The 56,800-nt window shown below is 39.4% G+C and overlaps 3 protein-coding genes across 4 annotated transcripts; 2 read left to right on the forward strand and 1 right to left on the reverse strand.

Annotated features, from left to right (window-relative positions):
• The first annotated feature begins 390 nt into the window (after positions 1-390).
• Positions 391-26,602, forward strand: LOC139971198 (glycine amidinotransferase, mitochondrial-like). Its single transcript, XM_071977454.1, has 7 exons — positions 391-709; positions 18,495-18,704; positions 19,071-19,266; positions 19,927-20,117; positions 21,178-21,315; positions 23,167-23,395; positions 23,887-26,602. The coding sequence occupies exons 1-7, from the start codon at positions 641-643 to the stop codon at positions 24,111-24,113; spliced, it is 1,260 nt and encodes a 419-aa protein (XP_071833555.1). The 5' UTR covers positions 391-640; the 3' UTR covers positions 24,114-26,602.
• Positions 26,603-28,223: 1,621 nt separating this feature from the next.
• LOC139971199 (trans-L-3-hydroxyproline dehydratase-like) lies at positions 28,224-34,608 on the forward strand. The gene is made up of 3 exons (XM_071977456.1): positions 28,224-29,040; positions 31,673-31,968; positions 32,643-34,608. Exons 1-3 carry the CDS (start codon positions 28,542-28,544, stop codon positions 32,904-32,906), a joined length of 1,059 nt encoding a protein of 352 aa, XP_071833557.1. The 5' UTR covers positions 28,224-28,541; the 3' UTR covers positions 32,907-34,608.
• A 5,764-nt stretch (positions 34,609-40,372) lies between these two features.
• On the reverse strand, positions 40,373-54,234 carry LOC139971915 (histamine H2 receptor-like). 2 transcript variants are annotated; one of them, XM_071978758.1, is made up of 2 exons: positions 53,630-54,234; positions 40,373-41,313 (listed from the first exon to the last, which is right to left on the reverse strand). In XM_071978758.1, exons 1-2 carry the CDS (start codon positions 54,037-54,039, stop codon positions 40,665-40,667), a joined length of 1,059 nt encoding a protein of 352 aa, XP_071834859.1. In that variant the 5' UTR covers positions 54,040-54,234; the 3' UTR covers positions 40,373-40,664. The 2 variants fall into 2 exon arrangements, with proteins under 2 accessions (XP_071834859.1, XP_071834858.1); XM_071978757.1 differs by lacking the exon at positions 40,373-41,313 and adding an exon at positions 44,685-45,630.
• Positions 54,235-56,800: the final 2,566 nt, after the last annotated feature.

Here is a 56,800-nt window from a genome sequence, read left to right on the forward strand (position 1 = left end):
ATATGGTTTAAAAAATAAAACATAACCGCTCAAAGCAAGGGAACTTTCCCCTAACTTCGCGCATGCGTTGAAGTTGACTACATAATTCTGTTAAATGGGTGAAATTGTCCTCGAAAGTTACTCTAATACAAATTTGATGTTTCTTTGCCAATATTGAACCTAGTTAGTTTTTTGAACAGCAGCAGCAGCAATGTTCTTTAGTATCGTAAAAAGTATAAGAATTCATACATACATACATCATCATAATATTTCGATGGCACGTAAACGTTTCCATACCTACTCTCTTGTGGGCGCGGCGTTGCTATGCACGCGTCGAAACGTTACAGTCATGCGCGCTGACATTAGTATAAGCTAGCTAGCTATATGATATATGCATGCACTTCACGCATGTACTTTGTGCACATTATACAGCTCGGCCTCACACGTACGTATGCGGTACAACGCGGTAACGTTAACGGTACAACTAGATGTTGATCTTACGGCTACAAAATACAAATTTGAATGACACTGAATAGCGATAGATATTGCTCAGGGTAATTCTCTCTTAACAGGTGCTTAAGAAGTCTCCTTGTAATTTTAGGGAAGAAGAGTGGATTACTGCAGTAACATAACCTGCATATGCTGGTCCAACAGATAAAGCATGATTTGTGTCAGAGCATTCCGCGGCGGTTGCCGTGGAAGGGAAGCTGCGCATCTTACGTCGCATCGGGTAGGTTACTTAACGTGAGGCCTAATGTTACTAGCCTAGTAAAGATGCAGTAACGTTAAACCAGTATCATTAAGGCCTTGGCTATAATATGCTTTGAATTAAACATTAGGTCTGTCCTTGGCCTAAAGCTAGGCCACAAACACATTTACTCAAACCGGCATAGTATTAGTAATACTTACTACTAGGCCTTACGTCACACTCACTCAGTTACAGGGCTACAGCAGCCTAACTTAGCGCCGGGAGTTTACTGTCATACTTTAGTTTAGATTAATATCATTATGATTATTTAGATTCTAGTCTAACGTTAGACATATATAATTCCTTATCATAGCCTTACTTAGGCCTATACTTGTACGGATAAATTGTGTTTAGGGACTTGGCCTAGCATGGCAGGATGCCGCTGCAAACGACGTAACATAGGCAATAGAGTTAGGCCTGACACAAGTTAATACAGGGAGTTCGAAAACCACGTTTGTATTAACAGCAACACGTCGACCGCATGTTTCATATGCATGTATGTATGTATTTTAGATCCTCCTGCAAGCAGGAACTCGCGAAGAAGCTTCATTGGGCTTATCAAAGCCGCAAGCTGACCGAAGTCGGTCTCTTGGATTCATATTTAACGTCCATGATTATGAATTGTCAACAACTATGTAACTGAGCGACATACATTAATCTTGGAGTGATTCGAACTCGGGACCTTATGATTGGAAGGCAACGGCGTTAAACACTGAGCTAACACTCCTTAAATATAATACACAATATAAATTGCGTAGACAACTGCAACAATTGGCAGCTGCTTAAATAAAGTTGCCCTGTTAGGGCTTATGTCAGGAGTTCTACATACCAGTTACCACCAGTATGTTACGATGTTTGGAATGCACTGGAATTAAAAATTCCATTTGACGAATTTATGTACATTAATGGCTTGGTCACGTGCCAGGCTAGTAGTAGTACATACTTAGCAAATAAGTGAAACACACACAAATAACAATAAATGCTTTATCCGTCACCTTTATCAAAAACAAAGCGCTCTTTTTGTTTTAAATTATGTTTCAAATTTTAACAGTTTTTTTCTCTCGAATTGACCAAATAATAATGTTGAAACAATATCAGACGGTTGATGCCACAGTATCTCGCATTTACGCTTTTTCGTTGTTCTTCAGTCAATTCAGATGTTGTGATTTGATATTTTGTCGTAGTATACGCTAGCACGCCAGTTTCTGTTCCAATCTTCTAACTACGGGATATTGTAGTAGATTATAAACTGTTAACTATATAACTTAGCTGCAAGAAACAAAAAGTATACAAAACGAGTGAAAGGTAAACTCAGTATTTTCTTTTATTTATTTGTAATTTCAAGCATATCCACACCGTATATTCCTTTTAATTTTACTTAGAATTTTCTGACGCTCACGTTAACTTGATAGTATGTGCTTCTTCATACTGACCTTTTGAATTACATTAAACCCGAGTTTCAAAATCAACCATGGACCTTATTCAAATAAGAAGGGGGGGGAGGACTGATGCTATGTTGGCTTGGCTGGGGGGGGGTAATGTCCTTTTTCCCCTCCGGGCCCAGATCACCTTTCAGCCCGTCCGTGTCCGTCACCACGCCATGATATACGATACATCTCTGAAAGACTGGTCATTTAATGCTTACTAGGTTCAGCTTCTTCATGATTTATGTTAAGTTGTTGCTCTCCTGAATATGAAAGATGCTCAAGGGATGCACCGCTGGTCAAGAATATTGAAAGTAATCTAGTCATCCCCTAGTTCTATGCATTTTATACGAGTGTTTAAATTTGATCAGTACTCTTGAAAACATCTTTCCACTTATTCATCAAGTGAGGTCTTTTGTTTCTGCTTTCAATGCCAGGACAAATCATTTAAAGAAAGATAAAGCAAAACAAATCTTAGTTTCTTGGTTACTCGCATTACTCACAAAAAATGATGTCTTCCATGGCTGAGCACTCATACGTCTATATGGCAGGAATTGTGGGTAAAACATGGGATTCTATTTTTTTTTTAAACATCACAAGGGTTAATATCAAAATACAGTTGACTTCAATAGAAGTTTCTTTTATGTAGCAAATACGACCCTGTCAAAATTGTACTTTCTTGAATTTTTTTACACCAAAATCAACGGTTAAAACAAAGTGTAAATGCTGCTCTGAGAAAATGTCCCTGTTTGCGTGGAATCGCCCATTGAAATTATGGGATAATGTATTTTCCGATAGTTGGTGAAATGAACAATTTCGATATGCTAATGTTGAGAAATTATATTGAAAATCAAATGTTTAATTAGTTACCTATCAAAGAGTAAGGAATACTGCAATGAACCTGTTGTAAACTGTTCAATTATTGTTAAGTTCAAACGCTAACTATTTGATCAAAGAACTTCTTGAAGACAACTCGTTTCCATACTGCGGCATAATGAATTTAGTTTCACGCGTAACGTAGTAATTTCTCCCTTTCTCTGGTTCTCAGGTATATGCAAAGGCAGTGTAGACTAATACAAAAATATGTTGATTGTAGTATTATACAGCTAGGGTATATATGAACATGTGGTAACGACGTTTATTAATATTTTGCGTATAACCCGTACAAATTCCAGGACTTTATCAGAGATTATACATTTGACAATAAAACAGGCATTGCTGCAAAAAGGGAACCATGCAGGGCTATATGCTTCATTTGCATAGCAACCTGATAAGCTCCTGCAGGGGGGTAGGAAGCTTCCAAAAAGTGGGGGGGGAGGCACAACATCAGAGGGGCACTTTCTCGTTCCACAACCACCACTCGTTATGCTATAAACCGATACACACCGGCCATATGAGGTTAAATATATGTGATGTGTTAGTATGCTATCAATATTATTATGGTGCACGTGAATACTTCAAATAAAATATTAAAATTAACAAAGGCTTAAGATATCCAAAAGACAGTTCTTCATCAAAGGGGCACATTTTATTTGCCAGTTGGGCACATTTGCTATCTTAAAAAAGAGTGGGGGCACGTGCCCCCAGTGCCACCCCCCCCCCCTGCTCCTACACCCTGAGCTCCTGCACAAACGAACTAAAGAGTGCACGAAACTTCATTATTTTTCAAGGGAATGAGTCGATTCCCTAGAACCAATGACTAAATATATCCATGGAAGGGTGGTTGGTAGGGGCATCTGGGGGGGGGGCTGATGCATTTCCCGAAGATATGTGTCACACAAATTGATATTGATATGTTGAAAACGGTGGACCACAAAAAGAAGGTGAAATTAGATTTGGAGGTCCAGGAGCCATTTTCTGGGAAAAGTGGCTCCTCGTTCATGGGCCTTCTTGGGAGACCTAGAAGCCACTTGGCAGGGACAAGGAGCCAGTTTGTAATTTAAACGACAAACATATGCGTGTAGGTTATACCTTGAACATAGGGGCGGGTTGTTTCGGACCATGAAGATCTTCCACCAGAAAGGCCAAGTCAAAAGTATGTCACGTATGAAAGCCTATTCATTACCGACAACTAAAAAACACGAAAGAACTAATCGCTATATTTGGCGAGTCTAACTACGGTTCTATTCGCCAAAAGCATTGATTCACCAGGGCCGTAGCTTGGGTAGAACCTCTAGAGGGCAGTTGAGAAACATCGAGGATCATTATGTATCGTCCAAATGTTACACAGTGATGCTTTGATGTGCGTATGAGGGCCTCGTTGAAGAAAGTTTTAGCGTGGAGGGGGGCATTTCCTAAACAGGGGCCATCATGACACTATCTAAACAGAGCGCCACCATCGGTTGGCGCATAGAAGAAAATCTTGCCAAATATGCCCCCCAGATTGCCGAAAATGGCACTTCTTATGCCTTGTAAGTTGCATCTAAACATTCTGTATTTTGAGATCTCATGTATGGAACGCGAAAAGGGCAAACATATTTCATCGTCTAAACTAAGTTTGTTGTTGTCGAAACTAAAGTTGTTGCTGCTGATTTACCACGTTGTTGCTCAAACTCACGTTGATGTCTTAACTTCTGTTGTCTAAGCGTACGTCGTTGTCTAAACTTACGTTATCGCCATCGGCGCTGTTCAAAATTGCACAACCGCGTAATGTAAACCAGAATGCAAAATGCCTTGAGGTTTCGATGACTTCAGTGCACTAGATTTCTACTTGTTTGTATAAACAGAACTAGCTGTTACAATAGAAATAGCCCGAACCACCATTTTGATACAATAACACTATGGAATGATAAACACAGGTCAGTCTACTGTACGTGGCTATACACACCTCCACCATAAACAATATAGGGGTCTTGGAGGTCCAAGTCCATATGGGGTCACTAGAGGTCAAATTGTGAAACCTTCAAACACGATAAATCAAGAAGGGAAGGTTGGACGAATCTGATATTTGGTATGTAGTTGTGACACGTTCAGTAAAAGATTTTATTAAGTTCAAATGTCATTTGGAGTCACCAGACGCCAAATTGTGGAAACCTTGTTTTATAAGCTACCGTATCTCCCACCGCCAGCCTATCAGATAACATGTGCGTTACGTCTCATACAAACAGGAGCCTGCTGCACGGTAAACAACTTTTAAAATGTTATAGGCTCTGCATATACGCTGTGAATGTCGGAAATTAAGTAAAACGAGTGTCTAGACAAAGTACCAGTATATAAATACTGCACTTTTAAACTGATTTCATTGAACCCCTTCAACAATATGTAGAGATAGACGCTGTGAGTTTTCGCGTTCCATACTCATGTTTTAGAAATTTACACCTCACAAAAAAAAAAAAGGAAATTAGAAAATGTTATTCGGTAAAATCCCTTTGCAGGGGGAAAATAGGGATTTAAAGTTACTGGATTGGCTCTGGTTTATTAATTGTTCTACACAGGTAATTGAAGATATGAAAGCATGCTAGGGCATTTCGATTGCAGCTGTGGCCTATATATACGGAAGGGAAGCCATATGGGGAATTTCAATGTAAATTAATTGTTAGGATGGGGGCGCTCCGCTTAGTTAGTGTCATGATGGTCCCTTTTGGGAAATGTCACACCCACTAAAAATGTCTTAAAAGGGACCTGATATATGCCCACATCAAAAGCATCAATAAATGTAACATTTGGACGATACATAGTGTTTCTAGATGTTTCTCAACTGTCCCCTTCGAGAATCTACCAATACTACGGCTCTGAAGTATCTTTACTTTATATAGGTTTTAATGTTTCTGATAAAGTGATTGTGCCTGAATACCCAATAGTGTTTTCAAATGTACTTATACGATACCGTATGTGTGCATTTTGCAGACATTTGTGTGACTAGATGTATTTATTCTTGTGCGCTAAGTTTCAGAATGTTTCCGGGTTTTTTGGGGCAGTTTATAATATAATGATAGAGGCCCTCAGTTACACCCGGATGTTAAAAAGATAAGTCTTTCTTAATTTAAATCACTTGTCAGATGTGACTTTTGTTAAAATATATTTATGACTGACATATCAATTCAGGGACCAAACAGAAGCAAGCTTGAAGATATATAAATATGAGTCTGTCCCTTGGCGCCCGGGGCTTCGCCCCTGTTCCCCATCAGGTACCCTAAAGCGGGCCCCTGGATCCCACCCTATTAAGGCTTAGCGCCAAGGTTCTTGCGGTCACTCTTTCAGTTTTATCCATGTTCAGTCATTTATGTCCCCACCCCCTTTTCAATTGGGATTGTTGATACACAGTATTCAATCCTGTATTCATGTTGGGTGCATGTCGGCCTCCGACCTGCGCATGCGCTTTCATTGATCAGCAATTTCGAGGTTGATATACAATCTCTAGGCAGTCTGCAATCTTTGTTGATTATTCAAAAGACATCATTTTCTTTCTTGTTTTATTTAATTTTTGCGCATGAAACAAGTATAGTATAACAATTCAGCATAGAAGTCACCCATGCACGGAATATGCCGAATATGAATTATGCTTCGGTGTCGTATCCAAGACGCTTTTAGTGTTGTAGATTCAACGGTGGCTCAGATAGGACATTCCACTATTTTGTCTTTCATATTTTGACGGCCTATATTATGTTCTCCAAATCTCATCATCTTCTTCATTCAACATTTCGACTATAACTATACCCAATATTTGGACATTTGTCACAAAAAAGAAAAACAATTTAGTCTCCTTTCATTTTGACCTTCAATCTTAAAATTTGGATGATTTTCTCAAAATGTAGACGTTATTCCCAAAATTTCGATTCTTTCGTCGCGTCATCGTGACTTTTATTTCCGACGAAGGTCAAAATTTCGAAGAATAACTCGCAATACTAACGTGATAAGTTTCATCGAAAGTTTAAGCTGACAATCGCTTCTATTCCCGAAAGTCTTCCCCCCCCCCCCAATTTCTCCAATGGCCGCCCGGCATAGGCCTACTATGTTTCCTCAATGGTAACATTACATACAATATGTTTTTCAATAAATAATATTTCTTAACTTATTTATTGAAGAATAGTTTATGCAAGAGCGGACCAAATCTGTAGCTTTAAGTCCATCAGTAACTCCACAGGAGAGGTAAAATTGCTTTCGTCTGAGATACCCATAGCCGCATCGGGATATGATAGCCTATCTCAAGGAGGTTGGGGGAGCGGTGGGTTAGGGTACAGTGATTTTGAGATGGCCAGTCGAAAGGGGTTCTGTTTTAATGCTTCTTCCACACGTGTTTACGTTCGTTGTTGTAGATTGTAGTAAACCTGTCCCGTCTTATACACTGTAATGTAGTTGATATGCCGTACATCTGCACAGTGAATTCAACGGCCAGTGCATTTTATCGGGCATCTTTATGAGTAACATTGACCCTAATATACGAATGCTCATAATTGGCTTCGTGAGAAAGACATAAAAAGAGTTGTTTTATTATATGCTGCACCACGTTTGATATAAATTCACAAAAGTTTATATCATTAAAGTTACAGGAATGTCCAATTTCCTTGGTTTTTTTTTTAGGATGACCTGCTTGTATTTTCCTTATATTAGTTACGATTTGGTTGTCCGTCAGAAATCCTGGTCATCTCGTAAGACCGTTAAATTATTTTCTGCACATTCGACCGTTCACTACAGAGGATCTTCCCTATTGTGCAACAGTATATGACAACGTTGGTCATAAAAAACCATATATTTTAGTATATAGACAGTGTATATTTTTAAGTCGGAATTCATTATGGATGCCAAATTATATCTATAAAATATTATAATTATTCGGTGTTTTATACGGGTATGCCCACTTATATATGCTTATATTGATATTTAAAGACACAATCCTGGATTGCAAAAAATACACACATGGGTAAAGGTTTACATTAAATCAGGATTGTATTAATTGTTTGCTAACATTGGAGAAAAAATCCTTCATCAGAACATACTGTATTTACATATGTATATGTATTTATTTGCTATATGTCTACTGCAAAGATAACACAATGAAACGGGTTTCTTCCAGACTGCTTGATTTGTTGGAGACTAAAGGTTTAACTTTAGTCACGCGTTGTCCATGTCTCCCTCAAAGAGGTGGAATATAACCCTTCAAGTAACATAACTATGTAATTGGGAGAACTGTACTTTGCTTTAGTTTCTTCTACCACTGTCAAATCAATTTTGACTGAAGAAAAGGGCATCGATGTCATTTTATTGATTGAGGCTCAGGTAATATTGAGGGAAGTAAGTGTACAACCATAGCGCGGGGGGGGGGGGGGGTGGGCAATGTCAAGAACAGCGAATGATTTTTGGTGCGAATTAGCGAAAGTCCCTTTTTTACATGCATGTCAACAGTGGCAACGGGTCACGAGGAATGTCTTGACACGAAATAAAACAACCCCCTTCATTTTATCCAAGTATATTATATCCTCATCTAAATTTGAATTTGAAATATTTTCGAAACAGAATTATCTGAAATATTGTACACTAGTATTATAATGTACTAATTCGAAGCTGCCTGTAGGCTACCTTTATCAACTGTGAAGAAGAGTGAACACCAGATTTTAATTTTGTAACAACTACAACTTGATGTTTAGTCTACAGTACCGTAATTATATATATCATTCAGGGGCGTATCCAGGATTTTCTAACTCGGGGGGCGCGAATTACTATCTAAGCGGAGCGCCACCATCGGTTGGCGCGGAGCGTACAAGAAAATTTCAGGTTTTGATACCCCCTAGATCGCCGGAAATGGCACTTCTCGGGCTTGAAAATGAGCAACCAGATGTACACTTTTGCCTGAGAACCAAGTATTTCCCAATATTTTTTTTTTCATCCATAACCTTTTTGAAGATTGTAACCAGTCACACATCATGTTCGACCTCATTGCATGTCCTGTGGATCATTGCTTTTGTAGGTGATTCTACGTCATGGCCCACAATATCCGAAAGCCCCACTTTTCAAAGTTTAAAGCCCATTATTTGTTCAGAATTTGAAAATTCCCATTTCTCGTGAATAAAATCACTTCAAAACATATACATAATGTTGCACAAAATTCAATCTATGGACAACCAATATAGAAAAACCTCCTTCAACCCCTAACAGACAGGTCAAAATTGCTACGAGTAGAGGGAAGTATGATGTAGAATGTTGGTCAGGAAGTTTTCGAAAATTCAGACACAGTTAATTTATTGGTGTAGAAATATTACAACCTCTTATAACGGCAATTATTAAACTTGGTTGAAGGAAATGAAAAATAGCAGATATTTCCGATATCAGATATTTCGAACTCGAACACTACACACATAGGCGTAGGAGGCGGGGGCTGCAGCCCCCCCCCCCCCCAACCAAACTTGTTCCCCTGAAAATTCGGGCAATATGCTGAGAATAAATGAATAGTTTAAAAATGATCTCCTTGGTAATTAAAATAAAGTTCTAAGCTTGGCAGACTAATTCGCCATTACTACTGTAAAAGAGAGTTTTGACATAATTGGACCTGTATGCTTTTTCTCCATCTACATAAGACATTTCGTTGTTTACATTAGCATCCTGCGGATGACTGCGCAACTTTGACGGACCGTACGGTACACGATGCCATGCGATGTAATGACCTATGCTTGCTTATATGATATTGACATTAACACGTTGAACGCGCGCTTCGCGCGCGAAAAATTTTGGTTATATTTTTCGGGCAAGCCGTTACAGCCCCCAAATCCAATTGGGCTCCTACGCCTTTGACTACACACATAGACAGTTTTGAGGCTGTTCATTTTTGAACATGCATTTTCATGCTCACTGATATTATGTGATGTCTGCTCTTTGCTTTACAAATTCGAACAGGCGTGTAGCAAGTAATTTGCCAACGGAAGTACGAAGCCTGTAGGCAAACTATCTAAGCGAAGCGCCACCATGGGTTGGCGCGAAGCGTACAAGAAAATTTTGGCCGAAAATGCCTCCCAGATCGCTGGAAATGACACTTCCCAGGCCTTGTAAGTTGCATCTAAGCATTGTCTATTTTTAAATTACTAGCGATATCATAGAGAAAATTTGCAAGGGGGGGGGGGGCGGTCGCCCCTTCCCGAAATGCGTCATGTTCCCCAACGACTCGGTCGAGTTCAAGACCAGCCACAGTTGGTTCCATTGCACAATTGAACAATTGTTCAAGGCGTCCATACACACACACGCGTTATGCTAGACCATATATAGTATATATATATAGATACATTAGTGAGAGAGGAAAAATGGAAACGTCAACTAGAGCACCAATGGTGCAGAAGCTCATACCTTTTCGAGCTTAAAAATGTAGGGCCCACAAAACTTTATGGCCCACCAAATTTCAGGCCATTTTTCAAATTCCACCAATTTTGGGCCCATGAGGGATACCCCCCCCCCTCAGTTAGCAGAATACTGGCCACACCACTGGCTATAATTCCTATTTTCCCCCTTTAAATCCTGTTTTACCCACTCTCTCAAACAATACCACTGACCTACCCTATTAAACTTTCTCCCCTCTAACTGAGCAGACCTGAAGTATGGAACGCGAAAAGGGCAACCGTATTTCGTTGCCTAAACTAAGTTTGTTTCGTTGCCTAAACTAAGTTTGTTGCTGTCTAAACTAAAGCTGTTGCTGCTAGTTTACCATGTTGCTGTTGTTCGTTGATGTCTAAACTTACGTTGATGTCTAAAGTCACGTTGATGACTAAACGCGCCTTAATGTCTAAACTCACGTTGATTTATAAACCTTACGGTTGATGTCTAAACTCACGTTGATGTCTAAAACTTTCGTTGCTAAGTTAACTTACGGTTGATGTCTAAACTCACGTTGATGTCTACACTTTCGTTGCTATCTAAAGTTCCGTTGTGAACACATTGTGAACGAACATCATTCTTTCTTTTCAAAAAAATTATAACAATCAACCGCAAGTTGCTTCCGTGCAGGGTTTTCGTTAGTAGCCGGGACCCGGGTCAAATGACCCGCTTACTGCACGTACATGACCCGGCTACTTTGCGACGCTCAGTAAAAAAAATAAAATAAAAAAAAAAAAAAATGACGAAAAAAATCGAGAGGAATAAATACCCACAACCAGGTCAGGTGTGATTGAAACTGTCACAGCAGTTAACTGTTGGTAAAAACTACAAGAAGTTGAACATTAGTAGTATGGTCGAGGAGATGAGGCCGAGGGGTGGGTGAGAGTAGAGGTAGGCGAAGGGCTTCTCTTGACATACAAATTGTTGCTCAACAGAGATAAAAGCTGAATAAATAACAGAAGGTTCTATCACAGACCTAGTTGGGTATTTTTTGGCAGTAAAATCCTACTCACTTTGTAGGTACCGTAGACTAGTGTTCAACCGATCATGCATAACAGAAAATACCGATTACCGATTATTTTTTTCATAATCGTACCGATTCCGATTCCGATTATTTGAAAATATCCCGTATATATGAAATCGGCAATAAAGTTTGACAGAAACAATTTTTGTTGTGATTTTCCCCTGTTTCCTTTTGCTTCGTTGTTATACAAGGCTCTAAGGTATCATATATGTACCAAATTACCTCTGGAGTTTCTCGGAAAGAAAAAAAAAAAGTTTTTTTTTTTTTTGAAATTTCGGAAATATGACATCCTACCTAGTCAGCACTGCAGGGGCGTAGCCAGTATGTAGCACTGTAGGCCCAGGCCTACAGGGTGTAGCCAGTATGTAGCACTGTAGGCCCGGACCTACAATTTTTTTGGCCAAGTTATCTTTTTTTTTAAAAGCACCCATAATTCAAATCCATAAGCTTGCTGGACGAGTTTAAGAGTCTAGACAGGAAAAACTATTGAAATGAACGTAGCAAGAATATGGCTAAATTAGGTGACCTATTCTTCTGTCATCTAGGCTGTCATTTCTATCGCGTGCCGTTTCATTCAACACTCTACCCGCCGAAAAAGACTAGGATCCGATCTTGTCAGTTTTTTAACATCTAGTTAAGACTAACCATGATTAACCATGCCAATAGCTTCGGCAACTGCTGAAAGGTCTTTCAGCGCAATGCACAGAATAAAAAACTACATGCATGCGTTCTACAATGAATGAAGAGAGACTCAGCGGTTTGGCACTCATGCACATCCACCAGTGGCGTAGCCAAGGGGGTGGGGGCGACATCCCCCATGAAAGCTTGTCGCCCCCAGTCGCCCTCCAACTGGGATTTTGGGTGTCGAAACAAAATTACATGTGCGAAAAATATATCATTGGTCTGAATGGTCTCGAATCTCCATGATGACCACTCATGAACGACCCTTCGACCGCAGTCGCACATGCAGTCGTGGCGGATAGCTTCCTTTGCCTATAGTAAGTCCGGGGACATTTCGTGGCATCGTACCTATTGGCCTATATCTGAGGCCCTGGGGTCATTCCTTGACCGACTTGGTGTAATATAATGTGCCCATTTCGAAGTAAATTTATTCACAGATTGTTAGTTGTCATGGGTTTGAACAAATGAGGGGTATTCTATCCTGAAACATAGGGCAAAATGGGGCTGGGGTTTCCAGTTCGCCGCATCATTTGTCAACTTGCACTGGATTCTAATGTTGATGCCAATTGGAATCGCTAATAACAGAAATAATCCACCAAAAATTAAGGCCGCATGAACTTTATTGCAGATTTCCTGAGTGACGAATTTGTAATTTTCTCCCGAAATCACGCAACTAGATGGCTGCTATCCAGCCTGGCAAGTGCCATCTCCAGCGATCTGGCAGATATTGAAATCTGAAATTTTCTTGGTACGCTGCGCGCCAACCGTTGGTGGCGCTCCGCTTAGATAGTACTTGCGGCTGGAAAACTCGAATCATTTATGTCCCCCCCCCCCCACGTTTCAAATCGGATTGACCACCCTGCTTACAAGGCTTGGGAAGTGTTATTTCCGACGATCTACGAGGCCTTTTAGCTAAATTTTTTAGGTACGCTGTGCACTAACCCATGGTGGCGCTCCGCTTAGATAGTAACAAGACGCCCATCCAGGAAATGGTCAAGCCCCCAGCGCCGCCCTCCCACTGAAAAAATCCTGGCTACGCTACTGACATCTACAGAGACTTTGCAATTGACGTTGATGCTGTGCTGAAGAAATTGCATCATATGGCTCTCGCCTTCGGATAGCTCTCGCCTTCTCTTATTAGGCTAACTTAAACATTTACTAGTTACAGTTGTATCAAAGACAATTACTGGCTATAGTTGTATCAAAGACATTTCTGGCCTATCTTTGTATCTACAAGTATCAGAAGTTGAAAAGTAAGACTACTCTGTACATGTCCCTTGCTAATTTTAAATACATTATGTAGTATTGCATTACGTACTATTTTAACTCGTTTGTTTTGGGATTTAAAAGTGATATTGAATGAGGTGTCTCAAGTTTATCATGAGACCAGGGAACCAGAATGAACACCCGGGAAGGGCCGTTTCCGGCCATCTGGGGGGTTTGTAAAACCAAAAATTTTCTTGTACGCTCCGCGCCAACCGATGGTGGCGCTTCGCTCAGATAGTCGTGCCTACAACTTTGAAAATCCTGGCTACGCCCCTGCACTGTGCTAAGCGAATGGCCTAACCACCTCGACGTGAATGTCACCTGTTAATGGCTTGAAATGGGCTAAGAATAGTTACTCAAAATATCCATCTCAAAAAGTATCTCAGACAAACCATCCATCTTCAATCTTTACCAAAGTGTAAATTTTAATGACATATTGCCTTCATTCCGACATTATTTTGTACTTATTTTCAGTATTATACCGTTTATGAACAAATAGAAATGTTAAGAACTTGAAGTTAAACATACCTATTCGTTACCTATTTAACTCCATTCAGGTTCAATTAGAAAATGTAAGCTTAGGCCAATCAAACTGAAAAGCAAATTGTACCATCGTAACTTGTTTTAAATTACTGTAATACCAGATTGATGTAAAGAAATAATAACAACTAGAAACTACTCCACTATAAAAAAATAACATTCCCTCTATAAGACATATCACTTACAGTACCTTCCAAACAAATGCCGATTCCAGCAAATTGAAAGTTGTAAAGTAAGCTACGCATTTTTTTTTTTTTTTTTTGCAAACCGATGGTTAGGCTTCATTTCCCATTGACTTAGTGTGGTTATTAGGCTAACATGTGGTCGAAGATTGCAATTTCCGTGGATATTTTTATTTTTTATTTGCGACACAACTAGAGCGAATAAACAGATGGCAAGGTTAGATTTCCATGCAGTTGACTTAGTGTGAAGTAAGGCTACCATTTGGTCGGAGATTTGTGAGGATTTTAGGTTATTTTCGCTGGTACTGAAATTGCTTCGTGCAGGCCGTAATTTGCCACGGGAAATTCCCGGTGATTGTGCGCGACCCTCCGCACTGCTTTAAATTTGATGCGGGATGTGAAAACTGTCGGCGCGATTCGCGCTGCAACTGCAATTCCTAGCTAAAGCAAACGCATGTCACAATTAATTTTACATAGACACCTGATATAACGAGGGCGATTTTCTTATATTTCTTTTTCGCACTCGTAATTGCAGGGGCGTATCCAGGATTTTCCAATAGGGGGGGCGCCAGACATGAATGATCGCCGTCCTGGGGGATGGGTCTAAGGGGAGGGGTGTACAATTTTTGCTTTCAAAGAAGGGCTGAAATGCAAAATGGTGTCATATGCATGGGCGGCGATCCGTACTTCCGAGTGGGGGGGGGGGGGGGGGGATATGACCTTGTTGACTATCTAAGCGTAGCGCCACCATGGGTTGGCGCGAAGCGTACAAGAAAATTTTGGGATTAACAAACCCTCTAGATGGCCGGAAACGGCACTTCCCGAGGTTTCCAAGCGGCATATACCCAACTTTAAAATAGGGATGTCATGTCCGAAATATCTCATAATCAGGATCCAAAATACTTTTTTTTTTAATTTCGGGTGTTATTTTGGGAAAATTGCCCCTGTCAATCTTGTTTCAGGCTCAACGTTAGAATGTTCGAGAGCTCTGTTATATTATTCGATGAAGAAAATGGCCTCATGCAGGCTATTATAGGCCTATACACATGCAATACACAATTACACATAGTTACATTCCTAGGTACCGATTGCTAGGGTATCCAGGTGAAACGTGTATTAAGCATTACCCTGGTTACATGAGATTCTCAGCTGTTCGAGGGAACATGTACGTGTGTAGGCCTACTATAGGGCCTATATGAATACTATGAGGGTGCATATATGTACTATATCAATACCGTGGGCGCAATAATACATTTTGTTGTTATAGGGCCAATGAAGCCTACAGTCAACTATTTTTGCTTTATAAAGACGCTTTATTTGAAAAGATCGCACTGCGTTTATGGTAGGCGAGAAATGAAGCTAAAAACGAGCCGTACATTAACGAAGATGCATAAATGTAGGCATGAAAATATTCTTATCCCTGGCATTTGGTGGGGGGGGGGGGGGGATATGGTGCATTACATCCCCTCCACCCATTTTCATGGGGGGATATATCCCCCCTCCACCCAGGATCGCCGCCCATGGCCATATGTGATCCATTTTTCGACCTTAATAATAAGCAACATTTCCAGTAAATATGGACACAAAATGCACAATTTAGTATGGCTGGCATGTCATTTAGTGTTTATAGTGATAATACAAACACAATTACCATCTATGTTTCTAAAACTATTATGCCGCCGAACTTCGCCAGAACCTTTTTTTGGCAAACAAAAAATAAAGCATACGGGAGGGGGGGGGGGTTGAGCGATCACCGACATCTCACATAAAGGTCGTCATCAATTTTTTTTTTTTTTTTTTTTTTTTGCTAAACTTTTTTTTTTTTGGGTGACGGCCAATAGGGGGGGCGCGCTCCTGTTGCGCCCCCCCCTGGATACGCCCCTGAATTGTGCTTTAGGAGGGCTTTTTAGCACTTGCGAGGGCGAATCGTCCATCGCCCCGCTTATTTCCGACCCTGTCAAGCACACTCGTTAATTCGCGAAATTGGTATTGCTGCTATGCTTACTGTGCCAAGAAATTTGAAGTCACTAACCACGAGGGAAGCAAAATCGGCGACCCTGGCAGCGTAAATTGATGAAAGTATACACTGTGAAAGACGTATCGAGGGTGTCTTATTTTAATATTTCGTAGTAAAAGAACAAACTACATCAGTTGATATTTTCAACTTCCATATGTTTTTGAATAATGATATTTTCACCTTCCATATGTTTTTGAATAATCGGTATGACATAACTGGTATTCCACGTAATATTTACCGATTCCGATTATGTTCCGATTATGCAATATTCATACCGATTCCGATTAGGTCAATCGTTTGAACACTACCGTAGACCTATTACCATTTTGTTATGATCGCACTTCATTTAATGCAGCAAGTGCGTCACACCCTTGCTAAGTTCGGTTCAGTGGCATAGCTACCTCCCTAGGCTCCATGACCCGAGTGTTAATAAAAAAAATTCAGGAGAAAAAAAGAAAAATAGGACAGAAGAAAGGGGTGATTGGGAGGGGGCAATATCATTGACCAAACAACTGTATATTGCACCATTTTGCATCTAGAGACTTTTTAAATTGCAATTTTCCGGCAAAGGGGGGGACCCCCTCCCCTTAGACCCCTCCCCCATGTCCGCGTACAGACAGTCCCGCCTACTTTTCAACTTGACCCACCTACTTCATTTCTTAACAAAAACCCTGGTAAGTTTAGACAACGACGTATGTTTAGACAACGGAAGTTAAAATAACAACGTGAGTTTGAGCAACAACGTGGTAAAACAGCAGCAACAACTTTAGTTTAGACTGCAACAAACTTAGTTTAGACAACGAAATATGGTTGCCCTTTTCGCGTTCCATACTGAAGCACTCCTTGCCAAAATTTTGGCTGGCTGCCTACATACCTCAGGCTCAAAGACTTCTAAGAATCGGCAAGTGCTGATTGGCTATAGGGCTCTCATGCTTACAGTTCAACAGTTAATAACAACTCCCAGTCCTGCTTTAATTCCACTAACAGCCTCTGCAGAGCTTAACCACAAATGTAAACAAACACTGCAGAGACTGGGAGACAAATTAAAGGAGCTTTGGCAAAAGGTGAAGGCTCAGATTTTTTTAAACAATGGGGTTTAATTGTAATTAATTAACTTTTGACCAAAAATTATTAGGCATCATCTTATTCATACACAACCCAACAATCATCAGTTCAACTTTGAATATGATCCATCAAAATCTTGAGGAGATTGAGATATTTGAAAATATTACAAAGAATGACCCCTGATGACCCCCTAAATGACATTTGACCTCAATTTTCCGAACACCCCTCATAACCCTCATCCCGAGGAACGTTGTGACCAAGTTTCATTATAACTGGCCATACACTGTACGAACAGGAGCAATTTGAAAATATAGGGCGGCGGCCCGGGCCACAAAAAACCCCTAGTTGATCTTTGATCTCAAATTCATGAACACCCTGAAGGTAAAACTTCCATAGTACTATCGTGACAAACCCTCAACATTGTACCATGGAATCTGTAGGAGAAGAAGCATTTTGCGTATTTCCACAAAATGGCCCATTACGGCCCACGGGTGACCATTGACCCCAAATTTCGGACCATCTCTGATGGCCCTATACCCAATGGTCTTTGTGTCCAAGTTTCATGAAATTCCATTAAATACTGTGTGAGTGGGAGCGGTTTTACCAATTGTTGACGGATAGAGTGATAGACGCCGCACTGTAACAATAGCTCACACCAGCATGCTGGTATGAGCTAAAAATGGAGTTGTCGGTGTAAGGGGTATGGTGAGGCGCACGTCCCCTCTGTAATCTTCGATCTGTCACTGGATACCCTGTGTATATAATAGGGATCAGCGCTGTAATTATGACTGTTCCTCTTTCTCTTCCCGAGGTCTTGGCGTTTATCTTCTACTTCCTCCTTTTCTCCTTTTTCTCTCTTTCTTCTTTTTCTTTTCCCTTCCTTCCTCTCCTCCTTTTCTTTTTTCTCCCTCGTTTTCCCTTTTTTCTTCTCTTTTTTCTCTCCTCTTTTCCTTACCCGGGGGAGGGGTGCGCGCCCCCAACGCCCCCCCCCTGGATACGCGCCTGATCATTATGTAATTAAATGTAAACGGAAATTGAGACCGTTATCTCTGTATAGTTATCTGCTGAATATTAATTCCTATACACAGCTATAAATCCATGCTATCTTTGTCCATGAACATCATGGGTTGCGGGAACACCAACAAGAGGAACATATTCCACTGTCGTTGTTTCCCAATTTACAGGTTGAAAATATTATAGGCCTACGGACATGTTTTGCGGCTCATGAATATGTATACATATTTTCTGCTCTTACCATGACATACCGGTATAGGCTATTGGAAGGACATTTTACCGCACTGATGGCGTTGCTCGTAAGAGCACGATGGTCCCCATCGCCAGGAAACTCTCGGAAGTCGTGGAGACTCAAAGCCGTCAAAGGAGGAGCCCGGTCTGCTCTCACAACGAATGGGACCCGTTGGAAGAAGTGATTGTAGGTCGGGTCGAAGGAGCGACGATCCCTGCCTTAACGCATGAAGTGAAGGTAATGCATAACCATATACGTAACTCCTGCTGCTATTACTAGCCTTACTAATTTCGAAATCGAACAAAGTGACGCAATTGTCTTCCAAAATTTCAACTTTATCCTCAATGATAAATGGTTGGAAATAAATAAAATAAAAAAAAAAAAGTATCTTATTTTCGTGTTTGGTCATTCAATATATGAGACACTTAGCTGCACACACATCGCCTATAGTGGTTGCACACAACCACTTCAGTCAATACCAACCAGTGGTACATTGCATTTTCATGTACACTATAATGATGATATGACTTGAAACAACCTCTGGATTTTACATACGGTATTAATCATTATACACATGATTCATTTCTTTTTTTTCCTTTCTAGGCAAACACCAATCACAAACATTGGAGTTTCTTCCAAAAATATGGTGGGCAGTCTTTCCCAAATCGTCATTTGCTCAAGGCACAGAAAGAAATTGAAGAGTTTTGTAGTATTCTTACTCATGAAGGTGTTTTCGTAAGGCGCCCCGATATCATCGACTTTAGAAAGGAATACAAGACTCCGGATTTCACATCAACTGGTTAGTATAAACTAAATGGTAGGGAAATGCTACCCTGATCACGTAGAAGGGGGAGAATTATGGGGGGTGGGGGAAGGAAGTGACAGGTAAAGTAGTCATGAAACCGGACACTCTGACTACAATGAAGTTAAATTGTCAGTTTCACAGAGCTTTTAATGCATTTCACAGCATGCACACACATAACATACACACATTAGGCGCACGACATATATATATATATATATATATATATATATATATATATATATATATATATAAAATATTGCATTGTACTGCCTGCTTCTGGTTTAATTCACTTAATTAAAAGAATTTTACTTTAACTAAAATTATTTGAATTAAGTGATTTAAACCAGAAGCAGACAGTGCATTGCAAATAATCTTTGTTTATAAGACAATGAAATAGGATTAAATTGGATAATTGGATAATGAGTGCCACAAGACTATGTTTACACCTAGCACTTGGGCCTTGAAGTCTGGCCAAAATGCTGATTGTCGCTAAGCTTAACAGTGTAAATAAATATATTTATACATTACAGTTATTTGGTTTAGTATCGCCCTTCAAAAGACGAGGAAAGGAGGGGGCAAATACTCAACGGCAAATAACATGTAATAAACATAACTCAACAATATTAACGGGTATTACAAAATACTTTCCTACAGGATTGTATGCAGCGATGCCTCGTGATGTCTTACTCGTCATTGGTGACGAAATCTTCGAATGTCCAATGTCGTGGCGGTCTCGCTTTTTTGAATATCGAGCTTATCGAAGCCTTCTGAAGGAGTACTTCAAAGGCGGAGCAAAGTGGACGGCACCTCCAAAACCGCAAATGTGTGACGAACTTTACGACCAGGTAAGAGGTTACGACAATATAAAGCTATTTGCGAACATGAACGGGAATCCTGTGATGCCCATGCATGTTAAGACAAAAAATTAGATTGTGTACTAAACTGGTTAGGCCCCATGTGTATGGTCATGAGATTAAATACTGGTTCCAACTATTGAGCACGTAAGTGATGTTGACAGCAGTTCAAGTTGTTTGGTTCTCGTTTCCATGCTCTCTCTCTCTGTCTCTCCCCCCCCCCCTCTTAGGTGACTTTCATTTAAATGTTAATCTTGCACACGTGACACTGTATGCCATATCTGGAACGTCATGATTGGCCTTTGTTCCGACTTAAGAAAACTGACAAGAGAAATGGGTTTCACTAGGTGAAATAATATACATGTTTTACACCCTTTTTTATGTCCTCGGAGCTTTTGTGATACCACACCAAGCACAACTAGCGTTATTCTTACATAACACTGCCCTAATATAAGCGAGGGGTCTTTAAAAGTATGAACGACGAAATTGCGTCATTTTGGCAGTGAAGTTGTCATGCTCTGTTTCCGAAATCAGGTCTTCATTCTGATTTAATATGATTAGTACCGTCTGTGACCCATTTTGCGTTGGACTGTATCTTTATGACGCTCTCAGTGACTTAAGTCATGTGATTTGCTCACATATGTGATAGTCCTTCACCAAAATATAAGAGATTTACACATTTTATCTACTTTTCATGTGCTGGAAGTTAAGGTTATTGTATTGAGCATTATAGGGTCATCTTCAGATTGTTTGGGTCAAATTTAAGATATTATTGAAAATCGCTCATATACGTTATTGCTAAGTATTTAGAGAAAATCTGAACCTTGTCGCTCAATGCTGAAACAAATATAGTCTATATATGCATAGTCTATATATGCATAGTCTATATACATAGTATATATATAGTCTATATACATAGTATATATACATAGTATAATATATATTATTATTATTATTAGTATTATTATTATTATTATAATTATTATTATAATTATTATTATAATTATTATTAGTATTATTATTATTAATATTAATATTAATTATTTGTCAGAATTATCCCATGAATAGTGTAGAGGATCGCCATCGTCTTGCTGCGGAGGGAAGATTTGTCACAACGGAATTCGAGCCATGTTTTGACGCAGCTGACTTCATGCGGGCTGGTAAAGATATTTTTGTGCAGAGGAGCCAGGTACGTTTTTGCCGGTATTTATAAACGGTAGAAGTATATAATCAGCTTGACTGATTTAAAGAATTATCGGTGAAATATGTAATTAAGCTGCTTTTCGACTTACAATATGAAGATGAATGTGTGTGTGTTAGAATAAATAGAAATTTGCGTAGTTGCGATGGAAATACAAATGAAAAAATCACTATTGGCTAGGTTTTTTTTCTTCTCCATCTTTATTTGTGCGCATATTTCATAGTAGCTTTGCATATAGGTTTAAAGTATTAACATAGAATACAATGTGAGGGTACCTTATTTCAAAAGCTTCGATTGGAAATATCACTACATATCAAATACGAGGTACAAAGATGATAATGCCCTTGTAAAGAACAGATAGAGGTAAAACGAGCTCCATGAACCAATGTAAACTAGGTCGCGTAAATAACGTAACGTCCTTTTTTGTGTGCTGATATTGGGTTTCAAACAAATACCATTTACCCTTTTTATAGTAAACCTTTGTAATATTAAAGTTAAACAAACTGATTTAAAACAGTTATTATGATAAAGCAATATTCGACAGAGAATTTTCTAATTTCTGAAGAGCAACAAATTTCTTTGAGTTTTATCCATATTTCTACCAAATATATACATTTCAACTCGTAGATGAAATTTTAATTAGTAAAAGGAGACATTACAGGCTCGTTTTACTTTTCTATTTTTTTTTTTTGTTTACAGCAAAATATGAAAAATTTCATATGAAGGATAAGGAAATTATAAGTATGACAAAGTGTATTTTTAATACCCGAAATAAAATATCCTGCTTTGTAAAAAAAAGATCTGCTTGTTAAGTAATTTCATTTCAACGTCGAGAATAAAGTAGACGTGTATATGTGCAGTTCCAAAATAGATGAAAAATGAACAGAGACGTGATTCATCCCCCCCCCCCCTGAAATGTAAAATGTCATATTGGACTGTAAAATCCTGGGTAAAAAACTAAACTGAAAATAACGGATCTTCACGTCATTTACTGACAACCATGGCATCTTAAAAATCCGGTCCCAATCATTGGGGTTGATACATATACTCTGAGAATTCATCTCTGACACATTCATTGTAGGGTAATACATACACATGTTTTTACACAGTATACTAGTGTATGGTATATGGTCATGGACTCATGGTTACACAGTATGGTGTCTCATTATTCATGTTGCTTTCATACTTTTTAGTACGTTTAATCCTAACATGTCAACATGCACTATATGCTCCCACGTTCTGTTTTTCTTTACTTTTACTTTACACGCGTATATTTTCATATCTTTCTACTATCTGTCTGACATTTGGATATTCGTGTTTGTGTTGTATCAGCCTATATGGCTGACTGATTCCCCGAAGTTCCCGAGCCGGCAATTTTTTGCTGGTAAATATAGCTCGCGCATTTGAAAAGAAGAAGTCATACCCTAACAAAAAGTTTTAAAAAAAGATCATTTGTCGAGATGAGTTATTTTATAAACTTGACTACATGCAAGCAGAAACACTTTACCTCTCGACTTGTGATGTTACACTCACATGATATCGTGTCACAGTGTATCAATAAATGTTGAGTTGTCGTATTATACTAAACTTGACAGCACGCCAGACACACGGTATGCTTAATAACTCGTGAAGTAAGGTTAACAAAAAAATATCAATAGTTGTCGAGATGTCGTTTTAACAAATATAGGATAATTCTACAACTCGTTTGTCTTTTCCACATTTAGTATTTTCAGCATTTTAAATTCAATTAACTCACCCCCCCCCCCCCAATGTCTAACCCTTGAGCTAGTGTACAGTAAAACAATTGAGGGTGTTTATATGTTTTATAACGTCATGCAGGTCACTAACATGATGGGAATAGAGTGGATGCGGCGACACTTGGGCTCACAATATAAACTTCATGTGTTATCATTCACCGATCCCAATCCCATGCATATCGACGCTACTTTTAACATCATCGGTCCGGGCTTGGTCATCACAAACCCAGAGAGACCCTGCCACCAACTATCCTTATTTCAAAAAGCGGGTTGGACTATCGTCGAAGCTCCCCTACCAACGATTTCGGACGGTATGAATGCATTTCATATTTACTATTAAAGATCGAAAAAAAGCTTAAAAGTTATCTGTCGTTTCTCTTCGAAGAGAATATTTCAAATCTTTGATGAAAAGCCTATCGTAATATATCTTTCTCAAATGTTCGAAATTGATATACCAATGCTCCATAGTCGTCAGCAATTGTTCTGTGGCGTGAAAACAGTATTGCTTAGTTCTTAATTCCAATGCTTTTTTTGTAAACAGTCTACTGTGAGAATTGCTTTAATATTCCATGCTTATTTTCTCTTCTTTTCGTTTTATTACTATCTTTGGCTAAAGGTTTCCACGCCAGTATTCCGACAACTCGAAAAGGGTTGTGAGTCCAGATGGGTGATGGCCGAAACCTGTGATTATATTTGTTGGAATATGTATATTTGTGTTATAAAAAATATGTGTATAATCAATTTAATTCTGTCTTCAACTAACCATCTATTAATTTATCGATTATTTTGTTCTATTTCAAAGATCATCCACTGTGGTTGTCTTCTAAATGGTTGTCTATGAACGTTCTTATGTTGGATCAAGAGCGAGTTTTTGTCGAGAGGAGCGAAACTCCCATTATTCAGTTATTTCAGCGTCTTGGTCTCAAACCCATCAAGGTACCCATGAAGAATGCGTTCTCACTTGGAGGGGGGTTTCACTGCTGGACTACCGATGTCAGAAGGAAGGGAAACCTGGAGTCTTATTTGTGAAAGAAAAACCACAGACGTTTTGTCGGGATGGTAAAAATGTTTTTATGGATTATTTCAAATTCCTCAACTGTTTGGTGTTGGATAAAAAAAAAATGTTTTTGAAATTTTTGTCTAGTTGCAGGAATTGGATTTCACATTTTTGTTGTTGTAAATAATAAACATCTGAGCCCACTTAACGGTATAACGGTATTGACACCAGGTAAAAATATAACATGTACATTTTCTTTGTAAATGTACGTGTTCATGTAATGCTCGAATTATTCACCCACCTATGACCGAGTCGTCAGCCGCTGTTACACGTTACACAGATAGTACTGACCTAATTCCTGGCTTGTATCAGCAAACATTGCCAAATAAGTGTTTTGCTTGGGTGTACAGTTATGTATGTACCATGGCTAATCTTTAAGGTAAGAAGAAACTGCATCGAAATAAAAAATTAAATTAAAAAAGGATAATAGAAGTATTATTGCTAAATGTTATTTTCAAAAATATGTTCTTGGGGTTTAAGAATGAGGTTGTGTATGAAAAAAACATTTTGTAATCGCACTTGGTCATTTCGCATTTTCAACTTTTATTTTTATGTTTGGTATCATCGTAGCAAATAGGTTGTCTGCGGTTTGTGCCCGTATTCAGACTCTACGAAGGACAAACGATTTAAGACCTGGTCTCTTTGTTCTTGCAGTGGGAATAAGCAGTAGAAAGGAGGAGCTATATGGGTTATAGGGTGTGTGAGTAGAGGAGAGTGGCAGGAGGGAGGGAGGGAAAGAAAGCAGAGGGGCGATGATAGTACTATTTGTCATCTCGAGTGTTTTTTTTTAAACTTTTATATTAAGATAAGATTCGGTCAGGGGCGTAGCGAGCGGGGGGTGTGGGGGGGTGTCACACCCCCCCAATAATTTGGTCGCTGTCGGCAAATTTTGGGTCTGTCGGCAAAAGGAGAAAAGGTGAAGAGAGCGGAAGGGGAAGAAAGAAGGAAAGCTGAATAGAAAAAGGAGAACGGGAGCTTCTTCCGTGCCAAATTTGACTTAAAATATGCACCAGATTGCATCTAAGGACGTTCAAACTAATTTTTCCAAAGGGGAGGGGTAGACCCTCCCAGATTGCATCTAAGGACGTTTCAAAACTAAAAATTTTCCAAAGGGGAGGGGGACACCCCCTCCCCTTAGACCCCTCCCCCTAGACCCCTCCCCCATTTCAGTCACCACTTGCAGATCCGTCGGCAAGTCAAATTTGACTTAAAATATACACCAGATTGCATCTAAGGACGTTTCAAAACTAAAAAATTGCCAAAGGGGAGGGGGACACCCCCTCCCCTTAGACCCCTCCCCCATTTCAGTCACCACTTCCAGATCCGTCGGCAAATCAAATTTGACTTAAAATATGCACCAGGTTGCATCTAAGGACGTTTCAAAACTAAAAAATTGCCAAAAGGGAGGGGGACACCCCCTTCCGCTTAGACCCCTCCCCCATTTCAGTCACCACTTCCAGATCCGTCGGCAAATCAAATTTGACTTAAAATATACACCAGATTGCATCTAAGGACGTTTCAAAACTAAAAATTTTCCAAAGGGGAGGGGGTAGACCCCCTCCCCTTAGACCCCTCCCCCTAGACCCCTCCCCCATTTCAGTCACCACTTCCAGATCCGTCGGCAAGTCAAATTTGACTTGAAATATGCACCAGATTGCATCTAAGAACGTTTCAAAACTTAAAAATTTTCCAAAGGGGAGGGGGACACCACCTTCCTCTTAGACCCCTCCCCCATTTCAGTCACCACTTCCAGATCCGTCGGCAAATCAAATTTGACTTGAAATATGCACCAGATTGCATCTAAGGACGTTTCAAAACTAAAAAATTGCCAAAAGGGAGGGGGACACCCCCTCCCCTTAGACCCCTCCCCCATTTCAGTCACCACTTCCAGATCCGTCGGCAAATCAAATTTGACTTAAAATATGCACCAGGTTGCATCTAAGGACGTTTCAAAACTAAAAAATTGCCAAAAGGGAGGGGGACACCCCCTTCCTCTTAGACCCCTCCCCCATTTCAGTCACCACTTCCAGATCCGTCGGCAAATCAAATTTGACTTAAAATATACACCAGATTGCATCTAAGGACGTTTCAAAACTAAAAATTTTCCAAAGGGGAGGGGGTAGACCCCCTCCCCTTAGACCCCTCCCCCATTTCAGTCACCACTTCCAGATCCGTCGGCAAATCAAATTTGACTTAAAATATGCACCAGATTGCATCTAAGGACGTTTCAAAACTAAAAAATTGCAAAATTAGACCCCTCCCCCATTTCAGTCACCACTTCCAGATCCGTCGGCAAATCAAATTCTCCACACCCCCCCCCCCAACAAAAACCCCTTCGCTACGCCCCTGGATTCGGTGGAACTTTCAATGCGTTTAACATTTTGATTTCATTTTTTTATTGCATTTTAATTTGCTGTTTGTAGCGGTGGCAAGAAAATAAAATGTGCTTTGGGTTCGACAATTTCGCTTATCGAGATATTGTTTTCTTTCGCTGTTATTCTCAAAGCAATGAACGAGGATGGAATTATGTTAAAATAATAACTGGTCCAATATCACGCGACCAGTTCCCGCTTCTTATCAAATTCGCTGAGTTAAGGCGCATTGACACGACACGACAAACTTTTGTTTCAGCCGACTTGTGGTGTACGATTTTTTCGGTACGTGTGAATGGCTTCTCCTATTGTCGTGAGGAATTATCGTTCACGACAAAATCGTCCACGATTTATTTCAAAATTGCGCACGACTTGATTGCAGCGGGTGAATGGAATCTTGCTCAACATCTGTCGCGCGCGAAAAGATTTTGAGTTGTGCGAAGTTGAGCACTGATCAACTTTCGTCACGATTTTCACTGGATGGTTTAGCGACCAGTGACAACATAATGGCTGAATTTAGATACCCATGGACGTGAAGAAATGTGCGATAAAAGACAATGGGCTGAATGGAGGTAGGAATTTTCTGAACTACTATTACTACTACTTGTGACCAAGATCAAAGGATAAAAAAATCAAGTTATATACTTGACTATTCTCACAAACTTAAGAAAAGAATGATTGCGCGTGGGTGATCACTGAAGTGGTTCTATTGGTCCTACATATGTTTATTATGTAGCACATGATGCATACTATTATGCAATGTTTATGAGTACAGCCTAGCGTAGGCCTAACTTGCTTTAATCCGTAACAAATTGTTGTTGAGTTTTGTTGTTTGAATGAATTTAATGTTTCTCAAGTCATCGGCTTGCGAGTAGTTGTAGCGGCGACATTTGACACCGCTACTCCTTCCGCCCTCAATTACCCTTGTGGTATCGCTAGTTCGAACTTACACCACTTCGACCGCTCAACACGACGAGCTGCTAACGACGTTAATCGCCTAATATTTACTTTCGATCGGATAATTCTTATCAAGTCGAGAAACGTTCCTATCCAACCGCTATAGATATATTTTATTGGAACCGCATTCCTTTATTTAGTTACATTAACTTTACGTATTTTGTGAAGGATCTAAACATAACTTTTAATTATGGATGGGATCCTGTATTTTCTATTAAATTATTTAACAACGGACCGACCCAGTGGACCGGAGTTATTTTTGCTGTGCTAGACGAACTGGTGAGTAATAATTTCGCTTAAATTTGTTACCGCCAAATAGTCAGTGCTTGGGAATTGTGTGTAATTTCAATGTAAAATAACTTAAGATAAATTCGTTTTCATTCGATGGCATGAAAATGGTACGGAGACCTTGATAAATCATATAGTGAATCGGATTAACGTTATTTCGCATATTCACATATGCACATTCTTATACATTAGCCCAAATGCAGCTTGAACTTGGTTGGGAAGAAAAAAAAGTCCCGCATCCTAAACAGGCTAAATAAACCTGGTATTGACTTACGTAGGCAAGGTCCCCTAAAGGAGAACATTGTATCAAATTGCTCAGTTAAAGCAACTGAGCAATCCAACATTTATCTGATTTTTTATAAGATATTATCTTGTTATCTAAACAATTTACTGAAAAATGTTGACTTATTGGGGCAAAGTTTTCGTATGTTGATGGCAATTTTAAGCTTCCGTAGATAAACACCACCGTTTTATTTGAGAAGTCAAACCTGGCACGGCTCGAACCAGACTGTCACTCTGATCCTCTGACCAGGTATTGAGAAAGGAAAAGTGGTTTTGCAGATTTGGTCTTGCTTGTCGCTGTGTGCTGGACAATTATATTTTGCTCTCCCAATTGTAGTTATATTTTGGTGTTATCTGTTGTAATCGCACCAGGAGGGATACATATGCTGACCTTGAACCAAACTCACTTGTTAATCGTGGAATGGTGCTGCATTTAGTGTTACAAGTAGGTGTTACTTTCAGTTGTCGATAATTGAGACCTATTACTATTATTTTTTCAATATGAATGTGAATGAGAGGAGTACCAATTTCGCGACATTTTTGGAGACACATGATATTTGCTTCAAAACTGTCGAAATGCACACAGGTGGGGAACCAGTAAGGATAGTTGTTTCGGGATATCCATTGCTTGAAGGGGATACGATTCTTGAGAAACGAAATTATGCCAAGGATGCAAAGGATCACTTTCGAAAAATGCTTATGTTCGAACCTCGCGGGCACCATGATATGTACGGAGTTTTGCTGGTAAAACCAGACAACCAACGAGCAGATATAGGAGTTCTTTTTATACACAATGAAGGCTATAGTACAATGTGTGGCCATGCGGTTATTTCTCTAGGTCGGTTTGCAGTTGATTACAATTATGTCAAATTAACAGAACCAGAAACCCAGGTGAACATTCAGTGTCCATGCGGATTGGTGAAAACCACCGTTGAATGCAAGGATGGGAAAACGGGAGCTGTTCGGTTTGAAAGTGTCGTAGCTTTTGTATCCCATACAGGTAGGTCTATGACTCTCATGGAATGTTACAAAGTTCTGTCAGTTTAAGAGCTTGAATTACATGGTCACACTGTGACAGATTCTGGGTGAAAGTACTGTATCATCATTCATGTATGTAAAACAAACCCATCTGAGCTCCAAAGTATGTGCTATGACTACAAGATATGTATACATATTACAGTGAGTATTTGCTGATAGACACAGCTTGGCAAAGTTTTAAGTAAATATACCTGCCTTGTATTAAGTCAATATACAATAAGTAGGCCCTAACTCATTGAAGGGAAATTAATTAAACAATTGGTAGCAGTATCCATTGTTTCCAGTCTTATGATAGCCATAGTTTGGCAGTGTGTGTGAGGTAGGCTTCAGTACATAAATTTACAGATGACAGTATTAATTTAGCAATGTTGCAATTGCAGTGTTCATTTTTCAATCAGAGGTTACTTGGATTTGGAGGGCATTTCCCCCCCACCCCCCTTTTTTAAATTAAGTACTACAGACTAACACCAGGGAATAATTTATCTGGTATCACATAGCAAAATGCCATGCAAAATGGGCAAGTTACAGATGTGCACAAGTGTTTGTTTGACATTGAAAAGTTTGTAAATTATTTTAGGACCATGAGCAACAACTTTGCAGCTCAGTAATAGTTTGCACCCACAAAAATATCTAACTTTAATCAAGAGCTCCACTTATATGTATGAATCCAGTTTTGATATAAAAAAAAAGGGCAATCCACGGAGTTGCATATCTCATCTCCAGCAAATCATTTAGTTTTTGACACAAAATTGCGCTAAAAATATAAATTTGACCTTTAACCATGTGATCTTTGACCTTGGTTCCCATGGTAACCACATATATTTGTGATTCAATGTTTCCCCTTGGAGTTATATATATATATATATAAAAAAATAGATTTTCACTAAATTTAAACCTTTGGGTCTGGGAGACACAAGGGTTCATTCTGGGGTACCTTCCCACAAAGTTTGAAGAAAATCAGCCCAGCCGTTTAGGAGTTTTTGACACAACATTGGACACACACAAACACAATGACTTAAAGACACATTTGGCTCCTCCCTCAGTCAAGGACTTTCGGTCACCTTGGGGCATCGTCCCCCCCCCCCCTTAAAGTAGCTACTCAGAAAAATTAACCATTACCATGGCAACTGTTGCTATGGCAACTGACATAGCTGTATATGGCCCAACTGGCAGAGGAAAGTTCTGCAATATCTCATCAGGACCAAGAATAAAACATCCTATGGAAAACTACGGTAGCAATGAGATTTAAAAAAAAAATGATTAGGCTCTGTAATAGCAGCCTCATACTTTCTCTTTGTTTCATTTCAAGAGGTATTGTATATTTCTTCTTGACTCTCTAAGATTGTGATCAAATGGGTAATAAGATACTTTGTTTTTTTAAGACTGCAGTAGGACTCTGTGGAATACTAACCTCTATTTTATACTTACTGGTCTTACAAACCAAATCCTAATGTAAGAAAACTTAAATATATACTATAACACAGCCTACCTCCAAGGGTATTAACACTCGATGCAGATATGTATCATACAACAAGCTACCAACAAATTTGGTTTTTGCAAATCAATTTTCTCTTACTTTTGTAGTTAGACCTTGCGATAATTGAGCCAAAGTTACAGTAGTAATAGTTTTGTCATTTTCCGTACCCCATGTGTTAAGTTGCTTCTATCTGCCTATAAATAGTTATAATTTCCATCTGTCTTGCATGACCTTTGATGTTCAATGCTGGTGGGAATTACTGTACAGACCTGTCTCAAACTATCCGTGACAACACTCAAATCAAATTTCCAATGAACAGTGTAATAATTCTAATTGGACATTTTCTGTGACTTCCCAGTGATTCCTTCGGTGGAAAGTTCAAACCTTGGTTCTGAGTTTAGATTCAACCAGCACCATTCTATGAGGACATGCATGACCTGTGCATGACAGATTAAAATCCATCCAGCAAGATCTCGTGCAATAACAGTAAACAAGTCACCACTAACTTATTTCCGGTGAATTTGGGTTTTGCAAAAAAGTTTGTAATTACATACTAAAGAAAGGAAAATAATACACTGCTGCTGAATGGAATATGTAGTGTACATGTGTAATTAATGTCAGCCAGGTATTTATTGTTGGAATGTCAACATCACCATAGATGGGTTTTTCTCACTTTTCTAGGTTGTGGAAATATGCAGCTCCTCATTTATGCATTGTGGGTAATTCTTTTCAAAAATACAAAACCAATCAAATTTACTTTCCCCCCCCTCTTGCTAACTGTACAGTACCTATCCAAAAACAGCCTCAACATTCTTACTCCACCGTGCCTAATACCTCGGGTGAACTTTGACGAGAACCTTTCTGAGGTTGAGAGGAAACTGGTTAAAAGCTGGTCTCTCGTAGTTGTTATAAAAACGGGCATCTACATTTGCCTGTTCGACTGTATGCCTGTTTTATTTCGGGGGGTATATTAAAAATGAAAGCTTTCAAGCTATGTTTTAAATAGTTGCATACGTATGTATTATACATGTAGGTGGTTTTGTTTTTGTTAGTCTAGGCATTGACAACTTCATACATATCGTACAGTACTGTGGTATTCTACTTCGCTTTCTCTCAGGTTTGCAAGTGGAGGTGCCAGGTTACGGGCTAGTCACTGTGGACATTGTATATGGCGGTGCCTTCTATGCTATCATAACAGACACAGAACTGGGTGTAAATGTAGTTGACACCCCCATTGAAGATATAGCTAATGCTGGCCAGGCAGTCACATCTGCTCTGCAGGGTTCCACCGTCATCGAACACCCGGACAGTGAGGATCTATCATTCCTGTACGGAACCATCATCACAGATGGCAAGGATGAATGGCATGCAGAGAAACCAACGTCAAGTATTTGCATTTTCGCTGAGAAACAGGTGATTACAGTTTTACCATACATTTCCTTCATGAATCTGAACCAATTAGAGAAGGTCAATCCTATATATTGGTTTCTTGATGTTGCAGTAGAACAGGGACGGTGGAGCCAGGGGGAATGTGACCACACAGGTTTGTAAAGAAGCTAAAATATCAATCGCATATGTCCAACACCCTTTTTGGTTGAAAAAAGGTACCCTTTTTTCTTTAGTTTTTGTGAAACTGATTTTGGCATTTTAGGAGTAACACAAGATTATGTACTTAAAATTTGCCTTTGATTGAGAAACATTCAAGGACCATATTTTCTGGTATGTAATGCACAGATGGCCCATTTGAAGAGTAATTTGAATGAGGCTTTGAATTGCCATGAACAGAACAAATGGTGCTATAAATGTATACAATACATGCACATACACTGGTTTTTTACAATTTAGGAGGTTTTTCAACTTTTCATGCATATAGGCATTCAGTAATGGTTAATTGGTAAAAAGATCTAGATGCAAATTTAGTTAATTAAGTAAATATTTTGCTTTTGGAGCTCTGTCCACAGGACTTTCATGCATCAACGTACGTATTGTGTAATGCTGCATTCCATGGGTGATGGGGCTTTGACGTCTCTAACCAGGGGAGAAGTTATATTAATCTTGACTTGTTTTCTGCATTTTCAACACTTCAGGTCGACAGAAGTCCGTGCGGTTCTGGTACTACAGGTCGTGTTGCACTCCAGTATCATAAGGGACAGATTGGGCTCGGTCAACAACGGATTTTCAAGAACAGCAAAACAATGTCGCAGTTTACCGCTACTGCCTTACGAGAAGCTACCCTCGGCAAATACAAAGGTGTCGTGGTTGAGGTCAAAGGTCATGGCTATTATACAGGTGAAGGCCTTTATATTAGGGAAGCCAAGGACGATCTTGGACGAGGATTTTTAATCAACTGAATGTTTAAGCTTTATATTAAACTTGTTCTGTTCAACTTATTTAATTTATAAGGTCACAGTGACTCAACATCTTCATGGTATTGAGGTACAGTACTTTGATCTTCCTGGTGGAAGATTCTCATTTTATAGAGAATCTGTGTTTTCATACTCGTACTTTTCCCTGGTACAGTTAAGTCACAGACTGTGATGGGTTGGTTGATAATTTTTTGAATCTATGCATGATCCTATTCGCTGATGGCTTACTGACTCTCCCTGAGGCATCCATTTATGAGTGTAACTTGGTGCATATATGGCAATTGGGTACGTTGGCCCATGTAGGCTGCTTAGGAATTGTTTGTCCCACACATTTGAAGGATGCTGTAATCACCTCCAGGCTCACCACATAACCCATTCTTGATTCCAAATCTTTGTAGTCATGATTGCCTTTTGTAGTACCATTGTTATGAGTATTAGATGACTTTAGCAAGTTCATCGACGTCTTCAGCTAGGTGTGGCAGCCAGGCAGTATGAACCCACTGTTAACTAGTTGGATGAACCATTGCACAGATGCATACAGTAGTTATCCTCTTACCCAGAATATGTGGAAGACACAGCTGATTGTCAACAAGTGTAGACTTTCAGTTTTTTTAACATTTTATTAGGGTGCATGTTTCCTGCATGGGCCCTCAAAATATTATATTTTTCTGTGGATGTTGTCTAATCTCTTATATGCAATAATTTTTCTTTTGGCCTTATCATTTCATTAGTTTTCTATCTGTCTGTCTGTCCGTCTGTTGATTGATTGATCTAGCTGTCCATCTAGCAAGCTAGCTAGCTAGCTATCCATCTATTGTCTGTTCACATTTTTTATATAATGGTTTGAGTGCTCTGGAACATTCATTCTTCAATGGATTTTAATGTAACTTGGACACAATGTTCGTCGGATGTTGGGCTCCTTACAACCATCGGGGAGTGAAGGTCAAAGGTTATTTAGGGGTCACTACAGGCTAATTATGTGAAAAATTTCAAAATGTATCTCTTTCCCAGAAGACCACATGTTCTTGAAAGTCAGTCAAAATATTTCTTGGGTAGTGCTTCTGTCGACATACATGTACAAGGATTTTGGAACCAAGGGTCTTTAAAGGTTAAAACCTGGGAATCTTTAAAACAGTCTGTCAAGTGAACTTGAAAGCTCATTCTTTGATTGCTTTTGATGAAACTTAGACACAATGATAGTTGGATGTTGGGCTATTTTCGACCACTGTGAAGTCAATGGTCGTTGTCAGGTCAATACAGTCCATTTTGTGAAAACCTTCAAAATGAATCTCCTCTTTCCCATAGCAACCCATATTACTGAAACTTAGACACTATGTTTGTTTTATTTTGGGCTACTTTTGACCACTGGGAGGTAAAGATCAAAAGTCATTAAGGGTCAGTACAGGACATCATGTGAGACCCTTCAAATTGTATCTCCTCGTTCCCAGTGGACCACATGCTCTTGAACGTTAATTGGCGATGTCGTACCAATTAATGTTGGGAATGCATATGACATGCCCTAATTCAATATTAGAGAGTACATCCTCGCTGGAACAATATTCAAATTAACTCAAATTTGAACGGTTTGTATTTATGTATTTATTTATTTAATGCATTTATTTATGATTGTGTGTAATAAAATTTGTTGCTATTAAATTTAATGATTGAGGGTGATAACCAGTGGCGGCGGAACAATGAAAAAGTTGAGGGGGCAAATGCATGATAAGCCCCCCCAATATTTACCAAGGCTCCGAAACGTGCATCTGCCCATTTTATTTTAATCAATTATTAAACGAACAAAAACACAATATTAGCATTTCACCTGTACTGTATACATGCATTCGTGACAGTGCTTGGTTCATAGAAATTTGTTGGCAACTGCACATGGTTTTGGAATTACCCATTTTGTTGACATTAAAAAAATGCTTTCTGTTTTTTCTTATGACATTTATTAAATTATTGCATTTAATTGCAAGTAGTAATTTACTACACTCAAAAACGTCTTTGCGAATACACTACGAGTAATAGCTACTCTCTTAAAACACCATCGAATATACAAATTACAATGTTTTTACAGATTTTTACGTGCAATCTGAGAAATTGCAGGCTTGAGACCCATATTTTAGGGCTAGGTATTCGCAGCATAAAACACTCGGGAAGTGCCGTTTCCGGCCATCTGGGGGTTTGAAAAAACCCAAAATTTTCTTGTACGCTCCGCGCCAACCGATGGTGGCGCTCCGCTTAGATAGTCTCCACATATTAGCCCCCCCCCCCAATAATTTTCCCGTTCCGCCGCGCCTGGTGATAACAGCAGGGTACTATACCACCTTTTTTTCCAGATATAATTAATGTTACCAACCCTGAATATTTAAAGTGATATGTAGAATAGAGAGAACAGAACTCTTCTATGCATTTCATTAGAGAGTCTGGACTCAATTCCTCTTACTTGACAGGTACTGAATATATCCAGGTTGTAGATGTATAGTCAGTCTTATCCTTGTAGTCAGACCTAGACTTATATTCTTGTTGCCAGATTGATGCCCTTGCAGAGATAAAGTCAGACCTATATCCTTGTAGTCAGACTCATGACTCTGTAGTCAGACTTATGTCTCTGTAGTCAGACTTATGTCTCTGTAGTCAGACTCATATCCTTTGTAGTCCAGATTAGATCCTTGTAGTCAGACTTATGTCTTTATAGTCAGACCTGTCTTTGTAGTCAGACTTATGTCTTTGTAGTCAGACTTAAATCCTTGTAGTCAGATTTATGTCCTTGTAGTCAAGACTTATATCCTTGTAGTCAGACTTATGTCTTTATAGTCAGACTTATGTCCTTGTAGTCAGGCTTATATCATCATAGTCAGACTTATGTCCTTGTAGTCAGAATTATGTCTTTGTAGTCCGACTTATGTCTTTGTAGTCAGACATATCTTTGTAGTCAGACTTATATCTTTGTAGTCAGACTTATATCGACGTAAGTCAGTGCTGGATTCGACTTTTCTGGCAGGACGGGACATTTCAAGCACTCTATCACAGAAACTAAAATTCATCACAGGGCAAGTCTTTAATAGGGCAATACAAAGAAAAAATGATATGCCCGAAAGGACTGGATCCAATTTTTCACTAAAAAATTCCTTTAACAATTTGCCACTTTTCAAAGTATCAAAACGAAGTCATTTTGTTTTTAAAATGCTCGATTGGTGAAAGAACTTGTACGGTTGGGTAAGTTTGATATTTTATTTTGTGCGGAACAAGCAGGGATCCGATGGGAGTTACTGTATGGTCAGATAGTGCAAAATATTCACTGGTTTTAAAGTGGTATTACAGTTAAACATATTATGACGTGTGACTTTGAGTCGAGGTAAATAGTTCGGTCAGTGGTTGCTAGGCTTGTTCATGTATGAAATACATATAACTCTGATCATGTGTAAAGTGTTATATTAACGGCTTTTCTAGTTGCAGAAGTCACGGTACTTGTTTCCAAAATTTTGTACTTTTCTGCATGGAAAATAAATTGGGTTTGTAATAACAACAATAATAATAATTAGATTTTCGAATGTTTTCTTGAATTTTAATGAATGTAATTGACAAACTAGCAGAAATAGTGATGTCATCATGACGATTGGCCTGCTACTGCTTTTTTTCGCCATTATTACATATATATTTAGATTCCGCGCCCCAAAACGCAAAAGAATAATGGCGCACGGGTGTTGCAACGCATTACGCACCCTCACCCTCACCCCCTACTCCGTTTTGGAAATTCTGGTGCCGCCACTCTATGTCTTGCCACAATTTTATCAGGGGCAGTGACATATGTGACATTCCTTTGGTGGGGACACAGTGTTATTTCAAATCTTGCACTGAGCGTTCCGTACCACAAATTCCAGTATTTGAATGTTTCTCAACAAAATGGCAATTTTGATTGCGCGGCTGTCTAGTTTATAGTTTCAATTCATGTGGGAGAACATTTAAGCTGGAAAACCTTGGATTTCGTCTGAAGGAAAACTCCTCCTACACTTTAGCTGATTAGGTTTCGAACCCACGCATGGGTACCATGCACTTAGGTTCGACGAAAGGGGCGGGGAGGGGGTGCGCCAGTGGCATTTTTATACGACCAGAATTTAATATTCCAACGAAAACTCCAATTTTATAATAATATAATAATCCATACTCCTGGCTCAAACGTCATGGACGCTGAAACCACACATTGAACAAACTGGGGCGGATCCAGGATTTCAAAAAGGAGGGTCTGTGGCCCTGAGGTCGTTGAAGCCGACTCCCTAGAGGGTGTGGGGGTACGAGGAATGGTGCAGTCTGAATCATTTAGGCTTTAAATAACGATTGTTATAACACGATTGTGCTTAAATATTTTTTTTTTGGTAGAAGATTGGAAGCGTGTGGATGGGGGTGGGGATCGTAAACATTTCGACATAAAACAGTTGAAAATTTATGGTTGAACGCAACATTTATTAGATGAAACTGCAAAATGACGTGTCGAAATTTGGAGGTACAAAATACAACTTTTGACATAAAACATTCACATTTTCAGATCAAAGTTTGTGGTAAAACATCGAATTCTCGGCATAAAACCACGACATTTCGAACTAAAACGTCGAAATATTATGAAGCAAACATCAACAATTTGAAACGAAACGTCGAAGTCTATAGATTAAATGAACGTCGAAATATCGAGATTAAACGTCAAATTCTTTTGAAGTGAAACGTCGAGATTGCCACCGTAGCATTTACAAAAGTAAAATTCTTCGATGAAATGGTTCCACGGCTGGCTTTCAGCCCCTCATGTTTCGAAAGCTTATTCTATGTCAATGTCTTATATCAAGGAACCAGAATAACCCTTATTTTTTTGTATATATTTTTTTTATGAGCAGGAATGGCAAGCAGGAAACGCTCAGTATGCAAATATCTTACAAACGAAACCGGTGGTGAATATGATGATAACAGAACGACAGAAATGGTATTTTTAGGTCTTACATTCATTTACCATTGTGATTATTTCATAAAAAATAATGATCTGCTACAGCCATGGGCGACGATCCTGGGGGGGGGGGGGGGGTGGGTGGGGGATATATCCCAATGAAAATAGGTGGAGGGGATGTAATACACCATATCCCCCACCAAATGCCAGGGATAAGAATATTTTCATGCCTACATTTATGCATCATCGTGAATGTACGGCTCTTTTTTAGCTTCATTTCTCGCCTACCATAAACGCAGTGCGATCTTTTCAAATAAAGCGTCTTTATAAAGCAAGAATAGTTGCATTACTGTAGGCTTCATTGGCCGTTCACTCTGATCTTCTTATGGAAATAAACCCACTGGACATTGCCAAAGAATTTGTGTCTAATTGTCAAACACGCCGAGTCGTTTTTTGGACGAATGTAATGCTTATGATCAATAACGCCAATACACGTTTCACCTGGATGCCCTAGCAATCGGTACCTAGCGAGCAGTATGGATGCCAGGACAGAAGGGCGAAAGTGTTCGACCCAACAGAATTTTATCGACTAACCTGGGATGTACTTTCAAAACAAGGTCCTTTTTACACTGAATGGTTTTCTCATATAATTATCTAATCATTAATTAAGTCCAATCGTGATCGCAGCTTAGCATGATGAGTAAACGCTTAAAACTTATAATATGGTATTTTGTCTTGCAATCTGACATGTAGCTGTAATGCAGAAATAATTATTCTCAAACGTATGCTGTGGTCAGTGAAAAGTCGTATAGTGAATACCTAACATAGCATTACTATGCACCTAAGACACATTACACAGATATTTTCAATAGGCAGGTTCAACCTCTGAACTCTATAGACCCCCAGGCGCAAAGCGAGATGTTTTCAGGCAGGCGGGTCAAAATCCTACTTCCAGGACTGTCATTTAATGTCCCCATCCAACAAACGTGAGTACAGCTGTCCACTTGCAGAGATTGCAAACACTTTCCTCTCCTGGCAAATGGCAACGGAACCCGGGAATGGAGACTTAGCCTCTCCTCAGTGGCGTAGGAAGGTACTTTTGAGTGGGGGGGGGGCTGAAGACTGATGGCCGGCCTGGGGGAGGGGTCTAAGGGGAGGGGGTGTCCCCCTCCCCTTTGGAATTTTTTTCATTTCCAGGTAGCCTCAGATGCAATTTGGTGCAATATAGCACACTTCAACACCCACTCCCTTTTGTAAACTTAATTTTGTATTTTCACCAGGCCTTAGATGCAATTTGATGCTCCAAATGAGATTTTTTTTCTCATTTGGAAATGAAAAAGGGGTTTTCTGACTTGCGAAGCGGGGGGGGGGGCGGAATGATACTTCCGCCCCTCCACATTTTTCACTGGGGGGCTGGCGCCCCCAGCCCCCCGGTTCCTACGCCCTTGCCTCTCCTATATTAATTTATTAGTTTTCATAGAGAAAGGAGTGGAGGGAAGTTTTGGTATCAGATGTTGATACCGAAGTTTGAACCAGGGACCTCCAATTGTCACCGCAGGCGAGCACTCTACCATCGTACTGCCCGGCCAAGTTAGCCTACATTTGCTAGGTCGTCGCGTTATTCCCTAAGTTCAACTCATCAGGTTTTCCCTAGCTAAAAAGCAAACGGAATGTAACTATGTGTAAATGTGTATTGCATGTGTATAGGCCTATAATAGCCTTGCATGAGGCTATTTCCTTCATCGAATAATATAAAAGAGCTCTCGAACATTCTAACGTAGCGCCTGAAACAAGATTGACAGTGGCAATTTTCCCAAAATAACACCCAGGAATTGAAAAAAAGTATTTTGGATCCTGATTATGAGATTTTTCGGGCATGATATCCACTATTTTAAAGTTGGGTATATGCCGCTTGAAAACCTCGGGAAGTGCCGTTTCCGGCCATCTAGAGGGTTTGTAAATCCCAAAATTTTCTTGTACGCTTCGCGCCAACCTATGGTGGCGCTACGCTTAGATAGTCAACAAGGTCATATCCCCCACCCCCCCCCCACTCGGAAGTACGGATCGCCGCCCATGGCTACAGCTTGTGTTTTCCTTTACGTATTCAGAACCCGCATCCCGCTTATATTATGTATTAAATTATATGTGCAGGTTAACTTGATTAGCGTTGTAAAATTGAATTACCACATATAATTAATTAATTAATCACGACACGATATTTGATATGTTTATGACTGCCGCCTTTTTCCATAGATGACCACTGATACCCACAGAAACGAAAACTGCGTCATAACTATATTTTATTTTCGTTTTATATGCATGCTCTTTCTGTTGCAATGTAATTTCTTTCCTTTGGTAAAATTTGAGTAAAAATAATTACCCCCTTCCCACTCACAATACTATTTGGTTTATCAATTTACCAAAATTTCATACACCCTTCGCCAGGACGACATGGTATCTTAGCCGACCACCCCCCTGCCCCACCCCACCCCTTTACCAATGACAAAATGATCCAGGTATGATAAAGTTATTATACTATTGCGAATAGTGTCGAGCACTCACAACGTGTAAATTACATAATAGGCAATTATTGCACACAAACTAACAATGTATGGAATCACACATGGCATTATATGAAAACAGTGGAAATGGTTAACGAATAGCGTAAGTACTAACAGCTACTTCTCAAGGTAATCTGACTCTAGTGAAACCAAATTACTTGTTTACTCAACGAGACGTTGTTACAAAAAATTTTAAATATGCTTAGCGTAAGTCATGATCCGGAAAGTATAGCTGAGACTGATGTTGTTTTAGGTGATTGTTGTTATACGTGACTTTTTGCAAGGCAAATGTAGGTTTCTCGACTCGGGACATTGTATCTTACGCCTCCACTTGGTTAATACCAATTTGAATCCTTCCCTAAACTGACGATTGAAACGCGCATAAATAAAAGGATTTAACGCTGAGTTGACCAAAGAGATATATTCGCAACAAGTTTGTACGACTATCAGTGATCCCGACGTGTAATCAATGTTATTCTCATAGAAAATTTTGAAACTTGTTGGTAACCAGCAAATCCCAAATGCACCAACAACAATCGCCATGGTGATTAGGCCACGCATGCGTGCTTGAGCTTCCCTAAGAGCGTGGACTTGATTGGTCAGTTTACGACGTTTCTTAATTTGCAAGAATGCGATACGCAACATGAACGAATAGAGCGTCATCAATGCAAGGAAGTATCCTGGAATGAAACAGGCTACCATAATCAAAGTTAGATCGAGCCCGCTGTTATAGGCATCGCTGGAATTGCATACCCACACGTCTTCTCCTGATGTCGGTATGTACAACGGGAGCAACGCGAAACCAACGTTATAGATCCAGATGATAGCGATGAGCAGAGTCATCTTACGTGATGTCACCAGATATGGATATCTGAGGGGATATATCAACGACAGACATCTGAAAATGACACAGAAACAATAATTGTCAACAGTGGCGTAGGAAGGTACTTTTGAGTGGGGGGGCTGAAGACTTATGGCCGGCCTGGGGGAGGGCTCTAAGGGGAGGGGGTGTCCCCCTCCCCTTTGGAATTTTTTTGGAATTTCCAGGTGGCCTCAGATGCAATTTGGTGCAATATAGCACACTTCAACCCACCCACCCCATTTTTTATATAATTTTGCATTTTCACCTGGCCTTAGATGCAATTTGGTGCTCCAAATGAGATTTTTTTCTCATTTGGAAATGAAAAAGGGGTTTTCTGACTTGCGAAGCGGGGGGGGGGGGGCGGAATGATACTTCCGCCCCTCCATATTTTTCACTGCGGGGGGGGGGGGGGGGCTGGCGCCCCCCAGCCCCCCCCCCCCCTCCGGTTCATACGCCCTTGATTGTCAATGGATGTCTCGATATCTATATTTGTTGCTAGAGTGCGCTGTGTATCTCGTTTAAGATTCTGAATAATTTCTTTTTGTGCATGTTGTTATTATACTTTGCCGGTGCGACGGGAAGTGATTTTGTTTATGGTTGTTGCAGGTCTGCACTATAAGTATAGGCCAGATATATTTAGTAAGTTATATAATGAATCAGTCCGAAATTTCCACTAATATTGATATTCGAGTCTTTTAAGTTTTTTCTTCTCCTTGTAACTAATTCTAATTTCATTTCCAAATAGTTCATGAAAGAAAACATTATCTCTTTCTCTTAAGTTGACTTAAATATGCCATCTACAATAAAACCAACGGAATTTCCTTGTAACCAATGAAATGAGGAAGAAGAACTCGTTTTTTAAACCACGCTGACCATTAACGGAATCTTGAGGTTTCAAGTCCGTTTTACCATGGAGTTATTAATATGGAGATATTAACATGGTGTTATTAACATGTAGCTATTAACGAAACGTTAATATCTCCATGCAGTGGACGAGCGTCCATACAGTCAGGGGGGCGGATCCCCCCCCCCCCCCCCTGACGGACTCAAATGGACTGCTGGCGCCCTTTTCAGCTTTTTACCACTTTTTACTTATTCGCGATTATTTAATTTTTTATTGCGCTCTCATCTACCTATTGACATTTGTCACATTTTTGACACCTATATATTTTTCGTTTATCTGCAAATTAGCCATGCAGGAAAGGGTCATTTCCGGCGATCTAGGAAGTATCTTAACTCAAAAAAATTTTGTACGCTCCGCGCCAAGCTGTGGTGGCGCTCCGCTTTTAGATAGTGTCGAAAGCGCCCCTACAGACCATTCTCGCCCCCCCCCCTTGACCAATACCCCTAGCTCCGGGTAGAATTTAATATTCCAACGAAAACTCCAATTTTATAATAATATAATAATCCATACTCCTGGCTCAAACGTCATGGACGCTGAAACCACACGTTGAACAAACTGGGGCGGATCCAGGATTTCAAAAAGGAGGGTCTGTGGCCCTGAGGTCGTTGAAGCCGACTCCCTATGGGTGTGGGGGTACGAGGAATGGTGCAGTCTGAAACATTTAGGCTTTAAATAACGATTGTTATAACACGATTGTGCTTAACTATTTTCTTTTGGGGTAGAAGATTGAAAGCGTGTGGATGGGGTGGGGATCGTAAACATTTCGACATAAAACAGTTGAAAATTTATGGTTGAACGCAACATTTATTAGATGAAACTGCAAAATGACGTGTCGAAATTTTGAGGTACAAAATACAACTTTTGACATAAAACATTCACATTTTCAGATCAAAGTTTGTGGTAAAACATCGAATTCTCGGCATAAAACCACGACATTTCGAACTAAAACGTCGAAATATTATGAAGCAAACATCAACAATTTGAAACGAAACGTCGAAGTCTATAGATTAAATGAACGTCGAAATATCGAGATTAAACGTCAAATTCTTTTGAAATGAAACGTCGAGATTGCCACCGTAGCATTTACAGAAGTAAAATTCTTCGATGAAATGGTTCCACGGCCGGCTTTCAGCCCCTCACGTTTTGAAAGCTTATTCTATGTCAATGTCTTATATCAAGGAACCAGAATAACCTTTATTTTTTCTTCTTCTTTATTTTTGAGCGGGAATGGCAAGCAGTAAACGCTCAGTGTGCAAATATCTTACATACAAACGAAACCGGAGGTGAATATAATGATAACAGAACGACAGAAATTGTATTTTTAGGCCCTACATTCATTTACCATTATGATTACTTTATAATCGTACTTCATTGTACATTTACTCATGCAGTACCAATGCCTTCCCGGCCTACCATCATTCTATACCCGACATTATGGGTGAATCATCACCTTCGCGTTACATCGTGTCCCCCCCCCCCCAATAACTCACGGTTCCCCAAAACACCATAATTTCCCTAACAACCCGCAATATTTTCCCGACGACCGTCGCGTTGGCTCGAAGGGGAAAAATTGTTTTTTAAGGAGTGCTACACAATCTACGAACCTCCAAGTACCATCCCGATAATCCGGGCATCATTTCTACCCGACACTGCCTGGATGAGACATTGCCCTTGTTAGAAAGGTGGTTACCCCAACATACATTAAACCAACGTTAAAATCATGATCTGCTACAGCTTGTGTTTTCCTTTACGTATTCAGAACCCGCGTCCCGCTTATATTATGTATTAAATTATATGTGCAGGTTAACTTGATTAGCGTTGTAAAATTGAATTACCACATATAATTAATTAATTAATCACGACACGATATTTGATATGTTTATGACGGCCGCCTGTTTCCATAGATGACCACTGATACCCACAGAAACGAACACTGCGTCATAACTATATTTTATTTTCGTTTTATATGCATGCTCTTTCTGTTGCAATGTAATTTCTTTCCTTTGGTAAAATTTAAGTAAAAATAATTTACTTTACTTAAAAATAAAATACTTAAAATAATACTTAAAATTAATACTTAAAAATAATTTACTTACTATTTTTTTTTTACTTCATGTTGTTTGTTTGTCAATTTCGATACGTCGTCATTATTTGATTACTTCGGCCACTGTGCTTAGTATGCGATCCGCGGGCCGTACAGTTAGTCTTACACTATCACTCGCCTTTCCATAAACATTTGTACAGGCCTACATCGTTTATCTATCACCGTACCGCACGGTTGTCAAATCAACGTGAGAATGGTAGGCTATACAATTAAAATCGGAGGGGGGGGGGGGTTGGGGTCCTCCAGAATAAAATCAAGAGCGATCGACCCACCCTCCCCCCTTCCCACTCACAATACTATTTGGTTTATCAATTTACCAAAATTTCATACACTCCTTCGCCAAGACGACATGGTATCTTAGCCGACCACCCCCTGCCCCAACCCACCCCTTTACCCATAACAAAATGATCCAGGTATGATAAAGTTATACTATAGCGAAATAGCGTTGAGCACTCACAACGTGTAATTACATAATAGGCAACTATTGCACACAAACTAACAATGTATGGAATCACACTTGGCATTATACGAAAACAGTGGAAATGGTTAATAATAGCGTAACAGAGACTTCTCAATGTAATCTGACTCAAATGAAACCAAATTACTTGTTTACTCAACGAGACGTTGTTACAACAAATTTTAAATATGCTTAGCGCGAGTCATGATCCGGAAAGTATAGCTGAGACTGATGTTGTTTTAGGTGATTGTTGTTATACGTGACTTTTTGCTAGTCAGTTGTAGGTTTTTCGACTCGGGCCTTTGTATCCTACACCTCCACTTGGTTAATACCAATTTGAATCCTTCCCTAAACTGACGATTGAAACGCGCATAAATAAAAGGGTTTAACGCTGAGTTGACCAAAGAGATATATTCGCAACAAGTTTGTACGACTATCAGTGATCCCGACGTGTACTCAATGTAATTCTCATAGAAAATTTTGAAACTTGTTGGTAACCAGCAAATCCCAAATGCACCAACAACAATCGCCATGGTGATTAGGCCACGCATGCGTGCTTGAGCTTCCCTAAGAGCGTGGACCTGATTGGTCAGTTTACGACGTTTCTTAATTTGCAAGAATGCGATACGCAACATGCACGAATAGAGTGTCATCATAGCAAGGAAGTATCCTGGTATGAAACAGGCTACTATTATCAACGTTAGATCGACCCCGCTGTTATAGGCATCGCTTGAACTGCATACCCACACGTCTTCTTCAGATGTCGGTATGTACAACGGGAGCAACGCGAAACCAACGTTATAGATCCAGATGAGAGCGATGAGCAGAATCATCTTACGTGATGTCACCAGATATGGATATCTGAGTGGAAACATCAACGACAGACATCTGAAAAAGAAACAATAATTGTCAATGGATGTCTCGATATCTATATTTGTTGCTAGAGTGCGCTGTGTGTCTCGTTTAAGATTCTGAATAATTTCTTTTGTGCATGTTGTTACTATACTTTGCCGGTGCGACGGGCAGAGATTTTGTTTATGGTTGTTGCAGGTCTGCACTATCAGTATAGGCCAGATATATTTAGTAAGTTATATAATGAATCAGTCCTAAATTTCCACTAATGATGATATATTCGAGTCTTCAAGTTTTTTCTTCTCCTTGTAACTAATTCTAATTTCATTTCCAAATAGTTCATGAAAGAAACATTATCTCTTTCTCTTAAGTTGACTTAAATATGCCATCTACAATAAAACCAACGGAATTTCCTTGTAACCAATGAAATGAAGCAGAAGAATTCGTGTAACCGCGCTGACCATTAACGGAATCTTGAGGTTCCAAGTCCGTTGTACCATGGAGTTATTAATATGGAGCTATTAACATGGTGTTATTAACATGTAGCTATTAACGAAACGTTAATATCTCCATGCAGTGGACGAGCGTCCATACAGTCAGGGGGCGGATCCCCCCCCCCCCCCTGACGGACTCAAATGGACTGCTGGCGCCCTTTTCAGCTTTTTACCACTTTTTACTTCTTCGCGATTATTTAATTTTTTATTGCGCTCTCATCTACCTATTGACATTTGTCACTTTTTTGACACCTATTTATTTTTCGTTTATCTGCAAATTAGCCAGGAAAGGGTCATTTCCGGCGATCTAGCAAGTATCTTTACTCAAAAAATGTCTGTACGCTCCGCGCCAACCTGTGGTGGCGCTCCGCTTTTAGATAGTGTCGAAAGCGCCCCTACAGACCATTCTCGCCCCCCCCCCCTTGACCAATACCCCTAGCTCCGCCACTGTCTCCATGATGGATACTTGCTCCATAGTTGCACTTTCATTTCAAATTTAAAATCTTATAGTCGTCACATTGGGCTGGTATGGATAACGGAACATATTCTGAGTGTGGTCGCCCAGTTTAAACTTGAAGTAAAATGTGTACAAAGATGAAGAAAGTTTCATAATACATGCAGTTCTTTTTCTCTTTTTTTTAATACGGAAGAAAACCCCGATTATCGAATGAACTTATATAGAATAGGCCTATATGCATGCAAATGAAACACTAACACACAAACAATCATAAATGTGTGTTGTTTTTTTAATATATATTTATATACTAAATAAGAGCATTTTCTAAAATGTAGATAAGGGAAGAAAATAATTCATATCTCCACTCTAAGAAATTATTAGGAATTACTACCCAATAGTTGCTGCAATTGTCCTCAACAATAAAGTAGGAAAAACATAGCACTGTTCTTAGCATTTTGGTATTCTCATTTGGGTTTAATACTTTCTTCACTTAACAATTGAGTAATATGTTTCTTCAATTATTGGGTAAAAATATAAAGTTGATCGAGGCGTATAGCACTTCCATTTTTAGAACTTTGTACGGTAGCGAATATTGTGCATCATGCTTGAGAATTGTATTATATACGGTTACCTTACAATCTGAGATCAAGAGAAAAGAATAACACTTTTCTTGTGGCTTATAAATATATTTTATTGAATTTCTTTAAAATGTAGCATTTCTCAGGAAGATAGTTAATTAAAACACAATCTCTTTGCAAGATAGTTGACACAACTCTCCACTGGCCTTTGGTCTAACCTCCCCCCCCCCCCCCCCGCTCCCCAACCCTTTCCTCGCTCTTTTCAAAGAATATGACAAAGGTTGTTGCTCTAAATCTCCCCACCTCCTCCTTTCCTCTTGAAAAGACTTGAGATTAGGCTGCATCATCAGTCGCCTCTGGGTATTCACAATATTCTGTAAATGAAAACAAAATAAGAATAACTTTTTAATAATTATTTTTGCCACTATGACTTCAGAATACATCATTATCGCCGAAGGAAAGACAATTCTTCAATGTCTATTTTATTATGTCACGCGAGAATAAAATTCACGGTATAATTCGACATCAATCATTTCGCATCAGTGAAGTCTTTAGCTGCCGACTCGGTCGCCATGCAGTTCATCCGCGCCAATGTCGAGATGGCCTAATAAGGCAAGGACAACCTAAAGTAAGAATTAAGTGTAAATTTAAGTTGTAATTTTACATGTATATATATATATGTCTTTATGGTTGTAAAAATCCAACAGAGCCAAATCTTGTCAATTTCTCCTCCGTGTCTTGATTCCTCTGGATCTAACTTGTGACAGTTTTCTTGAGAAAAATCTAGAAAAATAAAAAAACATGAAATTAATGAAATGTGACTTGTCAATATTCATGCCATTACCAAAGACACTTTGATTGAATAATAGTCAAAGTAGAACTAATCTTACAATTTTGGTAATGGATAACAAAAGAGGGGAAGGGTCATGCTGCAAGCTGGACCAGAGAACTTGAGAGTCAGGTGGGACCCCGGTGACAAGTTGTCATCAGGCCCTTCTGGCATATATCCCATGTGTCCCACTGCTTTAATTTCCTGCTTACCACTCCCCCTTTCTTTCCGGACCAGCCCAGACAGGGGCAGCACATGATGGACTTAGACTTAGCCCACCTCATAGGCTATAAGAACTAAGCTATATTCTAACCATGGCATATGTAGGCCTATGCCCAGGCCAGGCCTTGTCATGCATGCCGTGGACAGTTAGGCTGACCTATATAACGTAGTGACCGGCAGCATTTGGTCGTTTTGACGAGTCCTAAAGTACGCATTTTACAGGAATTAAACCTACCTTCAAATTTTTTTTTTAAGCTTCTGTATCCCCAAATCCTTCTGCAAGGTATAAAGAAGATATCGACTAGGCCTAAAGTCGTGATGTTCGGATCTTTAATTCTTCGTCTAATGAGGCCAAATCGTCGTCTTGACAGCCTGTGTAACCTATAATTATGTTATTATTCCCTAACAATGTAGCAACAGTCTTTAATAAATACATGTAGTTCGCTACATATTTGTTTTACGATGTTTCATCTTGGGAACTGAGCGTAATGTACCAATAATCTACCATAATCTACCAAACTATAAGTTTGCTTTTTTAGAGTGAATATAATACAGGGCCCCGAAATGGGGGGGGGGGGGCTCACAATAATTCCACAGCAGTAACCTCCAAGCGGTAATTTCAACACCAGTACTATTACCCACCCCACCCCAGCCACCACCATATCCCACTCAAACCTATGTCGGGTCCATGGAATAGAGTTAAATATACAAACCGGAGGTATACATGTGTATGCTTCGTGAAAATCTAGACCTGTATCTTTGTCGGTAAGGTATAAGGGGGGAATGTCTCCAAACTGAGGGTTGTTATTTGTATTTCAAATATATATATATATATATATATATATATATATATATATATATCAATCACCGTTGGGCTGTAAAGGCTGCGAGCTCGCTAGACGTATCATAGAGAAATGATCGTTCTTATAGCCGTTATTAGCCAACTGATCCGAACTAAAAGCAGAAGTAATTGCAGTGATCCTTCAAACTACTTATTTTAATGGCGAAGATGTCTCTCATAAAAAGGATTGCTTAACTAAGTATGGGACAATCTTAGTGATGATCGTACATGTAATCAACAATCAAAGTCATTACATGTCACGTGTGCATTAAAGGAACGGGGAAGCCTCAGTTGGTGAGAGGCCATTATCCTCTCAACGCCGGGATACTCGTACTTCTGATTATGTATAGATGTTTATTTATAGGATGATTTTAATTTATATACATTATAATAGGCCTAAACATAAATTAACAATTGAAGTCTCAATACGCATTCAGTAAGCCAATTATACCGTACATAAACGGATACCCTTATTATGTTTCATACTAACGCCCTTAGAATATTATACTTAGGTATATCGGCCCTTAGTATACCCTTTAGGATATGCCATTAGTATAATCGGTTTATACGTATATGCAGGGAGTTGTTCCATAACAACTCCCTGGTATATGTACCCTACAGTTTGTACCGTGTTTACCGTGTGTGTAAATGTGTATCATGTCAACCTATGCCCTTAGTATACCCTTTCATAGGTGTATGCCCTTAGTAAACCATATATAGGCTACCTATATATACGCATATACAAATATAAGCATTTATATGCCCATAATAAACCCTTTCATAGGTATATGCCCTTAGTAAACCGTACGTACGTATATGTGCCCTATGGTTTATACCGTATACCAAATGTGTATATATGTATGCATATGCATATGCGTATGCATATGTAAGCCTATACCCTTAGTATCCCCTTTCATCGGTATAGGCCCTTAGTTATATACGTATATGTACCCTATAATTTATACTTGACCTCTCCCACCCCCTCCCCCTTGTTAGGCTATCTACGCCTGGACGACCCCTATACCCTATATATATATATATATATATATATATATATATATATATATATATATATATATATATATGTATATATGTATATATATATATATATATATATATATATATATATATATATATATATATATACATGGACGCCAGTTCATATTCTGTGGGCGCAGTCTTATGTCCAATGCAGGACGGCGTTGAACGCGTAATCGCATATGTGAACATAATAATGGCATAACGGAGAAAGAGTGTCTCGCCTTACTATTTGCGGTAAAACATTTCGACTATTATTTTACGTAATACATCGTTCACTGCTATTGTCGCTGAACGGTACTATTCCAGACAATGACGTCTCGTATACAAAGAAATATTACTCACTCATAACGACCACTTCATCAATAACAATGATCTTTACCATATTTGAATTAGGAATAAGAGCACATCACGTCAGATATCTAAACAGATACCGTAGTTATCCCCAATGCGCTCGTTGCCGTTGTATTACGGGAGATACACCAATGGTTCACCTGTAACTCCTGGAGGTCACCTATAGAATATATAAAACTCTAGATTAAGTACGCCTCCGTTACCACTGACATCGCGAGAGCGCTGACGTCAGAATTGGGAAGGGGGGGGTGTATCCCATGTGCCCAACAACGCAAGCGACCACAAAAGATAGGGCTCAAATACAGCCAACGCCGATACAAAAGTGAACCATGGCAACGTGTGAGTATAGATATCTAAGATCTCTTACCCGGCTGTTGATAATGTCATAAATTTGTCATTGTGTCTGTAGATTACTAACGTGGGTATCATTCAATCGAGGACTAGTGATAGATGGCAATGCATTTATACTTACTCTGATTACTTAAACATTAATACCGATGGGGTACCCCCATGGAACCGTCCTGGAATCCCTGCAGCTCTTTCTTAGTTATGTCTATACGATACTCGTACAGAATGTGCCCGACATCTCTACTCGTCATTTTGCAGATGACACTAATGTTTTCCTGTTTGGTCACGATTGTTCACTCCATCATAACTCGTAATAGGAATTTATTTAAAGTAACGTATCAGCACAATCAGCAACGCAAATTACTTAACAATTCTTAACTACTATTGTTACAATCTATGGCAGTCTCTGTCTCAATATGTTAAATCTATTAAGTCTGTAAAGTCGTTTCAATGTAAAATCAAGGATGATCTTGTCAATCAGTACATGTAAGCATGTTGACTTTTAACTTTGTTCTTTAAATACCACACTCTACTTCTTTTATCTTCTTCAAAGTCTTTGCCATCCTTCTTGCCTCTTTTCATCCTCTCTTCTCTCTTTCTGTTCTGTCTTGTTTCTTCTTCGCCTTTCTCTACGTCTTTCTTTTTCCCCTATGAATTTAATTTGAGTGTTTCATTGTTTGATATTTCTACTTGGTCACTTGCTGAGATAACAGCCTTGTTGCTTTTCTAGTGTCCTTCATATAAGTTAACCTTCCTACTGTAATGTTATATCGTAATTATCTTGTACAAACTTATGAGAAATAAATTTGAAATTGAAATTGAAAACTTGAAATATATAGTTGTAAAGAATTAGTCAAGAGAATTCACAATGAGATATATACCCACGGACAAAAAGAGTAAAAACGTAAACATTATATATACAACTTATTTTAAGTTTAATATGTGACGATCGATTCTCGGCAGTTAGAAGCCATGACGAATATATAAATGTGATCACACGGCAGTAAGAGTAATCGTCATTTTCTCGTATTGTGAACATGTTCTTTGTATTATTCTAGTGTTTATTATTATAAACTTTCCTCTTTGTGTATTTGACTGTTATCGTCACCCCCCCCCCCCCCGAGCATATTTTTTGTATTTTTTATGATATCGCTAGTCATTTCAAAATAGAAAATACTTAGATGCAACTTACAAGGCCTGGGAAGTGCTTTTTCCAGCGATCTTGGAGCATTATCGGTCAATTTTTGGGGGTACGCTTCGCGCCAACTTATATGGTGGCGCTACGCTTTGATACTTTGCCTACAGGCTTCGCCCCTCCCATTACTTTAATCTCCGGTTTTAGCTTCCGTTATCATTGTATGAGTAGAGTGCCTCGCACTACATCCCCGTATTCCACATATATCCCTTACCGTATATGTCGTATATATGTGTATATTATGTAAACATATACCCTTGTTATACCATCGTGTGGGTATATCGGCCTTAGGATACCGTTCTATATATGCATATACATTCCATTAATCTCTCATTATCTACGGGCTCTGTTATACCAAGACTCGTCATTGCGATACATACTCGCCGTTTCCATATATTTTTCAAAACATTCACCTACGGCATGGTATTTCATATAACGGTTAACCGTATAATTTTTGGAAACGGTGACGAAAGGTCCCTCACCCCCCCCCCCTTTTACATTCAAACATACTAAATAATAGGATTCATGTTATTTTTTGTATACTTGAGAGTATAGGCCTACCAGTACTATTCGCCCTTTTTCTCGCAGCAGTGGTCACAGGGATTTTACTATGCGATACAAATATAATTGGGAAAAGTCCGGCGGGTCAATCAAACTTAGTCGGCCAGTGCTGAATCGATAGACCGAGGCTGGCCGGCAGGATCCACACACTCTTCCATCTCCTTGCCCCACCTCTCAAATTTATCTTTGATGTTATAATCGGCTGGATCAGATGTTGGTTAATCTACCTCACACATATAGATACCATTCAAATCAGGTTATAGTTTGCCAGATGCATGTGACACATCCTTTTGATATTTTACTCCCAACGTTTATTTGTATATAACAGTGCAATGCCGCAGCCCGATATATAACTTGACAAGTTACATAACAAAACTTATTAAATGTCTCCTTACGTTGTTGGTCCCCCACGAGTAGTGGAGCTAGGGGTATTGGTCAGGAGGGGCGGGAATGGTCTGTAGGGGCGCTTTCGACACTATCTAAGCGGAGCGCCACCACTGGTTGGCGCGTAGCGTAGAGAAAATTTTTGAGTAAAGATACTTCCTAGATCGCCGGAAATGACCTTTTCCGGGCCTGGCTAATTTGCAGATAAACGAAGAATAAATAGGTGTCATCGCCAAATTACACCAACAAAATGTGACAAATGTCAATAAGTAGATGAGAGCGCAATAAAAAAGTCAATAGTCGCGAATAAGTGAAAAGTGGTAAAGAGCTGAAAAGGGCGCCAGCAGTCCATTTGAGTCCGTCAGGGGGGGGGGCGCATCCGCCCCCTGATTGTATGGACGCTTCGCCACTGTCCCCCACCCCCAAACCAATTCCGAATTTCTCGTTAGGGGCCTGCAGCCTAAGCTTCACAACCACCATTACCCTATCGGACATAATGAGCTGACAGCTTTCTAAGCATGTGTCTTAAAAATAACTATATAGTCGTCATGACAACAACAAAAAAAGAGAAGAAAAAGAAAGAAAAAAGAGAAAGCGATTTTGTAAGGCTCGATTATAACAAAAATACTTAAGTATATTCTTACAATGTCGCCTCCTGAGACAACCTTTATTTAGACTCTTTGGAACATTTTTGCTTCAGTTTGTTTGTGACCCAATCACTTCGCTTAACTTACCTGTCGATTCCAATAAATAAAAGGTGATACACTGAAGATCCACAAAAGACGAGACCGGGTAAGAAAAAGATGAACCGTGTCGACGCGTAGCATGAGAATTGGCTGATGACAAGACGGCCAAGGACGTTGGCTGGTAAACCGACTATACCGGTTAAAAGATCTGTCACTGAGAGGCTAAGAAGTAGATAGTTCCTAACTGTGCGAATTTCTTTCTTGTAAATAAAAGCAAAGATAACTAAGAGGTTACCGAGTACGATAGAAATCCACAATGGCAGGTAGATGATGACGTAAGCAGCGGTGATCAATGGAGAGAAAGCTAACCGAACAGTATTCGTAGGATAATCGAGACTGGTATTACTATTCGAATTACTCGAATATATTGAAACCAGTGATGATGATGATGGTTCCATTGTAAAATATATCTCAATGTGATGAACTCAAATAAAATATTTGACGCGAAGTACTCAGAAATCGTCAGGAAAATGTATGTATGCTTTGTTTTATATAGGCTATAGTGTTTATATGCTATAGCTTGTATACAACAGCGTAGCCTATACCAGTCCCGTTTTCGCAGTAACGAATAACATATAAACGTATGAGGACATGTGAATGCATTCATCAACAGTTGCTGAATAGTTGGAGTTCATAGTAGTAAACCACGTTTAGTAAAGCCGTTGTGATTAGTTACCTAAAACATCGCTTACTTGGAATACACTCTTATAATTGGATGAGCTTACCGTCAAGTTGAGAGATAACAATTGCTCAGTGCTTGTTTAATGTGTTTTCCAGGGGGCGCAACCACTTTCTTGTACGGGGGGGGGGGGCCTGGGGGAGGATAAATTGTAAATTCGTCCAGGGAAAGGATGTTCCTCTCCTTCGTTGAGAAATTTTTGTAAAAGGGAGGCCGTTTAGATTGGAATGATGCTATATTTTACAACTTTTGAATTGATATCGAAGAATTTTCGACTGTTTAGGTTGTACCTCTTGATTTTTTTCTAGTGTTCTTTCATAAGTTGGATTTATTGTATTAATTACTTTCCAGTGTAATGTTGATATCACAGTAATGCATGGGCGGCGATCATGGGGGGACGGGGGGGATATGTCCCCCCAATATTTTAGGTGGGGGATGTAGTATCTAATATCCCCCAATATTTGGTGGCATAGTTTTTGTTGAGCATATTTTTGGTATTTTTTATGATATCGCTAGTAATTTCAAAATAGAAAATGCTTAGATGCAACTTACAAGGCCTGGGAATTGCCACTTCTAGCGATCTTGGAGGCATTTTAAGTTTCGCGCCAACGCGTGGCGCTACGCGTAGATATAGGCCTACGGCTCTGATAGTTTGCCTACAAGCTTCGCCCCTCCTTTGTGAAATTCCTTGCAACGCGCCTGTCTAAGACCGTGTCACAATTTGTTACTAAATATCAACAAAAAACGTCACAGACTTTCACCGAAGTAGTTTTTACTTTTTTTTCTAAATGAATTAGCTAGACGGACCGCATCCGTAATGAAATTTGGTTTGCCGATAAAAAAGGAAATAGGGCTGTAGGAACCAGTAACCATATAGATATAAAGATATATATACAATATATATACTATAGCGAGAACAATTTTTGGGATGAAAGTTGCTACGCGCCTGCACTCAAGCAAATGTCCCCCCCCCCCAAATATTTGAAACAGATCGCTGCCCCTGCAGTAATGTACGAAACTTGCAAAAAGTGATCGTGAAATGTCCGGTGCCAAGGATTGAGTACATTGTCAAGGGGTGTCCTAGCATGCCTATACCATGTTGAGTGCTATCTAGGCAAACCGACGTATTGTAGGCAAATTGAATGAGAAGTACGCATTCGTTCCGATTGTTCTGAACATCATCAATGTATTTGGGAAGCTCTCCAGATAACGTACGACATGTAACGCTCACTCTGGCCGAAGTTGCATTGTGGGTGAAATGAAGTTGTTTGGGCTTTATGTGTGTCCATTATTTTGAAGAGTTTCTCTAAAAGTGGTGTGTGACTGTCTGTTCCCGAACAGTACTAGCGCTGTAGGTGTTGCGGTGGACCAAATTGGGCATTTGAAAACCTTTTCGAAATTTCACCTTTTCGTTACACAATTTCGACTATTTGTCAAAGAAAAAGCTATCTTCTAGTTGTCAAAGTGCGAACATTATATCGACATTTTGAATTGTTCCTCGGAACGTCAAATTTATGTTTTCTTTCTATCATCAATTTCGACTACTCCGAAATTTCGACTTTTTTCTCACAATTTCGACTATTTCGTTCACATTTGTTTAATTGGTATACTTTACTGGGACATTTTCTATGGTCAAGTAGTTGACACTGCCAGCGTTAGTGGAAGAGCGCCATCCTTTCTATTAACGTAACGAATATTACAAATGTTCTTGTGATAGCAGCGCTCATTAAAAGATTCCGTAGGCTTGTTGTCAGTTTAGTTTCGTCTTAGTTTATCTGTTTTATCATTTGGTCTTAAATCAACAAATTAATAAATTTGCGGTATTACATGTTGACTATCATGATGATCTGAATGTACTTAAGAAGAATATTCGGCCTTTTTGGAGGTGATATCATGAACAACATTTTACGCATATAATACACGTTAGGATACTTTTCAATTACAATGCTGTTGGATAACATTAGGTCCAAATCCTACGCCCGTGACACCTTTGCACGCCAAATACGTAATATCGGCAATATCGGTAATACCGACAATACCCGATAACACGCTATAAAGAATCTACGGAGTCCGATAAAGGACCGAGTCCTATAAAGGTGTGAAATATATCTATATTTTGTATTAAATTTGTGAAATACCGGATCTAGTTAATAGCATTGTGTAGAGTTTTCTACTGCTCGGAATGCAAGCTGATTTGAATGACTTCCTCTGTACAGAAAAAGTGTTTACAAAAAGAAACAGTCCTAAATTGTTTTTAATTAAGGATAATAGAATGGAATTACTCGCACACGCAAGTTACATTCAAGCACTAGAGATCTCATGGCGGGAACTGAGTTGAACTGGAGGCTTAAAATTGTTCATTTTAAATATCGCTTTTGTAATTTTAGGGTAATTGGCAACTGCTTAACGAGACTTGCATAGGCTAGAAACCCCCACTCATACTGCGCCAGGCGGTGGCGGACTGGCCGCACGGGCATTTG

This window comes from Apostichopus japonicus, chromosome 8 (genome assembly GCF_037975245.1).
Source record: "Apostichopus japonicus isolate 1M-3 chromosome 8, ASM3797524v1, whole genome shotgun sequence".
NCBI lineage: Eukaryota > Metazoa > Echinodermata > Holothuroidea > Aspidochirotida > Stichopodidae > Apostichopus > Apostichopus japonicus.

What these genes read in the sequence shown, in the direction of transcription:
- LOC139971198 (XM_071977454.1), top strand. Translation starts at nt 641, where the DNA reads ATGATTTGTGTCAGAGCATTCCGCGGCGGTTGCCGTGGAAGGGAAGCT. An exon ending in CGCATCTTACGTCGCATCGG is followed by an intron (nt 710 to 18,494) that starts GTAGGTTACTTA and finishes ATACCGGTATAG; the next exon opens with GCTATTGGAAGGACATTTTA. An exon ending in GTGACGAACTTTACGACCAG is followed by an intron (nt 20,118 to 21,177) that starts GTAAGAGGTTAC and finishes ATTATTTGTCAG; the next exon opens with AATTATCCCATGAATAGTGT.
- LOC139971199 (XM_071977456.1), top strand. Translation starts at nt 28,542, where the DNA reads ATGAATGTGAATGAGAGGAGTACCAATTTCGCGACATTTTTGGAGACA. An exon ending in AGCTTTTGTATCCCATACAG is followed by an intron (nt 29,041 to 31,672) that starts GTAGGTCTATGA and finishes GCTTTCTCTCAG; the next exon opens with GTTTGCAAGTGGAGGTGCCA. An exon ending in GCATTTTCGCTGAGAAACAG is followed by an intron (nt 31,969 to 32,642) that starts GTGATTACAGTT and finishes TCAACACTTCAG; the next exon opens with GTCGACAGAAGTCCGTGCGG.
- LOC139971915 (XM_071978758.1), bottom strand. Translation starts at nt 54,039, where the DNA reads ATGGAACCATCATCATCATCACTGGTTTCAATATATTCGAGTAATTCG. An exon ending in TTATTTATTGGAATCGACAG is followed by an intron (nt 41,314 to 53,629) that starts GTAAGTTAAGCG and finishes TGTCATTTTCAG; the next exon opens with ATGTCTGTCGTTGATATATC.